Source organism: Rhinoderma darwinii, chromosome 10, assembly GCF_050947455.1.
Source record: "Rhinoderma darwinii isolate aRhiDar2 chromosome 10, aRhiDar2.hap1, whole genome shotgun sequence".
NCBI classification, from domain to species: domain Eukaryota; kingdom Metazoa; phylum Chordata; class Amphibia; order Anura; family Rhinodermatidae; genus Rhinoderma; species Rhinoderma darwinii.
Window position 1 is genome coordinate 88,451,161 of NC_134696.1, and position 72,089 is coordinate 88,523,249.

Genomic DNA, 72,089 nt, shown 5'->3' on the forward strand with positions numbered 1-72,089 from the left:
GAGTGTACGGTCACGCACCTATGACGTGCTATGCTGGAGTGGCCATTTTGGATATGGGCAAGAACGATCAAACAAGCCCATACACTGCTGGTGCCGTTTGAAATATAGAAAAAGCAGAGCAGATATGGCGATCAAGGTCTCTATGTATAAACCCAGATAAATGTAAATAGTGCAGTAGTAATATGAATACATACAAGAACATGTCATTGGATGGTTATACATTAACATTATATCATAGTGTCACTTTATAAATCCATAAATATAAAAGAAACATGTACATACATAAATAGAAATATAATGAATATTAACGAGTATATTTATAATATGGAAATAATTTATACTAGTATACCACTTTATATATATTTACACTTTTATATATATTTTTTCACAATATATTTATTATAATTCTGTATTTATTCACTTATATATATAATTTTTCAATTTCTTTTAAATGCTGCTGGTGAACCCGCTCGATCCACTATATAAGGCTGCGCTACAGTGCAGCATTTAAAAGAAACAGGATCCTGACCTGTCCACAGAGTTTAAGGCAGCACAGAGTATTTCAGGAGATGAGCGTGCAGATTCAGTGCTGCTGTGAACTCTGCTCTTACCATTACGTAGCTCAGTCTGTTACCTCTCCTCCACTCCTGTCCTCAATAACACCTTCATGATTGGCAAGTCACCACCCCGCACAAGATCCGCACGCTCATCTCCTGAAATACTCTGTGCTGCGGTGACTTGCCAATCATGTGAAGGTGTTATTGAGGACAGAAGTGGAGGAGAGGTAACAGACTGAGAGCTACGTAATGGTAAGAGCAGAGTTCACAGCAGCACTGAATCTGCACGCTCACCTCCTGAAATACTCTGTGCTGCCTTAAACTCTGTGGACAGGTCAGGATCCTGTTTCTTTTAAATGCTGCACTGTAGCGCAGCCTTATATAGTGGATCGAGCGGGTTCCCCAGCAGCATTTAAAAGAAACAGGATCCCGACTTGTCCACAGAGTTTAAGGCAGCGCAGCACAGAGTATTTCAGGAGAGGAGCGTGTGATTGGCTGCAGCGGCGACATGGATGAAACATCATCGCTGGAGGCCGGACAGGAGGAATGTAAGTATGAACGTATTTATTTTATTTTTTTATTACATTAAAATTGTATTTTCCGCGCGCCGAGCATGTACTGTCAAGGTTGCGGAGTTAGTGCAGCCCATTAACTCTTTCAGCACCCTGGACAGTACCATGCTCGGCGCACGGAAATTACAGGTTCGGTCCGAATCGTACTTTTTCGTGAAATTCGGCGAACTAGCCGAACCGAACTTTTCATAAGTTCGCTCATCTCTAACTATGATATAATGTTAATGTATAACCATCCAATGACATGTTCTTGTATGTATTCATATTACTACTGCACTATTTACATTTATCTGGGTTTATACATAGAGACCTTGATCGCCATATCTGCTCTGCTTTTTCTATATTTCAAACGGCACCAGCAGTGTATGGGCTTGTTTGATCGTTCTTGCCCATATCCAAAATGGCCACTCCAGCATAGCACGTCATAGGTGCGTGACCGTACACTCTCCCCACGGCGCTCTCATGTTGATGCGCACGCGCATGCGCATTTGCGTCCTTCAGACGCGTGCATGGGGAAACGATGTCGGTGTCCGTTATTTTCTGCCCAAACACTCAGGTATTTACATACGAATCAGCCTACTTTTTGATGTTTTACACCTGGCTCATCTTGCATGCGTACAATTAGGTATCTGCAATACTAAATCGCTATTGGTTATTTCGAATGAACCCCTCCTGCCGCTTAGTATAAATACAACATTAGTCACCTTACCTGTTAGTACCCCTTGAAAAAGCTACCGCGAAACGCGCGTCGGGGCTCTTGTTGTGGAGTTCACTTCAGGCTAATCATGCAACACATGGGTTGGTATAGTCTCTGGGACCTTTTTTGACTTTTGGTGATTTCCTGGTTTCTATTTAGCTACATACGTGTTTGTTGCCATCCCTCTCTATATTTTGTTGGGTCAATGACATGTTTATGTGTCTCTGAACCTTATTTGTGGTTATCACATTTCTTTGTATTACACATTTTCCAGCTTGTCTGTTTAAGTGACCTGCAATGCTTCTACATCATATAGCACTGTAGAGTATATGTCATCTTTTGAGTAGCCTTCTTGTTCTCTACATCAGTGGATTTTAATTGTTTGTCTATATTTTAGGTCCTGACGGCCAATATGTTTTTATGATTTATTGTAATAAAGGATTCATACATGTTTGCAAGATACTATTTGTACTTGGTGTTATTCTTCCCTTTGAGGAGGTGTGATATGTCCTCACATACAGTTATGGGTATTTAAAATATAGGACATGTCGTGAGTTTTACGCAGCGGACTCACGCTGCGTAAAAATCACTGACTGTCTGAACGGCCCCATTGACTAATATAGGTCCGTGCGACGCGCGTGAAAAGCACGCACGTTGCACGGACGTATATCACGTTCGTCTGAATAAGCCCTTATGCTGCAGGTTATCTGCAATTAAATCCGTTGTGGAAAATCCATAGCAGCTACGCTACGTGTAAACGGACCCTAAGGGTATGTGCAGACGTAGCGTTTTCAGGCATATTTTGGAACGTTTACGCCTCGAAAAACGCCTGAAAAAACGGAAGAGTGCACCTTCACTTGTAGAAATGTTTTTTAGTTGTAAAAAAAAGTTCTGCAACTTTCTCATATACTTTGTGTTTTAATTCCTCAACATTTTCTATATCTCTGCTTGAAGTCAGTGAATTGGATCCAGGGGCTGAAAACCCATACAGACCTGATGTTTCTCGCAGCAGAGATTTTGCTGGAATTCTATCCTATTGTATTGCAGACAATCCTCTGTGAGCTAAGGCTGTGTTCCAGGGGCGTAACTAGGAAAGACTGGGCCCCATAGCAAACTTTTGACTGGGGCCCCCCCTCTGCTGGGTATCACACAACCCCCCCCCCCCCTTGTAGATAGTGCCTCCCTATAGATTCCACCACACAGCGCCCCCCTATAGATAGCACCATACACAGCCCCTGCAGATAACGCCATACAGCCCCCCTGTAGATAACGCCATACAGACTCCCTCTGTAGATAACGCCATACAGCCCCCCTGTAGATAACGCCATACAGCCCCCCTGTAGATAACGCCATACAGCCCCCCCTGTAGATAACGCTATATAGCCCCCCCCCCCCCAAAAAAAAACGTCCTATAGTTTGTCCTACAAAAGACATGCATCCCCTATCCACAGGATAGGGGATACATGTGTGATCACTGGCAGCGATAAGGAGAACGGGGGACCGAAAGTCCCCCGAAGTTCTCCATGACTAACCTCGGACTTCCGGCGTCTGCGCAGTTCAATAAAAATGAAAGGAGCGCTGGTCACGCATGCGCACAAGCGCGACCGGCGCTCCATTCATTTCTACGGAGCTGCCGACACAGACCCCGGAAGTCCGAGGTTTGTCATGGAGAACTTAGGGGGGACTTTCGGTCCCCCGTTCTCCTCATCGCTGCCAGCGATCACACATGTATCCCCTATCCTGTGGATAGGGGATACATGTCTTATGTAGGAACAACCCCTTCAGTGGCGTCGCGCTGTAGCAGCCATAGCGGCTGCTAGCGGAGCCTGCGGCCATGGGAGGGGGCCGTGCCGGCGGGTGGCACGGGCCCCCTCATGCTGCAGGCCCTGTAGAAGTCACTACGGCTGCTATAGCGGTAGTTACGCCACTGCGTATAAGTTTGTACGGCGTAAAACTACAGCTCCCAGCATGGCCGGAACAATGGTAAGGATATGCTGGGAGATGCGGTTTCACAAAAAAAATCCTATCACCATCATCTCGCTGCAGATCATACAGTGACTACAATACTGATTAGAGGCAGAATAAACATTTACATTAAGTGACTCACCGGTGACGTCTCAGATTCTAGTTCTTTTCTTCTCCCTCCGGTTCAGACATCTATGATGGATTTCTCCCGGCCATGACCCATTTCTGCAGTTTTCCGTTTAGATGTCTTCAGCTTCTCACTTTTAAAACATTTCTGCACCTATAAAACGAAGTTAAAATTCTCAACACATCTAAATATAACTGTCACAAACACACAACATGTCCCCTGTAGATAGTGACCTACATAGAAGCCCCTGTAGATAGTGCCCACATATGGACTCCAGAGCTGCAAGGCAATAGTGCTAACCACTGAGCCACCGTGCTGCCCTACATATAGCTTCCCCTATAGTTAGTGCTCCACGTATAGCCCACCTCTGTATATAGTGTCTCACATATAGCTCCCCCTGTATATAGTGTCCCACATATAGCCCACCCCTGTAGACTGTGCACTACATATAGCCACCCTGTTGCTAGTGCCCCACAGGTAACCCACCCCTGTATATAGTGTCCCACATATAGACCCCCCTGTATATAGTGTCCCACATATAGACCCCCCTGTATATAGTGGCCCACATATAGACCCCCCTGTATATAGTGGCCCACATATAGAGCCCCCTGTATATAATGGCCCACATATAGAGCCCCCTGTATATAGTGGCCCACACCCCCACATATAGACCCCCCTGTATATAATGGCCCACATATAGAGCCCCCTGTATATAATGGCCCACACCCCCACATATAGACCCCCCCTGTAGCTACTGCCCCACATATAGACCCCCTATATATAATAGCCCACATAAAGATGACACCCCCCCCCCCCCATAGATAATGCCATTCACATTTTTATGAGGGGAAAAAAAACAAAAACTTGACATACTCACATTCTCCGGTTCCCACGCTGTTCACTGGCGATGCAGACATGCTCTCTTCTGAGCATGTCTGCAGGAGTTGAACGAGCGTCCTCCAATGACGCTGATTGGCGGGGCAGAATGACTTGCCCCGCCAATCAGCACCTTCCAAGCATGGAAGCGGCGCGATGATGTCATCGCGCCGCTAGCCAATCAGTGTCATTGTAAGGCACTGGATGGTCAGGCACGGAACATGCCCGGCCATTCATGTATTTGGCTGCCGCTAGCACTGGGGCCCCCTCCGGTGCTAGCGACACCTACAGGCATGAGATGGCCTGTGTAAGGCTCGGCGTCGCGGGCCCCACAGTAGCGACGCTACCGCTGTAGTAGCCATAACGGCTGCTAGCGGCGCCACCGGGCCCCCTCAAGCCCCGGGCCCCGTAGCAGCCGCTACTGCTGCTACCGCGGTAGTTACGCCACTGCTGTGTTCACATCACCATCTGTGTTCAGCTGAGGGGTTCCGTCGGAGGTTTCCGACAGGGTAACGTCGTTTTGACGGAATCAATAGCGCAGTCGACTGCGCTATTGGTTCCGTCAAGAACAACGGAACACTGTCATAACGGTGACAGACGGAAACCATTAGCTAGGTTTCCGTCACCATTTATATCAATGGTGAGGGAAACAGAAGCTGAGGTTTCCATTTGCCTTTCCGTTGAGGGGTTAACCCGACGGAAAACTCAGACGGAAGTGCAACGCTGATGTGAACAGGCACTAAATTCATCAGCAGTACCGATCCTGTCCTGATAATTGGTTACAATGTCTGAGTCCAGATTGTTTAGGTCCAAGAGTTTTATCTAGACTGGATACAATTGTAACAAACTTTCAGCTGTGAAAAGTACTGTTCATGAAATTGTAAAGGGGATATAAAATAACCCATTCATAGGCATAACAGGCAGAATGTTAGGGGATTCGGTCAGGATGTATTAAGATTTTATTTATGATTTATTTCATATTATTACATGAGCACTACATAGATCTGTTATTTTGGCACTGTGTGACACTTTTATGTAAGCCTGACAAGGCAGTATTATGTGGAAACGTTATAATAATGTTGCTTAGCACTGTATGGTGGTATTTGTGTATTATACTCCACTGATATTGGAGCGGCTTTATTGCAGTACTAGGCCTTGTTCACACCGTGCAGATTTGCTGCAGATTTTGCATACATTTTTTAATTGAAAACCAGACCTGGATCCAGTTGAGGAGACCTGTAAGCCCTTCCTTTATATATTTCTTCTATTTAGGTTTCGTTCCTGGTTTTGGCTTAAAAAATGCATGTAAAATCTGCAGCAAATCTGCACTGTGTGAACATGGCCTTAGCGTGCAGTCACACAAGACAGATTTTGTTGCAGAAATGACTTGAGAACTTGCAAAAACAACACCATTCAGAGGAACGGAACAGATTTTACGTTGCAGAAATTTCTGTAAAAAAAAAAATCTGCCGTGTGACTACAACCTTATTCTCCAGCTTTCTCCTCCCAAAAATGGGACAGGACCCCTCAGGGTTGCTTGGGGTCTTCCACGGAGTGTCGGCTTGCCCTGGGACCACATTATTGCTCATATCCAGATACATGGCGAGAGTCATCACACAGTCGGATGTCGTCCGTGTGCAGTCCGTGGTTTTCACGCTCCCATAGACTTAAATGTGCGACTAGGTGGGCAAAAACGCACCAATATAGGACACGCAGTGAGTTTCACGCATCGGCCACTCGCTGAGTCAAAACTCACGCATGTCTGAATAGACCCATTGAAATTAATGGGTTCATGCTCTGTGCGTTATTTCCACGCGCGGCACACGGACGAATATTACGCTCGTCTGTGTGAGCCCTTAATTGAATGACAACTTTCTCTCCCATTGCCGTGTACCTGAGGATTTTCCATCCCTGCCCTTCATTGCTCCATGGAAAACAGAACAAATAAATACATTGAAGATGAATGGCCAGATGGAATCCCACATCTGGCGGCAGGGAACATTCTAAAATTGGAAGCCGGGATTTAAATTAAACCTACAAATTCCTTATCTGGCATAACGTGAAAATAACTACTGCTCACATACATTAAAAGTGTGGACTGTTCCGAAGAACGCCATGTGGCGCCAGTCTGGGCGGCCGAGACCTGATTACAACAGGACATGGGTAATTGAATTCCGCAGCATGTCAATTTATGCTGCATTTTCGTTCATTTTCCGTTGCAGGTTTTCTTTATTGAATTCAATGGGGATTTAAAAACCCGCGACAGAAAGCCAAGTGTTGCAATTTTTGAGGCGTAATCGCAGCAATTACGCTGCAAAAATCGCAGCTCCGGAAAAAAAAGAATATCCTACTTACCCGGAATGCTCTCCTTCTTCCTGCAGTCCGGCCTCCTGGGATGATGTTTCATCCCATGTGAAACGCTGCAGCCAATCACAGGCTGCAGCGTCATATGGCCTGCAACGCCATCGTAGGAGGCCGGAGCAGACACCAAAGGAGGGACGGGGTAAGTATAAGCGTTTTTTTTACGCAGCGGATATGGTGTCCGAAAACCTGCACCATAATGTAGTGCGATTTTTTCAGACGGAAGGTGCTGCAGGTTCCAGGTCGGATAAGCTGCGTGATTTTTACGGGGGAACCCGGCCTTATGGTCTGGAGGACCACAGACGTGGATGCCTATTAGACATTTATGGTGTATCCACAGGACATGCGATAGATGATCATTTTCTGATTGCTGGGGGCCCCACCGATCGGGAGAATAACGGAAACAACCGAGCTCCGTACTCAGCTGTTTCCGTCATTCCCATAGACTTTGAATGGAGCGGCAGAGCACATGTTTGACCGCAGCTCTATTCAATGTCCTCAGTGTGATCGAGCAGGAAGGAGGAACGGAGGTTCGGGAACCCCCTTCTCATAATCAATTTGGGGCCCCCAGTGATCAGAAAACGATCACATATCCTGCGAAAAAACCCTTTAAGCGATCAGGATGCCATCTGATTGGAGCAACACATTTGTTTGGTTAAAAAGGTTTTCAAGTTCTGTGATATTGTGTTTCAATTCTTCACCATTTTCAAGATCTCTGTTTGCTGACAGTGAATGGAAACATTCTGAAAACCTATCCTGATCATCTCCTTCTCACACAGGTGCATGGCTCATTACATAGTTACATAGTTACATAGTTTGTACGGTTGAAAAAAGACATGTCCATCAAGTTCAACCAAGGGATGGGAAAGGGGAAGTGGGATGGGAAAGGGGAAGTAAAAAATTTCTACACATAGGAGCTAATATTTTTTTGTTCTAGGAAATTATCTAAGCCTTTTTTAAAGCCATCTACTGTCCCTGCTGCGACCAGCTCCTGCGGGCGGCTATTCCATAGATTCACAGTTCCCACAGTAAAGAAGGCTTGTCGCCTCTGCATGTTGAACCTTTTTTTCTCCAGACGGAGGGAGTGCCCCCTTGTTTTTTGAGTGGGTTTTACATGGAACAGGATTTCACCATATTTTTTGTATGTGCCATTAATATATTTATATAAGTTAATCATGTCCCCCCTTAGTCGTCTTTTCTCAAGGCTAAATAGGTTTAATTATTTTAATCTTTCCTCATAACTTAGATTCTCCATGCCCCTTATTAGCTTCGTTGCGCTTCTTTGTATTTTTTCCAACTCCAGGGCATCCTTCCTATGAACTGGAGCCCAGAACTGAACTGCATATTCTAGATGAGGCCTCACTAATGCTTTGTAAAGTGGTAATATTACATCCCTGTCCCGCGAGTCCATGCCTCTTTTGATACACGACAATATTTTGCTGGCCTTTGAAGCAGCTGATTGACACTGCATGCTGTTATTTAGTTTATGATTTACAAGTACACCCAGATCCTTCTCAACAAGTGACTCCCCAGTGTAGCTCCCCCTAGGACATATGATGCTTGCAGGTTTTTCGTACCCAGATGCATAACTTTACATTTATCTACATTAAACTTCATCTGCCAAGTGGACGCCCAAACACTTAGTTTGTTTAAATCTGCCTGCAATTCACAAACATCTTCCATAGTCTGAACTATATTACATAGCTTGGTGTCATCTGCAAAAATAGAAATAGTGCTATTAATCCCATCCTCTATATCATTAATAAATAAGTTGAATAATAGTGGTCCCAGCACTGAACCCTGGGGTACACCACTTATAACCGGGGAGCATTCAGAGTAGGAATCATTGACCACAACTCTCTGGATACGGTCCTTGAGCCAATTCTCAATCCAATTACAAACTATACTTTCTAAACCTATAGTCCTTAATTTACCCATTAGGCGTCTATGGGGGACAGTGTCAAATGCCTTTGCAAAGTCCAAAAACACTAAATCCACAGCGGCCCCTCTGTCTAGACTTCTGCTTACCTCTTCATAAAAACAAATCAGGTTGGTTTGACAGCTTCTGTCATTTGTAAAACCGTGCTGGCTGTCACTTATAATACTATTTATTGTCACATAATTCTGTATATAGTCCCTCAATAGCCCCTCAAACATTTTCCCCACAATTGATGTTACGCTTACTGGTCTATAATTACCCGGCGAAGACCTAGAGCCCTTTTTGAAAATAGGCACCACATTTGCCCTGCGCCAGTCCCTTGGCACTATACCAGTCACTAGAGATTCTCTGAATATTATGAAGAGGGGGACAGAAATAACTGAACTAAGCTCTTTAAGAACTCTAGGGTGTAACCCATCTGGTCCCGGGGCCTTGTGCACATTTATTTTATTTAATTTAGCTTGGACCATCTCTACATTCATCCAATTCAGTATATCAACTGATATATTAACAGCACTGGCAGCGGCTACATCAGCTGCTCCTTCTTCTGTTGTATATACAGAGCGGAAGAACCCATTTAGTAACTCTGCCTTCTCTTGATCCCCTGTGATCAACTCCCCATTACCATTATCTAGGGGTCCTACATGTTCAGACCTGGGCTTTTTTGCATTTATATGCTTGAAGAATTTTTTAGGATTTGTTTTACTATCCTTGGCCACCTGCCTTTCATTTTGTATTTTTGCTGATTTTATTACATTTTTACAGATTTTATTAAGCTCTTTATATTTTACAAAGGCTACAGCTGTACCCTCAGATTTGTATTTTTTAAATGCCCTTTTTTTGTCATGTATTGCCCCTTTCACAGAAGGTGTAAGCCATGTGGGGTTTAATTTGAGTCGTTTATACTTGTTACCTATAGGAATACATTTTGCACTATAATTACCCAAAGTAGATTTGAAAATCTCCCCTTTATCATTTGTCCCATTATATGACATTAGATCTTCCCAGTCTATATCCTGAATTGCCGCCCTCATCCTGGGGAAATTGGCTTTCTTAAAATTACATGTTTTTGCCCTCCCAGCCTGCGTTTGTTTTTTACAGTATAGGTAAAATGTAACTATATTATGATCACTGTTACCGAGGTTTTCACGAACATTGACATTCCCAACAAGATCTGCATTATTAGAAATGACCAGATCCAACAGAGCTTCACCTCTAGTCGGGTCTTCCACAAACTGAAGAGACATCTTTGATACACTTGTGGTACGGTCCCTCATAGCGGCGTCCGCAAACCTTGGCCGCAGGATTTTCGCGGTAAACAGTAGTTTTACCACAAAACCGTGCAGCGATTTACAATCTTAATGGCCGCACGGTTTTCCGATTACACTGCTGTTTATCTGCAAAATCGTACGGCCAATTAACAACCTGTTTAGAAAGAAAACTCTACCCACCGCGTCAATGCTTTGCAGACGCCGCTACGTGGAACGGTACCCCTAGACTAAATTTCCATAACGATTTTATGAAACCTGATTATTAATTGCAGCAGGTTGTGCCATCAAAATTGCGCAATCGCGAAGTGCTATAATGTCTGCGTCTCCAATTGTCATTAAGCCTTGGTCTTACGAGTCTTCATATCCTATAAAGTGACGTCATATCGTTAGGATAAGTCATCGCATTACGATAAGTGGAAGTCCGACCTCTGGGACCCTCACCGATCCTAAAAATTAAGGGGCTGCGCCCCCTTCTAAGTGTTCCCTGCGCAGCGGTGCTGCTGGCAACTAGCTGAGGTGTTGCTGTGAAGAGAAAACCAGTGAAGAGGCCGCAGCACTAAATCAGCGCTGTGACCCCTTCATTCTTAGGATCTGTTAAGAGTCCCAGAGGTCGGACCCCCACTGATCACAAACCGATGACATATATGTAGTCCCTTTATAAGATGGGAATACCCCTTTAACAAGCTGTGCGCATGATCAGGTTTTTCGCCTCTGGATGTAAACAAGAAAGTTTCAGTTCACTGACAGTAAGCAGAGATCTTGAAAACTGTGAGGAATTGAAAAAGAGAACTTTAATAGGAAGCTGAAAAACTACACCCACTGGAGGACACTCGCCTGATTAAAACACAGAGAAGTCGGACGTAAAAATGACTTTACTTTTAATGCATTATTAGGAAGGACGCCATTATCCGGAGAGGTAGACAGCGCGCCAAATACCGAGGATGTCATTACACAAGGGGATTCACGGCAGTCATTTCACAACCGGTAAGGTGAAGCAAAAGTTGGCATCAAGCAAGTGGGATAAGCGGCGCCGAAAAATAAATCACATCCAGTGCTGGGAAGTTCTCCGACTACTTTAGTGATTATACCAATGAAATCCCCCCCCCCCCCCCCAATCTATGGAAATATATTTATATATGTATATTAAATACAGAATACAAACAGATATAATACACATAGAAAGAGAAGATACATATACGTATCAAAAAAATGTGCAAAGCTTAATAAATGGAGAAGCCTTCGGGTTATTTTGGTGCCCCTCCCCCGATTCTCCATTTTTTTGTCTAGTTTGCAGTAGACGAGCATACGTTCATATGAATGATGAATGAGCGCTCTCCCGGGAATTATTGAGCTTGACACAATTCCTTCTCTTTCTCTTGTCCCTCTTCTTGGCGCTCACATTGAAACGGAGATTGACTAACAGCGGCACGTCCCAACAAAGTGCGCGCACCGCGGATCATCTCAATTATCCCAAATGGGGCGAGCGGTGGGCTTTTTTTTTTTTTTTATCTTCTCACCAGTCAGCAGCATTTGTAATCAATATCTGAAAGTCTGAATGCTTTGCTTTCATCTACGGCAGGCGTCATAATCAATCTCGTGGCTGACAAGACCCTTTTCAATTACAACATGCGATAGGACGGTCTGGAAGGTTCCCCGCAAACACCACACGTCTTCCACCTTTACTAGAGAAGACGATGACTGCATGAAAAATTATAAACTACCCCCCCCCCCTCGACTGGACATGGTACAGTCCGCTATTTTGTGGTATGATCCGATTATTCATATTGAACGCAGTAGTGCAGACCAGATCACCAGTCGGGACTTTGTAACAGTTTTGAAGGGTTTGTCCAGGAATATAGAAAAGGGTTTGTTCTTTTTACCAGAAACAGCGTCACTTTTTTTTCATGTTGCAGCGTTCAAGTCAATGGGGGGTGAGTTGCAATACCAGACACAACCATGGAGAAGAGTGGCGCAGTTTCTGAAAAAGAGAAAAAAAAAAGCAGGCCCTTCTTTTTAATCCTGGGAAAACTCCTTATCCAGGGATTGGACGGATCTACCTCTAGGATAAAAAGAATATATATGTGCAGCCAATATCTAGATGGATGAACAGCGCCAATACATGGCTGAGTCTGGTATTGCAGCTCAGCCACATTCAGCTGAATTTGCATTACCAGACATAGCCCATGGACAAGAGTGGCGCTGTTTCTGGGGGGAGCGTTAGTGCGTGCCCAGTGGTGACTCTGATTTCCACACCTGTATGCCAGGTTCACACACAGAGTTTTGTGCTGCTTTTGATGCAGTTTTTTTTTAGCCAAAGCCAGAAGTTCATCCAAAAGGAAATAAACCTATCGAGAAGACTGATACATCTCCTTTCTTTTGTGTCAGTCCTGTGATTGGCTCAAAAGACTGACCCAAAAACTGTGTGTGATCCTGGTCAAAGGGGATGGACCAGGATTAGAAAAACATGGCTGCTTCCTTCCAAAAACAGCGCCACACTTCTCCACAGGTTGTCTATGGTATCACTTTAATGGAGCTGAAGTTGCAATACTAGACACAATCTATGGACAGGTGTGGCGCTGTTTCTGGAAGAAAACAGCCGTGTTTTTCTAAGTTCTGAAACTCTATACTACATTTTGTGTTTCAATTCTATTTTTAAGATCACTGCTTGCTGAATGGGAATACTACTGTTAACAAACATTAGCTAAAAACATATACTTATCGAATGGAGCGGAGAGTTTGCTACAATTGTATCCAGTCTAGACGATCTCCCGTGGTCTATATACATCCGCAATGTATTAGTGTAGATTAAACACTAGAAGGATCAGGTCTGTACAGGTTTTCATTCACAGACAGCAGGCAGAGATCTTAAAAGTGGTGAACAGAAACTCAAAGTATAAAGTTGCAGAACATTTCATAACACAGTGATTTATTAACACATCATTAACTACATTCTTAAAATGATGACCTCTAATTCCAGTAGGCAATGGTGGAAACCGGACCTAAAAAAAAAAAAATTTCCAATATTAACCCCTTGAGGACGCAGCAATTTGGCCTTTTTTCATTGACGCACGGGTTCGCTTTTGTATGGAGAAATTGTATCTTTATTGGCACCATTTTGGGGTACATATAACTTATTGATGTACTTAATTGTTTTCGGGAGGGTAGGATAAAAATCTATTCGGTCTTTTTTTTTTTTTAACCTGTTCATTTTATGGTATGTGTCGGTAGGGTTGTACAATTTCAATTATGTGTATTTTTCAAAAGAAATAATATTTTTTTCCTATAACAACACTGTTTTTAAGGGGAAAAAAGGTTTGTTTGTTTTTTTACCTTGGATTTTTATTTTATTTATTTTTTATTACGAACATTTTATATTTAACTTTTTTTAAACTACTAGGGGATTTGGACATGCCATCGCTTCAATAATACACTGCCCACTTCAGTTTTTTCCTTCAGGGTGTTATCCATTTTTGTCACTGATAGCACCCTGAACCATTCATTTCAATGGGCCCATGCACACTTCCGTTATTTTCACGGATCCGTTGTTCCATTCCGTCAAAAGTAGAGCATGTCCTACTTTTGTCAGTGATTCCGTGACCATGGGGCCCTTAGAAGTCAATGGGTTGGTGAAAAAAAACGTACGGCACAAGGATCTTCTGTGTGCCGTCCGTTTTTGACGGATCCGTTGCCCTAGTAACGGCAGGGCGTGCCAAAGTTCACAGACTGGGACATGTGACAAGTTCAAATGAGGTTCAATACTTTGTTTTTTTAACGGAAACACGGAAACACAACGTCCGTTTGAAACGGAAACACAGAATGGACACGGAATCCACACGCATACCATAACGAACACACGGATCCGTGAGAAACGGCCGTGAAAACCGTGATGGAAGTGTGCATGTGGCCTAACACTTCTGTATATCAGTATAAAAACTTTATTTCAAAAGAAAAAGAAGTGCATGTCACTTCTTCAGCCGTTTTTGGAGTCGTTTTTCATAGACTCTATAGAAAAACAGCTCCAAAAATGGCTGTTAAAAACGCCGCAAAAAACGGGACTTTGATTAAAAAACGTCTGAAAATCAGGAGCGGTTTTCCCCTGAAACCAGCTCCGTATTTTCAGAAACTTTTTATTTTGTGTGTGCCCATACCCGAATTCTTAATAATTGATACCCAACTTTACCAGAAACTACTGAGAACTACTCAGTGACCTTGGAAAATGCTTTTTAAGGGATTGTCCGATCAGAACAACGCCTGTCCATATGGACTATTAGGGAAAATCAATGTCACAGGAAATTCCAAAATTGGGACCCCACTCTAATAGCCAGGCTTGATCTCGCTCAGGAGGACTTGCTGTGACCATGGTTGTCCGCTTTAGGGGAGCTGCTGAACAACCGGGGGCTGTCCTGATGAGGCAACCCCTTTAAAGTAGTTTTGTTTAAAAAAAAAAAAAAAACGTTTGCAACAAAGTGTAGATAAGGCTTCGCTCACATCTGTGTCGGGGCTCCGATCATGGGTTTTGTCGATCCTTTCCGTCAGAGGAACCCATGAACATGGAATCCAAACTGAAACGAACGAAAACCATAGGTTTCCGTTTGGATCACCAATGATTCCAATGGTGATGGATCCGGTGCAAATGGCTCGTCACCGTTGTGTAAGATTTCGGTAGTTTTGACTAAATCAACAGCGTAGTGCGCTATTCATTCCGTCAAAACGACGGAACCCTTAGACGACGGTGACGAACTGAAACCATTTGCACCGGATCCTTCACCATTGAAATCAATAGTGATGCCAACGGAAATCTATGGTTTCCATTTGGACTCTGTTCATGGGTTCCCCTGACGGAAAGCTCCGACGGAACCCATGAACGGAGTCAGATGTGAACGAAGCCTAAAATAACATTTCCAAAACTGGAAACTAATGTGAACAAGTCTCACTGCATTTTCTGATCATACCCAATGTATAAGGTCAGGAGGGTGAAGTTCTAGGATATCCCTAGACACGAACCCACAAGGTCTTCTAGCTTAGCCCATGACCAAAATTACCGGTGTTGAAAATGTAACCCACACTTCTCAAGTAGACATAGTCACCTTCCATAGACAATAAATACTCATCAATTCCAAAACGGGGCCGAGGTTTCCATGACGACAGCGCCATATCACCGCAAAACACGTACATTGTAAGATGTTATATTTGTGGTCAGTTAATGAATGAAGGTTAATAATTTAGTAAATGTCGGTTAGGAGTAAGTAGGTGACTGCGTAGAACCGTCTACATATGAAGTGGAGTCCGAGTACAACGCCAGTGCGCACAGAGTAGACGTAGTATTAATGGGCACGGATGAGAGGCAAGGCTGGTGAGGCTGGTCAAGGAGACAGGCTCTGTGAGGTCGTAGCGTCCTCTGTGGGCAGTATTTCGATACTACTGTCTGGCTGACTGGGGGACACGCTGTCGGTGAGGTCTAGTTCGTGGACTTGGCTTGGAGAGAGGGGACGTGGTGGGCTGGCGGTGTCCGGGCTGGCTGCGGGACTCTTTACATCTGCCATGCCGAGCAGCTCTTTAACATTAAGAGGTAATTCCTGCAAAAGGGATAAAGAGGTTGATGAAAAATGAAAAAACGTCGTCAAATGTTCTTCACAAATTAACCCATTGTTTCCTGCAAATATTTCTATGAAAGAGCGGGGATCTCAAATTACGACCGAACATCACAAGGGAGAGATGATATCCTGCGCGGCGGTTGAACGGATACCCAGAGTCCGCGCCGGGGATCTATGTTTAGGATAAATGTCTCTACACTGCATTTTCCATTACAATGTCCTTGCACTGTTGTTACCTTTGCATTCAAGGAGATTTCATTCCCCAGTTTTGGTGGATTATAGAACAGTCCAGCACGGGCGTAAACAACAGGAACGAGCTAAATGGTGGCGATTGTTTTTCTCTTTATGATCAGCCCATCCCCCATGTGCCTGAATACTAGTGACTTGGATGTTATTTATTTTATTACTATGTATACATAAGATATACATTTTTTTACTAGACTCCACAGGATGAAATAGTGTAGTCTAATATGATATGATAAAAAAAAAAAAAAAAAAAAAAAAAAAAAAAAGGGGACGTGAACAGGGTCTAAAAATATTTAAAGGGCTTGTCCGGGCATGGGGCGGTTTTTCATACTGATGACCTATCCACAGGAAAGGTCATCAGTATATGATTGGTGGGGGTCAGACACCTGGTTAGGCTGCCTCCGGGCATCGGACGTTATGCAGGGGTCGGTGTCGGAAGCAGATGGCTCCAGTCACGGTATAGCGGCCGTTCTACAGCACTGCAACTCTTCTCCTATTCAAGTTAATAGGAGCAGAGCTGCAGCATAGCCGCAATACACTGTACGGAGACATTGCTTCCGGCACTGACCACTGCATAACCCACTGCTGATCTGGGCAGGTCCTAGGTGTCGAACCCCCACCGATCATCTACTGATGACCTTTTCTGTGGATAGGTCATCAGTATAAAAAACCCACACAACCCTTTTAAAATGACGGATACATTTTAAGATAAATCCTATAGTAGTAGTTTATTACAGCGAAGTGGGTTCCGCCTAAGACCCCCCCCCCCCCATCCATGACGCTGACAGTATACCCACTGCTTCATAAACATCTCTAGGATTCCAATGTATGATAAATGACAACTCAGACCGCAGAGGGCGGCCATGTTTTCTACGGAGGTCAGCGTGGGTTGTGGGGGCTTGCTAGAACCCATACGAGCAAGAAGAATAACTTTTTTATATATAGCACCAATTCTGTAGTGTTTTACAAACAATGGAAACAGTAAAGATACAAAATAACAAACATAAGCAAAGAATGAAACAAAGAAGAAAAACATTATTTGTGACAAGGAGTCTCGGAGGAGAACACAGAATCCCGTGCTGCCTTTTTATACAATGAAATACTACAAAGCCGGAGCTAATCCAATACAGGGCTGCCTGGTGAATGGGAGGAGATGGAGAGGTCAACAAGCCTTGGCAGGGATGCGACGCCCGCAGCAATAACCCCAGTACTCACCTGACAGTGTGCCAACTGCTGATTCAGGGCTTCAGCCCGACACAGAATGTCCTCCACGCTCATCTTCATGGTCAGCTCATTAATGTGCTGAACAGGAGCAAAGACAACACATAAATAAGGTGTGTAAAGCAAAATGGAAGGGGGAGGGGAACCATTGTATAGAAAGAGATTAATTAACTCAAAAACAATGAATAATGGAGAAAGTAAAGATATTTCTGCAGCCAAATTATTTTAATTCAGGGAAGGAAGTTAATAAACTTCTCCTATGGCTTGTTAAACCATCAATGCTCGAGATGTGTTTGAGGAGGACATGTCCCTGGCCCTCACAAAGTTGCCTAAATCATCAGCAAACTATGCCAGCCCCTCCACTATGACTGGCCAGAACCGGTCCTTACCTACATCTACAGCGGACCTTCGACATTGCCATTTTTAGAAACTATGAAGAGATATTCTTGTCACATAGTCACCCAGGCTTCATAGAAATGCATATTCCCTGCGAGTCCTAACTCTTCCCTCTTTGCGCTCCCTCTCTGTAACTCCTTTTTTATTTTAGACTAGACTCTATGCAGTGCCTGGTCTATAGCTGCCTGGGAGTGAATATCTGGAAGAGTCAGGTTAGGCAGTCCATTTTTGACAACGAAATCAGGTAATGCTAAATCCTAAAAGAGTCTCACAAAAAGGCTGCTTATTCGTAGACTTCAGATACATATACAATTTATTCATAGACAATTTATATCTGTAGAAACTGTAATAGATCAGTAATACGGACAGAGGCATAACAAAAAGCTCCCGGGCCGAGATGCAAAAACTGTCACCTACCATGTGCCATTTAGAATACTGGTGTCTTCTTATGTGGCAGAGGAAGGGGCATTTGGGCTCTCAGGTATCAGGGCTAGGGTAACTGTTACCTCTGCACCCCCTATAGCTATGACCCTAAATACATGGACTCCTTTACAAGCAGAGGGACTATACAATAAAGATACGAGCCCAGTTTTACTTACTTTAAGGATTTCGTTGAAGCCGTAGTCGGAGTTCATCAATGCTTCCCGCTCTAAGTCAAGGATGCCGCATGCGACAAGAAGGTGGAAGTTAGGACATGGCAGCCCCGTCCAGAGAACCTGGATAGAAACACAACCAAGGAAGATGATTTCTGTGCATGATTATAAGTAGAACAGATCCGATTTTAGATGAAATTTGGCATCATGATTTATGTCTGTAGATTTTTACACCGAACATCTGATATGTGGGCAGCATGAAGCTGTTCAGAGAAAACCCACATCGTGACAAAAAGGATTTATTACTGTGATGAACAATAATCTATAGATGCTGACAGCACTATAGAGGGGGGGGGGGGGATAACCATTGACTACTCATCATGTAATTGCTTTAAATACTGCAGGACTGTAAAGATAGGGTTAAGAAGACTGCAGTACGCTTATGGTAGGGATGAGCGATTACTGCCCCCAGTATAATGTCCTATAATGCCCCCCATAACTGCCCCCACACAGTATAATGCCTCCCATAGCTGCCCCCTCATATTATAATTCCCCTATAACTGCCCTCCACTCAGTATAATGCCCCTATAACTGCTCTCACACAGTATAATGCCCCCATAACTGTCCTCCACACAGTATAATGCCCCTATAACTGCCCTCACACAGTATAATGCCCCTATAACTGCCCTCCACACAGTATAATGCCCCCATAACTGCCCTCCACACAGTATAATGCCCCCATAACTGTCCTCCACACAGTATAATGCCCCTATAACTGCCCTCACACAGCATAATGCCCCCATAACTGCCCTCACACAGTATAATGCCCCCATAACTGCCCTCCACACAGTATAATGCCCCCATAACTGCCCTCCACACAGTATAATGCCCCCATAACTGCCCTCCACACAGTATAATGCCCCCATAACTGCCCTCACACAGCATAATGCCCCTATAACTGCCCTCCACACAGTATAATGCCCCCATAACTGCCCTCCACACAGTATAATGCCCCCATAACTGCCCTCCACACAGTATAATGCCCCCATAACTGCCCTCACACAGCATAATGCCCCTATAACTGCCCTCACACAGCATAATGCCCCTATAACTGCCCTCCACACAGTATAATGCCCCCATAACTGCCCTCCACACAGTATAATGCCCCCATAACTGCCCTCCACACAGTATAATGCCCCCATAACTGCCCTCACACAGCATAATGCCCCTATAACTGCCCTCACACAGCATAATGCCCCTATAACTGCCCTCCACACAGTATAATGCCCCCATAACTGCCCTCCACACAGTATAATGCCCCCATAACTGCCCTCCACACAGTATAATGCCCCCATAACTGCCCTCCACACAGTATAATGCCCCCATAACTGCCCTCCACACAGTATAATGCCCCCATAACTGCCCTCCACACAGTATAATGCCCCCATAACTGCCCTCCACACAGTATAATGCCCCCATAACTGCCCTCCACACAGTATAATGCCCCCATAACTGCCCTCCACACAGTATAATGCCCCCATAACTGCCCTCACACAGCATAATGCCCCTATAACTGCCCTCACACAGCATAATGCCCCTATAACTGCCCTCCACACAGTATAATGCCCCTATAACTGCCCTCCACACAGTATAATGCCCCCATAACTGCCCTCCACAGTATAATGCCCCCATAACTGCCCCCACACAGTATAATGCCCCATAACTGCCCTCCACACAGTATAATGCCCCCATAACTGCCCTCCACACAGTATAATGCCTCCATAACTGCCCTCACACAGCATAATGCCCCTATAACTGCCCTCCACACAGTATAATGCCCCCATAACTGCCCTCCACACAGTATAATGCCCCCATAACTGCCCTCCACACAGTATAATGCCCCCATAACTGCCCTCACACAGCATAATGCCCCTATAACTGCCCTCACACAGCATAATGCCCCTATAACTGCCCTCCACACAGTATAATGCCCCTATAACTGCCCTCCACACAGTATAATGCCCCCATAACTGCCCCCACACAGTATAATGCCTCCCATAGCTGCCCCCTCATATTATAATTCCCCTATAACTGCCCTCCACTCAGTATAATGCCCCTATAACTGCCCTCCACACAGTATAATGCCCCCATAACTGCCCTCCACACAGTATAATGCCCCCATAACTGCCCTCCACACAGTATAATGCCCCCATAACTGCCCTCCACACAGTATAATGCCCCTATAACTGCCCTCCACACAGTATAATGCCCCCATAACTGCCCTCCACACAGTATAATGCCCCCATAACTGCCCTCACACAGTATAATGCCCTTATAACTGCCCTCACACAGCATAATGCCCCTATAACTGCCCTCACACAGCATAATGCCCCTATAACTGCCCTCCACACAGTATAATGCCCCCATAACTGCCCTCCACACAGTATAATGCCCCCATAACTGCCCTCCACACAGTATAATGCCGTCAATAACTGCCCTCCACACAGTATAATGCCCCCATAACTGCCCTCCACACAGTATAATGCCCCCATAACTGCCCTCCACACAGTATAATGCCCCCATAACTGCCCTCCATACAGTATAATGCCCCTATAACTGCCCTCCACACAGTATAATGCCCCCATAACTGCCCTCCACACAGTATAATGCCCCCATAACTGCCCTCCATACAGTATAATGCCGTCCATAACTGCCCTCCACACAGTAGAATGCCCCCATAACTGCCCTCCACACAGTAGAATGCCCCCATAACTGCCCTCCACACAGTAGAATGCCCCCCATAACTGCCCCACCACAGTATAATGCCCCCATAGCTGCCCTCCACAGTAGAATGCCCCCCATAACTGCCCCACCACAGTATAATGCCCCCATAACCGACTTCCACGCAGAATAATGCCCCTATAGCTGCCTTCACACAGTATAAAGTCCCCCATAGCTTCTCTCATGTTGTATAATGCCCCAATAGTGCCTGATAAAAAGAATAATATAGATACTCACCTAACCCCGTTCCAACAACGAGTGGAGGAGATCCCTCTGCTCTGTGCGGCACGGAGCAGACAGGCGCGATGACATCACTGCTTCGCGTCCGGCAATACATAGTGAATGGTAGAGCAGGGACTTTACAGTCCCCTGCTCCACCATTAGATTCAACTGTATCAGCGTCCCGAAGATGCAGATACAGTTTGAACCAGGAAAGAAAAAATTGTTAAACCAAAATACGCAACATGACGTCAAATAATTGCGCAGAATTTCGGTTTTAGGTTTTTTTTCCGATTAATTGCCCAGCCCTAGTCTATGGTGATTTATAAACATACTGATGTGCATTAAGGCCAGCTAACAAATACAGAGCAATTCCTTTAATCCGGAATGCAATAGTTCAGCAACCATCTGACTAAAAATATGGCCCCTTGCAAGACAAAAAGGAGAATACAATGTACAGATAATCAAGTAATAGACTTCTGAGATCGTATTCTATGTGCCACCAGAAAATTTCATTAGCCAGTATTACTGCCGAAAGGATCTCTGACCCATCTTGTTGTAAGTGCTGACATCACGACAGGGTACCGCAGCAGCCAATCGCTGACTGCCATGATGACATCACAAGGGAGGACAGCTCATGGAGAAGGCCAGCACAGGACCTGGAAGCAGTGATGTACTAGACAAAAAAAGTAATGATACTGGGACACATTTGTACTCCCAGTCCCTGGTGCTTACCTCCCATAAGAGAAGTATATCTTGGAAGGAGAATTCCCGTTTGAACCAAATGAGCAGCCATCTGAAGCAGAAACTTAGATTTCCAGATTCTTTAGAATCTAAATCAAGATATAAAATCAACATTTATGAAGTATTCACAATGGTCAAAATAATTTCATAATTTCGATGTGTATACAGCACTAGGACACTGGTGATCTGTATTTCATTTGCTTTCTACTGCGATGCATTTTTGAAAAGACAACACCCTATTATTTCTTCACACCTATATCGGTCTATTAAAAAGCAATGGCTCTAATAATGGCTCTTAGGCCTTATTCACACGACAGGGTCCGAGTGTCGGCCGATAAAAACTGGCGTTTTGCATTCGTTTTGCCGTTTTTTAACGGCCGATTTTGACCCGTTTTGCATAAGTTTTTGTTCCCTGTGCGTTTTAAAAAAATCGGATGAATTTCATTTGTAAATTTTTTGCCACACACTTCCCTCTGTCGATAATGCCACACAGCCCCCTGTCGATAATGCCACACAGCCCCCTGTAGGTAGTGCCACACAGCCCCCTGTAATGCCACACAGCCCCCTGTAGGTAATGCCACACAGCCCCCCTGTAGGTAGTTCTACACAGCAGCCCCCACCCCCCCCCATAGATGGCACCCCCCCCCCCCCCTACCTGTTTGTAGATAGCGCCACCGTTCCAGGAGAAGCACCTGACGTCACTGTGTTCATATATGGACACAGTGAAGTCAGGGACTTCTCCTGGAGTGGAAACACCGGCCACAGGGTCGGGGATTCCGCTTCAGAAGTGCCTGACTTCACTGTGTCCATATATGAACACAGTGACGTCAAGCACTTCTGAAGCAGAATCCCCAAGCCCCGGCCACAGCGTTGCCGAAGCTGTGGCCGGGGATCCCGCTCCTACATGTAGCAAACAAATACCCTCCTCCTCACATGCACTTCAGACTGAGGAGGAGAAAGAGAGAGAGCGAGCGACGGAAGACACGGCCGTCACTCGGGACACATTCCAGTGATGGCCGGGTATTACCCGGCCCCATGGACTTCTATGGGAGTTGAGCGGCCGGGAGAACGGCCGAAAATAGGGCATGTCCCATTTTTTGACGGCCGGGTTTCCCGTGCCGTCAAAAAAAATCGGTCGTGTGAATAGCCCCATTAGGGGTCTATTGTTCCTACTGCGGCCGTGTGATGGCCGTTTTATGAACGCCCGTCACACAGCCTGGAAACCCTGTCGTGTGAATAAGGTCTTACTTCACCATCTTGGCCACGAGTCAGTACAGATGGTGCACTGCAGTTAGGTTACATTCAGACAATAATGGTGTGACAAAACAGCATGTAAATACCAGCGTTTTCTGCTGTAGTTTTACCACAATCGAAGATTTGATTGCAATTGAAGTAGAACCACAGGTGTAGAAGGTATGATTCACCGTGTGGAGATCCAGCTGGTAGGACGTCTCAAGAGCAATGCTCCCTGGGAAAAATATGCAAAATAGCTCTACTCCAGAAGGAAGAAAACGGTCTAACTAGTGCCACCTATATGTAGCTTCCCTGTAAGTTAATGTCCGACCCTGTATAGAGCCTAGAAACACGTCTGGGGTTAAAAGCCAAACCATAGACCCTTATGTGTAGAGCACTGTTTTGGAGTTGCTGTCCCTCATCAGTACAGAGTAGGGTTCTAGTTGACACATTCAGCCAACCAGAACCCTGGTTTGGCTATTAACCCAAGTCATGTTTCAAGGCTCTATTAAGAGCTGGACATTGGCTTACAGGGTAGTCACCTTTAGGTGGCACTAGAGAGGCAGTTTTCTTCCTCCTGGTGAAGAGCAATTTTGTGCTCTATGTGAATATACCTTTAAAGAGGTTTTCCACTTAGGGATTGTCCAATTTCTTAGGAGGGTCCCTTCACAATAAGCAGATTGCAATGTGTCCCCCTCCTGTGGCACCCCGCAATCAGCTGTAATCTATGGGAAAACCCGGAAGTGTTCAATTTCCCTGCAGCGCTACCACAGGGGAAATTAAGAATTACACAGTGCCTGTTCACATTAATAGGTTGTCTGCGTAATGCAGGACGGGTCATCCAGAGCGAAAGACGCTTTATGTAACCGCTCACCACTCTGGCAAAGGGATGAAGATCCTGAACAGTGGACCCCCATCTCTTAACCCAGAATTCCCTAATAGGGTGTATGACAATGAGTTTTCTAAACTGCACAACCCCTTTAAGTAACTATAGTTCCCTATGGTTTTGGTCCAGGGTGCTAAAAAGTGACAACGATCTAGGCCCCTATAGGCCACTGCCGCCTTCCCTGATGACAGCGGAGGGTTCTAGCATCTGGAGTCGAGCAATAAGCTCACCATTGGGGAGCTGCTTCAGGACATGCGTTTGCCCTTTAAAAATGAGTCCCTAATGCTGTATTTAAAATTAATTAACGGATTTAATAAAATTCAAGAGAAATAAAACCAATTGACTAAGTAAACAATAAAATGCATGGAATAAGTGGACTTGACCCAGGTGCAGCTCTGTATATATGTATCTGTCCCTGGACTACAACTCCATAAGACACAGATTAGGATACTCAATACCAACCCAGAAAATCGCAGAGTGCCGGATCCAGGACACGCAGCAGAAGGTTGAGCTGGGACAGCTGTCTCTTCATACTTTCCTGGCTCTCCTCAAAATTGTGGTGCTGAGAGGCAGGAGAAACAAATCAATGCATTGATCACCAGCCGCTCTCCCTGAACGCTGACTGCATTGACCGGTAACAGTAGATGTCAGAAAATATTATACAGTTATCCATATGGAAAAATTCCTTTAGACGGGCATCAACGAGACCTGACGAGTGGGGGATTACGAGACAGGCCGAAAATAGAAGCGAGTCATGTTATGTAGTCTGTAGACATTATATGGCCTGAGATACGGAGGAGGATTGGGACTTCAAGAATAACTAAAAACGAACATGTCACTAAGACATGTCAGAAGTTTTTCGAAAATGTAGTTACCCTTTTGATGTATTTACAGGGCTCTAATCAGGATGATGGTTACCACAGTTACTACATAGAGCAGGAAGGAGGGTGACGGGTACCAACCGGTGGTCTTTTAGGTTTATTCTTATGGAGGTAGTAATGAGTGAGCGTACTTCCTTTTAGTACTGGTACTGAAGCTCCGTCCCATTAAAGTGAATGGAACGGAGTTGCAATACAAGGGACAGCCGCAACTAAAAGTACAAAGCCGTGCCTGGTTGTGCCAGTGCCGACACCCCTTCAAACAGCTGATCGGCAGGGCTTTCCTGACAGTTGGACCTCCACCGACCTAATATTATCTTAAGTATAGGCCATCAAGATCTGGATAACCACAAGTCTCCAGTGACGATGCGGTTTCCTCCATCACTGTCAGGCACGGGGAAATCAAAAGTTTATCCACAGTCTGAAGGACCCATACAAACAGTCCCACATATCTCAGCTTCCTAGATGCCTTTGAGTGCGACACTGGGTGAATAGAGCTTTTAGCGTTCACTCATTTTTAGATTTTGAGTAGAGTAAAGGGGTTGTCACTCAAGCCGAAAGTTCTAGTGAGGCTCGTCTCCCAGACTCCTAGACGTGAGACTGTCACCCGGTGCTCCAGGCAACAGCTTTTGTAAAAGCAGAACAGTATCAGTATAGAACTTACCACCATCTCCATGAATCCAGTGAAACACCAGAAAGCCTCCACCTCGTTCTGCATGACATACAATATGGGGGAGAGGAGGTCGCTCATTCCCTGAACATAACCTGAGCGACAAAAACAGACGTCATCTCAATACAATTGAATACAATACTCATCCTGCAATCCCACACTGACCAGTAGAGGCGAAATCTGAAACTTAAACCCTCTCTGATCTCCATTAGAAGTGAAGTTGAATACAATCTATTTTTCCCTGTTATCAGCCATTTCTGGCTGGGAAGAGGCTGGCTGTAAGTCCGGAAAAATCGCTGACCCTATGAGTACTACTTAATTTGGCTGGCCCTACATCGGGGCAATTGTGGATTGTACTATACACTAATCTGCCATAACATTAAAAACACTGTCTGAAAAGAGGGCACTGCCATTAGGGAATACCGTCACCATGAAGGGGTGTACTTGGTCTGCAGCAATGTTTAGGTAGGTGGTACGTGTCAAAGTAACAGCCACATGAATCCAAGGTTTCCCAGCAGAACATTGCCCAAAGCATCACGCTGCCTCCGCCGGCTTGTCTTCTTCCCATAATGCATCCTGGTGCCATCTCCTCCCCAGGTAAGCGACGCACACGCACCCGGCCATCCACATGAATCCAAGGTTTCCCAGCAGAACATCGCCCAAAGAATCACGCTGCCTCTGCCGGCTTGTCTTCTTCCCATAATGCATCCTGGTGCCATCTCCTCCCCAGGTAAGCGATGCACACGCACCCGGCCATCCACATGATGTAAAAGAAAACGTGATTCATCAGACCAGGCACCTTCTTCTACTTCTCCATGGTCCAGTTCTGATTCTCACGTGCCCATTGTAGGTGCTTGCGGCGATGGACAGGGTTCAGCATGGGCACTCTGCCGGTCTGCCGCTACGCAGCACCAAACAGTGATGCTCTCCGTGTTCTGACACCTTTCTATCACAGCCAGCAGTAACTTTTTCATCAATTTGTGCTACAGTAGCTCTTCTGTGCGATCGTACCAGGCAGGCTAGTTCATTCCTCATGCACATCTATGAGTCTTGGGCTCCCATGAACCTGTGGCCGGTTTACAGGTTGTCCTTCCGTGAAACACTTTTAGTAGGAACTGACCACTGTATACCAGGAACTTCTCACAAGAACGGCCGTTTTGGAGATTCTCTGACCCAGTCGTCTAGACATCACAATTTGGCCCTTGTCACAGTCGCTCAGATCCTTACACTTGTCCATTTTCCTGCTTCCAACACATCAACTTCAAGAACTGACTGTTCCCTTACTGCCTAATATATCCCGCTCCTTGACAGGCGTCATTGTAACAAAATAATTAATGCTATTCACTTCATCTGTCAGTGGCTTTAATGTCATGGCTGAACGGTGTACCGGGGGGGGGGGGGGGGGCGAATATCTTGCAGGTATTATAGTGGACGCTGTGATACAGACCATTATTTTAAAAAAGGAGTTCATTTTATTTAATCAGTGATGGACATGAAGCTCCTGCTTGCTTTCCAAAAAAAGGTTTTGCAGCAGCTGAGGTCTGGATTACAAGAACTAATGTACGCCCTACTATAAACTATTAGCAACATTAGAAGTCACGTCTGAGTTCCACGACCTGCGTACAGAGACTGCAGCCTTCTGCTTTTATACGGTTCTAATATTCTGATAATTTACAGGAGGGGGTGCATTATCCCATATATAACTGTACATCTTCCCATATATAACTGTACGTCATCCCATATATAACTGTACGTCATCCCATATATAACTGTACGTCATCCCATATATAACTGTACGTCATCCCATATATAACTGTACGTCATCCCATATATAACTGTACGTCATCCCATATATAACTGTACGTCATCCCATATATAACTGTACATCTTCCCATATATAACTGTACGTCTTCCCATATATAACTGTACGTCTCCCCATATATAACTGTACGTCTCCCCATATATAACTGTACGTCTCCCCATATATAACTGTACGTCTTCCCATATATAACTGTACGTCATCCCATATATAACTGTACGTCATCCCATATATAACTGTACATCTTCCCATATATAACTGTACATCTTCCCATATATAACTGTACATCTTCCCATATATAACTGTACATCTTCCCATATATAACTGTACATCATCCCGTATATAACTGTACATCTTCCCGTATATAACTGTACATCTTCCCGTATATAACTGTACGTCTTCCCGTATATAACTGTACGTCTTCCCGTATATAACTGTACGTCTTCCCGTATATAACTGTACGTCATCCCGTATATAACTGTACGTCATCCCGTATATAACTGTACGTCATCCCGTATATAACTGTACGTCATCCCGTATATAACTGTACGTCATCCCGTATATAACTGTACGTCATCCCGTATATAACTGTACATCTCCCCATATATAACTGTACATCTCCCCATATATAACTGTACATCTCCCCATATATAACTGTACATCTCCCCATATATAACTGTACATCTCCCCATATATAACTGTACATCTCCCCATATATAACTGTACATCTCCCCATATATAACTGTACATCTCCCCATATATAACTGTACATCTCCCCATATATAACTGTACATCATCCCATATATAACTGTACATCTTCCCATATATAACTGTACATCTTCCCATATATAACTGTACATCTTCCCATATATAACTGTACATCTTCCCGTATATAACTGTACGTCTTCCCGTATATAACTGTACGTCTTCCCGTATATAACTGTACGCCATCCCGTATATAACTGTACATCATCCCGTATATAACTGTACATCTTCCCATATATAACTGTACATCTTCCCATATATAACTGTACATCATCCCATATATAACTGTACATCTTCCCATATACAACTGTACATCTTCCCATATACAACTGTACATCTTCCCATATACAACTGTACATCTTCCCATATACAACTGTACATCTTCCCATATATAACTGTACATCTCCCCATATATAACTGTACATCTTCCCATATATAACTGTACATCTTCCCATATATAACGGTACATCTTCCCATATATAACTGTACATCATCCCATATATAACTGTACATCATCCCATATATAACTGTACATCATCCCATATATAACTGTACATCATCCCATATATAACTGTACATCTTCCCATATATAACTGTACATCTTCCCATATATAACTGTACATCTTCCCATATATAACTGTACATCTTCCCATATATAACTGTACATCATCCCATATGTAACTGTACATCTTCCCATATATAACTGTACATCTTCCCATATATAACTGTACATCATCCCATATGTAACTGTACATCATCCCATATGTAACTGTACATCATCCCATATATAACTACATCATCCCATATATAACTACATCATCCCATATATAACTACATCATCCCATATATAACTACATCATCCCATATATAACTACATCATCCCATATATAACTGTACATCATCCCATATATAACTGTACATCATCCCATATATAACTGTACATCTTCCCATATATAACTGTACATCTTCCCATATATAACTGTACATCTTCCCATATATAACTACATCATCCCATATATAACTACATCATCCCATATATAACTGTACATCTTCCCATATATAACTACATCATCCCATATATAACTACATCATCCCATATATAACTGTACATCTTTCCATATATAACTGTACATCATCCCATATATAACTGTACATTATCCCATATATAACTGTACATCTTCCCATTTATAACTGTACATCTTCCCATATATAACTACATCATCCCATATATAACTGTACATCTTCCCATATATAACTGTACATCTTCCCATATATAACTGTACATCTTCCCATATGTAACTGTACATCATTCCATATGTAACTGTACATCTTCCCATATATAACTACATCATCCCATATATAACTACATCATCCCATATATAACTACATCATCCCATATATAACTGTACATCATCCCATATATAACTGTACATCATCCCATATATAACTGTACATCATCCCATATATAACTGTACATCTTCCCATATATAACTACATCATCCCATATATAAGTACATCTTTCCATATATAACTGTACATCTTTCCATATATAACTGTACATCATCCCATATATAACTGTACATCTTCCCATTTATAACTGTACATCTTCCCATATATAACTACATCATCCCATATATAACTGTACATCATCCCATATATAACTGTACATCATCCCATATATAACTGTACATCTTCCCATATATAACTGTACATCTTCCCATATATAACTGTACATCTTCCCATATATAACTGTACATCTTCCCATATATAACTGTACGAATGTTAACACCGAAGACTGTAAGTTACGCACCAAGATCAAAATTATACATGCAGTACGTCATCAAGGCATCATTGAGAAGGCTGAGTCCTGGGTTGTCATTCCCCTCATAGAACTTGTTGTTTCGGTCTGTACGACTGACATCTCTTTCTGCAAGAAATGACAGAGAAATAAAAATGTAACAACTTTTTAATAACACCGTGTACATTATTACCCCCTTAAGGAAGCGTCTCATTTTGGCCTTAAAGACACAGCATATTCTTCTGTTTTTGCCTCACTGCATTCCATTTCGCTGACGCGGCGCAATGTCTTCGGGGTTTTTTTTTGCCTTTCCTATTGAATTTTTAAATTTTTTGCTACATAACATTTAGTGGTTGAATTTTTAAAGCGGAATGTGTAAAAAATTGTATTCCTTTATCGTTTTTTTTGGGGTGTTTTTTTTTTTTTAAACCTTCGTTCTCCGAACTCCTTAAATTATGCTTCAAATTAGCCGCATGGGTTGAAACGAATTATGTGGATATATAAAAATGTGTTATTTTTTTATGACTTTTATTTAACAAAAACAGTGGTTTTATTTTATTTTATTTTTTAAATGATCGTGTTTATTCTCTTTTTTTTTATTATTTTATTATACTTTATTTATATATTTTCTACAAAAAGACTTCCTTTTTAATTTAATATTTTTAATTATAACGCATTGGAATACTCATCTATATAGAACAGTAAAGCACATAAGTAGCAACAGAAACTCTAGTACAGAGGGCTAACAAGCCATACCTGGAGTGGCTACAATAGTGAAATATTGTATCAACAATTGGGTATACAGAGGCAATATATATAGCAAGGTAATTACCAAGACAAGATGCATGCAAAAGTGTGTCTATGGAGGTCTAAACAGTCAGGGTATGTTCACAGGGCTTATTTACGGACGTAATTCGGGCGTTTTACGTCGCTGTCAAAAGACGGAGCGTAAATAGACGCCCGCGCCAAAGAAGTGTCATGTCACTTCTTCAGACGTAAATTGAGCCGTTTTCCATGGACTCCATGGAAAACCAGCTCCAGTTACGTCCGTAATGGACGCAGCGTTCAAGCGCCTGCACATGCCGTTACGGCTGAAATGACGGGGCTGTTTTCTCCTGGAAACAGCCCCGTAATTTCGGCCGTTACGGATGCTGCCGTGTGAACATACCCTCATAGGAGTGCTATATATGGCTCAAAAAGTCATATCCTCTGGCACTGGTAAACATAGGGACGCTTCAAACAGAGAGGGAAATGATTTCCCCAAAAGACAACAGTGATGAGAATGTAAGGAAATGGCATGACTAACCCATGTTGTTGAGATGTCCTGTGAGCTCCAAAGACGAACCCCGACGCGCGTTTCGCATGGATAGCTTGGTCATGGGGTTTTAAATCAATGTCCGTTGCACCGTTTAAATATAGTGCTAGATAGATCAAGTGGCATGCACAACGCCAATGGAAAGCCTGATTTGCCAAACGTAACATCGCGAGAACAGGGTCCCAAGCCATCGAGACCAAACTGCGCACGCACTGCGGCTCCGGAAACAGCGCAGGCGCAGAAGGGTACAATCGACAGCTGGAACGAAGGTCCCAAATGGAACGTCCAGCACGCAAACCACAGCCCAGGTATTATAAAAGAGATAATACGTGTACTCAATATGTAAAGATATTAATGGGCAAGGAATATTTTCAGTATGAATTTAGATATAAACAAAAAAAATAGGATAAAAGTTCTCCTCCGTAGACGCTAAAAAATGAGAATACCTATAAATCGAAATTTGATATCAATATTGAAATCAATAGTGATGCAAAGGGAAAGGTTTCCATTTGTCTCAGTCAGGGTTCCGTTCATCGGTTCCCCTGACGGAAAGCTCCGACAGGACCGCTGAACGGAGCCCTGACGCAGATGTGAACGAAGCCCAATTCTGATCTCAGGCCAACAATGATTTTCCAGAATAAACAGGCTCTAGAGAGAGCGATCTCTCTTTGTTTATAATGTTATCAGATTTCCAGTAAAAGAAATGTCTGAGCGGTGCCAAAGTTCCATTCAAATCAATGACAATGTGCTGATAACAGAAATATCTGAATAGTACCAAAGAGGTCTGAGCTCTCTATAGAGCCCATTTAAAAGGGGTTATGTGATCATGTGGTTCCTCTTGGCCAATCAGGCCACAGAACGTTGTAATTTTCATTGGAGATAATTCTTTATATAGGCTCCCCAAATGCCCATAATAAAACCCATTGAGATGTTTTCTATAGACCATCTAATAGACCTTCTACTTTAAAGGGGTGCTTCGCTTTGAACAATCCGGCTCCCTTGAGAATAAGCAGATTATAAAGTGTCCTCCAGCTGGGACGTCCAGTGATCAGTGAGGAATCCTGACTGTAAGTGTTCAATTTTCCTGCAGCACCGCCACAGGTGAAATTAAGTATTACACAATGCCCATTTAAATCTTTTGGTTGTCTGTTTAATGTACAGGACAGGTCCTCCAGAGCAAGATAATATGCTTAAAACTGCTCTCTACTCTGGCCTAGAGATAAGGATCCTGAACAGAGGATTTTTTTAAAACTGGACAACAGCTTTTAGTGGTCTTTCCTGGTGAGAGATTCCTTTCAAAGACTCAAAATTGTTGTGTAAATCCTAAAATGTACCAAATATTTTTTTTGGTCCCTTTATTTTGTATAAACCTTTCACCTGTAGTTCTGCCACTAGGTTGTACCGTTCTTATATCTCTGAAAGCCTAAAACCTTAATATTATACTGACCGATCAAACTGCGGTAACCCCTCAGCAGAGAATTCTTCTTTTCTTGGTCTTCAGTCACAGATTTCCACTGCAGCTTCATACGGAAATACTCGTCCCTGCAAACAGCAAGACAAACACTAGAACATGTGTTGAACAATGTCCCACGGAGATGGCACCGAGCCCATGCGATCTGCCGGCTTGCTTAATTCTGTTGTAGTTCACAACTTGTAAGATGCGTGGGAGAGGCTGCATTAACCCTTCTATTCCCAGAACTCTCCCTTCATTTATAACATCAATCAGGTATTTGTGGTTTGGGGCAAATGAATAGTTACACCGAAGACGTGGACTGGTCACAGACAACAAAATTGCCCAATACATTTTTTATTTTATAAATTTACAAGGGCTGATCAAATGTAATTTGGGAATCCTATAATGGATATCACTATTAGGGCTCATCGCAGGTTATGTTATGTCTATGGCCACTTTTTGAATAATGATACAAATATCAAATCTATTAAGAAGAATGACGGGCACATGGGATTGTGGCATCAAGATCTCCAATGTAATATAAGAACCATGGTGTTGGCTATCGCAACCCGTTTCCAATGTCATTTTGCAGGCATTAAACCGGTTAAACACCACTAGGCCTCGTTTATGAAACTAGAGCCCATAGCAACCAATCAGATGACTTATTTTATTGACGTGAAGATCTGGCTAATCTGAGACCAGGGCCGGGAGGGGGGTAGGTGAGCTCCTTGTGCGGCACCTTGCAGCTGGCGGGGAGAAGGGGGGGGGGGGGGGGGAGTCATTTTTATTGAAAACGGAATCTGCAATGAGCTCCTCCCTTGTCAAACTGATAGAGACACTTGTCAACCAATGAGCGCTTCCATCAGCCTCAGTGGGGAAAGAAACATTTATTGGTACAGGTGGACCGGGGAACACAACGGGCATCACTCATGGTTCCTCGCTCCCTGGTGTTCTTATGGTCCGGGTGCCTGCCTTCTTCTGGTTCGGGCACCTGTGTTCTCCCCGGTTTTTTTTCTGTCTGGCTGCCTTTCCTCTCCTGGTCCGGGCGCCTGTCTTCTCCTGGTCCGGGCGCCTGTCTTCTCCTGGTCCGGGCGCCTGTCTTCTCCTGGTCCGGGCGCCTGTCTTCTCCTGGTCCGGGCGCCTGTCTTCTCCTGGTCCGGGCGCCTGTCTTCTCCTGGTCCGGGCGCCTGTCTTCTCCTGGTCCGGGCGCCTGTCTTCTCCTAGTCCGGGCGCCTGTCTTCTCCTGGTCCGGGCGCCTGTCTTCTCCTGGTCCGGGCGCCTGTCTTCTCCTGGTCCGGGCGCCTGTCTTCTCCTGGTCCGGGCGCCTGTCTTCTCCTGGTCCGGGCGCCTGTCTTCTCCTGGTCCGGGCGCCTGTCTTCTCCTGGTCCGGGCGCCTGTCTTCTCCTGGTCCGGGCGCCTGTCTTCTCCTTGCTCTACTTCTGTTCAGCATCAAGAGATAGTGTGTGGTGGCGCACACATTCTGATGCTGAACAGAAAAAAAAATCAGGGAGAAGACAGGCGACTGGACCAGAACACCACCGTGGAGCAGACAGATGCCCGGACCAGTAGAAGATTGAGGAGAAGACAGGCGTCCAGACCAGAAGACAGGCAGCCGGACCGGAAGAAGACCGGGGAGAAGAGAGGCGCCCGGACCAGAAGAAGACAGGCACCTGGACCGGAAGAAGACCGAGTAGTGGTGAGTATACACCACCCAGCTTGAAAATCGTAAGGCCATGCAATTCCCCCGCTTCGCCTGCTATATTCATACACTTTTGCAAAAAATGTAAATGGAAAATAATCAAATCAGTGACTAGCAACGAACATCATCAAAAAGGAAAGAAAAACCATTTCATGCTAGCTGAGCACAGTGCCACCCCAGGTACAGATCTAGTGAGGTTTAACTTGCTGCAGGGCGATATCACACAACAAAAGCCATTGAAAATCCATTAAAAAGTCAAGTCAAAGTTTCTTGCCACTGTGTATTTAACGTGTTAAGAGTCAAGTTAGAGAGTGCTACATCTGTGTGCTTGAAAAGTAAATTCTTTCTTGTGAATGAAAGCAAAACCTGGATTGCAGATATGACAGTGACTGTACTAACCATACTGTCCACTAGGGGGTCTCTCACTCATTACTAAATTACACCATCTGCAGAAACGCTTACGTTTTTCTCCGTACTAAAGATTTTCTGTCTTCTGCTGTGCTGTCCCATGGATGATAGCCGAGGAGATACTTCCAAGCATCTTTTCGAAGTCCTGGACTCAAGCCCTAAAAATCAAATAAATAACAGCGCTATTAGTGTACGATATCTGCAGTATGTTTAGTATAATACAATGTTGGGAAATGGCGCCATCTTGCGTGCACGGAAAGAAATGCATGCAAGCGGCAGCTGCTTTGGACCACAATCTGCAGTGTATGCTGCAGTGTATAGATCTAATCCATGCTGAGGCAGCCACACTTACCCCAGAAAATATCCTCTTCTTCAAACCATCCACATTCATCATTTGACCTTCAGAATCAATGTAGGATTCCCATTCCTGCTCGCTGACAGGTGCCTGGCGCTGTATGACTGGACGCTCGCCCAGCTCCACCAGCTGAAATAGATTTCTGGATGTCAGTTTACAACCTAAAACCCACAATAACAATACCCAAGACTCTATATCACTGAACGTGCAGAACTCAGAGCAATGCCGCTGTAAATACGAAACCCCTTTAATTTACCAAACCTCGTTCAATATGACCCATGGTCCTCAGGGGCTCGCACTGCGGCCTGGGCCCTGAATACTCACACATGAGATCACTTCAAAACCTGGTTCATCCTCCAGCCCAACCGCCATCTCAGATAAGGGTCTTTGGTGATGTCCATCCTGGTGCCGCAATGCTCCACGAAAAAAATTGGTAACCTTGGAGAAACCGCCAAAAGTTGCAGAATACGGATCTTGGAAAAATCTCTAGAGATTTAAAAAAAAATAATAATAATTTAAAAAAAAAGTTTATCGTTTACACTCCGAGAGCCCGTTCCATGCTACTCCTACCCGACTTTGACGTATGGATACGTCAAATGTCGGGAAGGGGTTAAACAATTCAGGTGAGTAATTGACATCACTAGGTCTGGGCTAAAAACAAAGAACTGTATATATATATTTTTTTTTTTTTATTTATCAGCCATAACATTAAAACCCCTGCCAGGAGAAGTGATTATCTCATTACAATGGCGCCTGACAAGGAGGTGATCAGTCAGTTCTTGAAGTTGATGTGTTGGAAGCTGTAAGGATCCAAGCGACTGCGACAAGGGCCAAATTGTGAGGACTGGGTCAGAACAGCTCCAAATTGTCAGGTCTGGTGGGATGTTCCCGGTATGCAGTGGTTAGTACCTACTAAAAGTGAGTGGTGCAAGGAAGGATAACCGGTGAATCAGCGTCAGGGTCACGGTCGCCTAAGGCTCATTGATGCGTGTGGAGTGTGAAGGCTGGCCCGTCTGGCCTGATCCCACAGAAGAATTACTGCAGTAGAAATTGCTGAAAAAGTTACTGCTGGCTGTGATAGAAAGGTGTCAGAACACACAGAGCATCGCAGCTCGCTGTATACGGGGCTGCGTTGTCGCAGACTATTTAGAGTGCCCATGCTGACCCCTGTCCATCGCCAAAAGCGCCAACAATGGCCACAAGAGCATCAGAAATGGACTATGGGTCAATGGACGAGGGTGTCTGGTCTAATCACTCATGTTTTCTGTTACAACAGGTGGACGGCTGGATGCCTATGCATTGCTTACCTCAGGAAAAGATGGCACCAGGATGCATTATGGGAAAAGACATGTCGGCAGAGGCAGTGTGATGCTCTGGGCGATGTTCTGCTGGGAAACCTTGGGTCCTGTCATTGACGTGAATGTTACTCTGACGCGCACCACCGACCTAAACATTGTTACAGACAAGTACGCCCCTTCATGGTAACAGTATTCCTTAATGGCAGTGCCCTCTATCAGCGGGATAATGCCCCTGCCACACTGCAAAAATTGTTCAGTAATGGTTTAAGGAACATGGCAAAGAGTTCAAGGTGTTTACTTGGCCTCCAAATTCCCCAGATCTCATTCCAATCTATTATCTGTGGGATTTGCTGGAAAACAAGTCCAATCCATGGTCGCAACTTACAGGACTTAAAGGTGCAACGTTGAGCGCAGTCATTGGCTGCAGCGGTCACGTGGGTTTTCTGGCATATCGTGAAATAAACAGAGCTTTAAGGACTGGGGTGGCAACAGGTTATGAAGGGGAATATAGTGGAAAACCCCTTTAAAGTATCAGCTGCTAACGTCTTGGTGTTCGATACCACAGGACACCTTTATAGGTCTTGTGAGCCGAATGCCTCGTTGGGTCAGAGCGGTTCTGTTGGCTAAGGCGATATACACAATATTAGGCAGGTGGTTTTAAGGTTTTGGCTGATCAATGTATGTATGTATATTATATATATATATATATATACATATATATATTTATTTATTTGTAATTGTGAGGAATTGAAACACGCTCCCTTTAAAATTAATACAGTGATTATTTAAAGGGGGTCTCTGTATGACATCCAAATACCCATGTAGAGATGGGTTGTCTACATGCGAAATGTAAGGGTTCTAGAAATGTAAAGGATTGTAGAAAGGAAATGTTAAAGAGGACGTAAGCGCTGAACTTACGGACACCAGGTCAGAGGAGCCATCGTCAAACAGCTGAAGTTCATCAAATGAGTGGGAGAGGGCATGAGAGTCATGTGGATAGACCAAGAAAAGGCGGGAATCCTTTGGAGACCTGAAAAAAAATTTTATTTACTTTAAGGGGACATAAAACCTAACCGTATTAGCCTGAACTAGTGGCGCCGTCCACCTGTTCTTTTGGGTGGGACCATCCACAATGTTGTCAGCCACTGCATCTCATCATATAAAACAACGGTGGTAAAATGAAAGAGTTTTTTTTCCCTGTAAAGAAGTCGTTTGCCACCCAAACTTGTTCAGGTGCTACTTAACAAGTTTGGCGCATGGGTAGATGATTCACTAGAGTCTCTAAATAAATCCTTAAAGGGTTATTACATTTTTAAAGAAAAAAAAAAATGACCTCAAAAATATTATAAAGAATGACACTTTCTAATATATCTTGATTTTTTTGTTGTTGTTATTCCACCATCCTGATCTAAATGCTGCAGCGCTTGCTCTGGGGTTGCCATGGTAGCTAACCTTTCTGTGAACAAACTTCCTGTCATGTGACCTGCACTTTTATGAATGTCTTCTTATAGGTGGAGGTCACATGACAGAATGTCCAGGCGCAGAAAAAAAAAATTACTTTAAACAACTGGTGAAGCTAAAACAATATATATATCACCTAGCCTACAATCTCCCGCTGCAAACCGCTTTAGAATATAGGTAGGAAATGGTAACGGACTTCACCAGCTGTGCCTGCTCGTTCCATTCACCGAGACTGTGTTGACGTCTATTTAGAGTCAGCGCAATCTTAAACTACCAGTTTTTCCCATATTGGCACCGGAGCGACACCATGACTATTCCAGGATCGCCGAAGCAGCTCACATCCATTAGCGATCCTAGTGATCAGAGGATGAGACTTTAACTGGACCGGAAGGATTAGCAAATAGTCATAGTAGAGAATATGAAATGTGAAGACCGGATAAAAGGAGTGATGGATTCTTGATGCTGAAGCTACTGACAATGCAATCACCCGTCCTCATCTCCGGTTATCTATAGAGCTGAGCTATTACAGAGATCCATCCCCGGCCTGTTATTCTGTCCTTGCAGCACAAACCAAGCACCGTGGCCTCCTGATCAGCAGTTATGAGTTTTGTGATGACACAGACAACGCTATTAAGACTCAATGTCAAAGCATGGATTGCTGTATACAAGGCGTGCTGACTGGAGGAAAGGAACAGAACAAATCAGCACACAATACAAAAGTACAGGGGTTCCCTGGGATGGTGTAAATAAAGATGCATCACAAAAGTGAGAGCGGTGGGGTGCGGCCACTGGGACCCCCATGATCCTGAGAATCTGATGCTGAGCTCTTAATAGAGAAATGACTGGTTTGACTACTGCCATACCCCATTGTCCCTTCCCTGCCCAAAATTCAGAATCAATTAAGCCTTGGGCTGAAGATCTGGAACAGACAGGTTGCTAGGGACAAGCTCCTTGACAACACCATTGAGTATCCCTTAGCAACCAGAATGTCAAACTGTCTTAAAATGACATGAGGAATAGACCCGATCAGCAAGTGATCTACCTTTAGGGTTGTCTACATTGAATATAATCTATTGGCTGGGCCTCATCATTGTGCCAGAACCTGAGCCCACTAGAGGATCCCCCTGTTGGCCAGACCCAATTTATAGGGGGGGGGGGGGTTAGCAACAGGAGATAACCAATGTGGATACATAAAAATGTGGGCTTGGGCAAAGAAGTGGCATATGAGGTTAAACACTGATAAATGTAAGGTTATGCACTTCAGAAGCGACAATCTATGTCACCATTACTTACGAAATTGGAAAATACCCGGGACTTTATTCTACGGGTCGATACAATTACGGAGATACCAAATTTATATAGGTTTTTTTTTCTTCATGTTTTACTACTTCTATAAAGAAAAAATACTTGTTTTTTTTGTCGACATTCTTTGAGTTATAACTTTATTTTGGATGTTTTAATTATTTATTTATTTTTTTTACGGCGTTCACCGAGCAGGTTAAACAACGTTATGTTGTAAATAGCTCAGACTTTTACGGATGGGGCAATACCAGTTATGTTTATTTTTAACACTACTTTAGGGAAACGTTTTTTTGTTTTTTTTTTTACTTATAACACATTCAAAAATTAAAAAGGGGAAAAAAAACCTGAAAAAACAAACTGCATTTGACTTTTTTTTTTTAATAAGTCCTCCTAGGGGACTTGAAATGACTGAAAACAGCTGAAAAGGCGGCAACTAAAGTAATAAATGGAACGGATTGGCTAAAGCATCCAGAAAGATTATAAACGTTAGGGTAATTTAGTTTAGGAAAAAAAACGGCTGAGGAGTGACCTAATAACTATGTATAAATATATCCAAGGTCAATACAGAAATCTCTCTCATGATTTATACCCAGAACTGTAACTATAACAAGGGGAAACCTCTACGTCTCTACACAAACATAGAAGGGGATTCTTTACTGTAAGAGCAGTCACACTATGGAACTCTCTTCTGTAAGAGCAGTCACACTATGGAACTCTCTTCTGTAAGAGCAGTCACACTATGGAACTCTCTTCTGTAAGAGCAGTCACACTACGGAACTCTCTACTGTAAGCAGTCACACTATGGAACTCTACTGTAAGAGCAGTCACACTATGGAACTCTACTGTAAGAGCAGTCACACTATGGAACTCTCTTCTGTAAGAGCAGTCACACTATGGAACTCTCTACTGTAAGAGCAGTCACACTATGGAACTCTCTACTGTAAGAGAAGTCACACTATGGAACTCTCTACTGTAAGAGAAGTCACACTATGGAACTCTCTACTGTAAGAGCAGTCACACTATGGAACTCTCTACTGTAAGAGAAGTCACACTATGGAACTCTCTACTGTAAGAGAAGTCACACTATGGAACTCTCTTCTGTAAGAGCAGTCACACTATGGAACTCTCTTCTGTAAGAGCAGTCACACTATGGAACTCTCTTCTGTAAGAGCAGTCACACTATGGAACTCTCTACTGTAAGAGCAGTCACACTATGGAACTCTCTACTGTAAGAGCAGTCACACTATGGAACTCTCTACTGTAAGAGCAGTCACACTATGGAACTCTACTGTAAGAGCAGTCACACTATGGAACTCTCTACTGTAAGAGAAGTCACACTATGGAACTCTCTACTGTAAGAGCAGTCACACTATGGAACGCTCTGCCAGAGGAAGTTGTTCTAGTGAATTCAATAAAAAATTCAAGTAATGGATACTAGATTACTGGAGATGGGTCGTTCCAGGGATCTATTCGGATTGTCGGGAAGGAATTTTTCCCTGTGATGAATGAAATTCATGAAATGATTTCCTAAAATGAGGAAAATTGGCTTTTGCCTTCATCTGGTTGAACATTGCAGAATAATAGTCTGAACTGGATGGACACACAGTATGTATTTTTTCGGCCTTACAAAGTACGATACTAAGAACCCTAAGGGAATGTTCACACACTGCAGATTTGTTACAGAAATGTCTGCTACAAATATGCCGCATGTGAATATACCCTAAGGTCTAGTTCACACAAAGTTTGGTGGCGCTGAAACATCGGCAAAAACCGTCCGGAATCGCCTCCCATTGAAATCAATCGAACAGTAAAAACCGCTTGCGGGACAAAAAAAAGCGTAATGCTCTTTCTTCCCGTGTTTCCATCTCGAACATGACTAGAAAGCAGAGAAAGCCGTTTTTACGGCTCATTTTGCCCTCGTCGCTCAATGGCTGCGGCTGAAAAACGCAGAAAAAAACGCGGCAAAGAAAGTGCAGGCAGGTCAAAATCTGCCTCCAAATTTCTGATAGGAATTTTGAGGGAGATTTTGTTGCCTGCAAAAAACAGTGTGTGAACATAAAAATGTTCACACGGCCTATTTTCAGCCGTTTTTCGGGCCGTAAATGCCCCAAAAAACGGCTGAAAATACGGGTCTGAATGCCTCCAAACATCTCCCCATTGATTTCAATGGGTAAAACGGCGTTTCGTTCCGACGGGGCGTTTTTTTACTCGGCCGCTTGAAAAAACAGCACGTAAAAAAACGCCCCGTAAAAAGAAGTGCATGTCACTTCTTGAGCCGTTTTTGGAGTAGTTTTTCATTGGATCAATAGAAAAACAGCTACAAAAACGGCCGGTAAAAAAAAAAGCCGCCTCAAAAAACATTTGTGGTTTAAAAAACGGCTGAAAATCAGAGGCCGTTTTCCCTTGAAAACAGCGCCGTATTTTACAACCGTTTCTTGTTTAGTGTGTGAACATAGCCTAACTGTGATATATATTTTGTACTAGTGATCAGGGATCAGGGAATTTAACCCCTTAAAGCGCTAACTTTGTTAAAGGTTATTCACATCACAGAAAGTGATCGGTAGGAGCTCGACCTTTGGAACCATCGATCCTGAGATTAAAGGGGTCGCAGTGATGCCTTAGTGCTACATCCCCTTCAAAGTTTTTCCTTGTACAGTAGCGCTCCCCACCACTTGCTGTGCAGGAAACAGCAACATGGCGCCATTCACTTGTCAGAGAGCGCAGCTGTGCAGGAAAAACCGGTGAAGAGGCTACAGCGCTAAACTAGTACTGCAGCCCCTTCATTCTCTGGAATAATAGGGGTCCTGGCAATCGAAACCCCACCAACCAGAAAGTGATGGGAACAACCCTTTGGCCCTGTTCACAGAGTTTTTTTGCAGGCAGAAAAATCTGCCTCAACGTTCCTTCAGGAAATTGAAGGCATATTTTGACCTGCCTACAATTTCTTGCCGCGTTCTCTACTGTGTTTTTTGCCTGCGGCCATTGAGCGCCACGGGCAAAAAACGCTATCTCTGCCTCCCATTGATTTCAATAGGTCAGGCAGCTTATTTTACCGTGTGTGGCTAGATGCTGCCGCGGATAAAAAATGCTTCCGCCTTCAATTGAAGTCAATAAAAGGCGGTTTCGGACGTTCCTATAAACCTCCAGGCACAGCAATCGCCGGACTATTATTCTACATGTTCTTAGCGGCAAACACTGCGATTATCAGATCACGGAAAAACAGATTGGCCTCTCTGGCACTTGTCCAAACAAAATAGTTATGGATCATGACGAATTTAAAACTCTAATCAACCATCTTAACAGACGATGAGAAAACAGCCTCATAAGATGAGAAGATCACAGATTCAAGATCACATAACGCAGATGGACGGCGGCCTCCGGTAAAGGTTACGGAAGGCAAAGGTCTTCTGTCCTACTTATTCTGCCCATTTTGAAGGCCGCCATATCCACACGGAGATTGAATAGAGAGACGGCCACATGTTCCGCGGCTCTATATGGGAGTTTAGCAAAGCGCCATTATAGCTGGCCAAATAGCGATAGCAGCGTTCAATCTCTGCCTGGATGCGGTGGCGACCTCACCAAGTGGAACGGGTGTCAGGGGACCCCGACCTTTCAATAGCGGAGGGCCATAAATGTCTTTTGTAAGAAAACCCTATAATAATAGATAGGAAAATAAAATAAAAAGATAAGCCGTTCCTTTTTAATTGATAAGGAATTCCAGGTCAGGCACTTGAGAAGCATTAGTAATACCTCAGCTATCCTAATAGACTGGACTCAGCATCCCGCAGGTTCCGGCAGTAGTTGTAGTAAGTGAAACTATAGCATTTCGTTATGACCAGATGAACCTCATAAATAATAGACAGGAAAACAAATAGGGCCACTCAATAATTCCTCCAGAGCGGGAACGTCTATTAATGTTGTGCGGTCTACTCACTTTTTGCATTGATGGATTTAAGATGCGGTTTTCCAAAAGGTAAGTAGAGCGGAGGAGGAAATAATATTATGTTCCAGCTATTATAAAGGCAATTCGAATAGAATAATACAAGATGAAAAAGTGATGATCACAATTCACCTGCAGGATGAGGATCACATTTCAGGCTCCCGCTGCCATACTTAAAGGGGACCTGTCACCTGCCCAAAAAACTGAAGTTGACATCGGAGTTAGATTGCAGGCACCTCACAGATTCTGATGCCTTTTATTTTTTTCTTCTGGCCCCCACCAATGCGGAGATATTGGGGCAGTTAGTTCTGGTGTCTGATATGCAAATGAGGCCTTTGACTGCCAAGTGGGCGGTTACCCCTTATCAAGTGACAGGTATTACCCGCCCACATGACAGTCAAAGGCCTCATTTGCATATCGGACACCAGAACGAACGGTACCGATATCTCCGCAACGGCGGGGGCTAGAAGAGAAAAAAATTAAAAAGCGGCAGAATCTGTGAGGCGCCTGCAATCTAACGGAGATGTCAGCTGCAGTTTTTTGGGCGGGTGACAGGTTCTCTTTAACCCCTATTGAATAGTTTAGGTATGTTTTTCCCCGAGGACCTGCCTCTAGATTTATATGCGATACTTATGAGGTCCTCTCTCATCTGATGTCTGTATTGTACATTATCCATTTTTCAATAATAGGGTTGTCATCATTATAGACAACCCCTTTCATATGGGGTCCGAGTCCTGATCCCCAGCGAACAACCGATTATGCCAGTAAAGAAAAAAGTCAGCCAGGTATTTCATAAATGGCCATTCATGTAAAACATGCATGGCACCAATCGACCGGAGCGAGAGCTACTGCTTGTTAGCCACTCTTCGCCCTGGCTCATAGAGGGGAGTCCCGAACAGACTATCCCCCCCTCTATGACATCCATCTGCCTTAATAGGGCATATAACCAGGGGTTGTCCAATAATCTCGAGTCACCCTTTTTTTTATTGAAGCAGGCCTTTCTAAAAGCGCCAAGACCCCTTTAGCGCAAACTGTAGCCAAACAATGTGCTGCTCTGGTATAAGCACTGTTAATGGAATATCTTAGCAGCACCAGGAGGAGACAGCAAAATGCCACCCCAATTATACTTACTTTCCCGACAAAATGCATAGACTACATCACACATAGGGTTATTAGGAGTCAGCGAGGTTAACAGGAACATCCATGGTGCTTTAGGATGGTTATGGCGGTATAGGTCATTGAAGTGTGTGAGGATTTATTTCAGAATATATCTATATAGTGGTTGGTGTTCTGCTTTGCACACAGCCGTAGAGTTAAAGGGGTTATCGATCGAAGACATATATGGCATGTTCACACTGGATACGCCATAAATGTCTGTTAGGTCTCCATCTCCATAGACCTCCATCTATTGGTATAATAAGGGTGCCCTGACCCTCATTCTGCAATGGACGGAGTGGAGAGGTGGCCACGCTTTGAAGTTCCCTCCTTTGAAGACTACGGTCGAGCAAGCCGTGGATTGTATATGAATGTCGAAGGTAGGAAAACCCATTTAAAGCCGGGATCACACACACACATTTTTGGTGCAGATTTTTGCTCTGTTTTTTGGAGCCAAACACAGGAGTGGACACATGAAAAAAGATGCATCAGTCTTTTATGTATACCCTTCCTTTCGGATTCATTTCTGGCCTTGGCTAAAAAAATAAAATTAAAAAAAAATAAAGCCAAAAATTGCCACAAAAACTGCCTAAAGAGGACCTGCATGGGTCCAAAACATTGCAGAAGACTTCTCGGATAGATTGCCGGCGCGGCACAGATCCTGACCTATTGGTGCCGTTCGTTTTAGCACCCGATATGCAGATAAGGCCTTTGACTGTCAAGTGGGCGGTTAACACCAATCACCAAGGGGGAGTGCATTTTACTACTCTGACGCCATCCAATCAGAGTGGGCAGCGTCCGAGTGGCTCATGTACTCACTGCCGCCTACGCTGATGATCATAGCCGTGACGCTGTGTCCTTTGATTGGATGGCGCCAGAACAGCAAGCTGCACTCCACCTTGACAAGTGATTGGTGGCCCACTTGACAGTCAAAGGCCTTATCTGCATATCAGGTGCCAAAACTAAAGGCAACCATATCTGAGGAAGAAAGAAAAAAAAGGTGCCAGAATCTGCGAGGCACCGCAATCTACTTGGTATGTCATCTGCCGTTTTTTGGGCAGATAACAGGTCCTCTTTAAAGGATAAAATGCTTTCTGCTTGAAGCTACCACTAGGGGGAGCTCACCACATACAGACTAAGGGTATGTTCATGAAAAATCAGTCGCTGAATCTGCCTCCAAAATAAACCCCTTTTTCCACACAGATTTTTGGGCGCACGATTTCTAAATACACACTGTTTTTAAGACCTTAAAACGGTGCTAAAAGAATTCGGAGCTGTTTTTCCAGCTTCTCATTGATTTCAATAGGAAGTTTCAGGCAGATTCTGCACCTCGGTAGGTCAGGATGCTTGGGTACAGTAAAAATTCAGCCCCATATGAACTAGGGAGTCGATTCGAAAGCAAAATATGGGCAGTTTAAATTCGGATTCCAAAATTGAAAAAGCGTCTGTATCAGGGTGCAAAAATATCTGTGTGAACATACCCTTACACAGCTCCCATTGAAAAATACTAGCAGTATAAATGTATAGGAAGCAAGCTCCCCCTAGTGGCAGCGGCAGGCAGAAATAATTTTATTATTGCACTCTAAAGGAGTTGAATTGCTCCTGCTAATTAGAAAGGAGGAGGGGGTTGAGGGTACCTGGTAGTAAAACCCTCTATGTGCTCCCCTCCGGTCTTTATTGCATCACGACTCGCAAAGATGAGGCACCTGGGAAAGGAACTCCCCAAAATAAATCAGTGAGCCCAATGTCATCTAGGCCCCTCGCTTACGGATAAGCTGAGCAGGTTCACTACTTACACGGCCAGTATGACGTATTTACGAAGCGCCTTCAGCAGAGCTTTTGTTCCACCTTGATGAAAATGAAGAGCTTGGAAGGACAACCCTTCTTTTGTAATAAATATGAGATACGACCAGCTCAAGCCCGGCTTGCTTTTGCGGACGGACTTGAGTTCCGACAGACTGAGTGAGAAGGCCCATTTTTCGCGATTTCCAGGTTTCACGGCTGTAGAAGGAAAAGTGGATTGAATGAGTGATGAACAGTAAAACTTTGGCCTTCGTTTTAGCTGCCCACGTGCGCCTACATGGTGTTGACGTGGAGGAATCTGGCAGGTGGGATGGTATAGGCAGAAACGGAGGTTGCGCAAATCAAGACTTGCGGATCTTGAAAGAACACTACAACTGGAAATCAATGAGAAAATATAAAACCAGAAGACACTGGTCAGTCTACAGGGACTGCTGCAAGGTCCTGAAATGAACAGCCCTTTGTAGAAATCTGGGGACTCTGCACCTTAACTTTCTCCATGTTTTGTCTGCAGTGTCAAAAGTGGTTAGGATTTAAAGGGGTTGTCCAGGTTTAGAAAAACATGGCTGCCTTTTTCCTAAAACACAGCCACACCTGTCCACGGTTTGGGTGTGGTTTTGCAGCCATGTCCCATTCTCTTTAATAAAGCTGAGCTGCAATACCAGACACAACCCATGGACAGGTGTGGTGCTGTTTTTGGAAGAAAGCAGCAATGTTTTTCTAAACCCTTTAACTGGGTGAGTCTCAGTTTTGCTTGGTGTCAGTTGTCAGCCAAGCTCCTCCGAGCCATTGGTAAAAGTCAAACCCTGACCCTTTTCCCCCCAACTATACTCTCTTAGTAAGGGGGCAACAAAACTAATGCTTCTTGGCAAATATGGAAGAAATAAAAAAGGTAAAAAAAAATACATATTGTACTTTATATATATTTTTACCCTATGGATTGTAATCTGAAACAGATTAGGATTAATGAAGAATTATATATATATTCTTTGAAGGAAGGGGTGGGTCGTTCTGCTCCGTACATTAAGACCACATCCACAATTCTTTCTGAAATATTTACAGATATAGCAAGTTTCCCTCTTGAAGGAACACTAAATCTAGAAATGAATGATAAAAGTAAAACAGAAGATAAACTTTTACACACTTTTTGTCAGTCTGCAGGACCTTCTGCACGTTCCTGAAACAAACCGTCTTGAGGAAATCCTGCAGAGAACACAGGGGTTAATTTCCTGCTGACCTGTTCCATTTTCAGCTAGGGTGGGACTCAAAGGGCGTGGCCTAACAATCTTTTGTCCTACTGCAGACAGGGCAAAGGGCTCCTACTCCAGCCAGTTGTCTAACAGCCAGAAGGACAGTGAGAAAGAGGATGGGGGAAATGACTGATTTCCTGAAACCTATATAGATTTCTTTATATATTTCTGAGTTTAAGGCCTTATTCACACAAGAATATTTTACATCTGTGTGCTGTCTGTGTAAATAATGGACAGCACACTGACTAATACATTTCAATGGGCTATCCTCACGTCTGTGTGTGTCTGTTGCGTGAAACTCACCGACTGTCCTTTTCTGGTCTGTTTTTTGTGGACCTTGTCGCCCATTGAAGTCAATGGGTGCGTGAAAACAACAGACAGCACACTGACGTTTTATTGCGGATGCAAACTGAACACGTTCGTGTGAATAAGGCCTAAATTGTAATATGAAACAAATGTGACCATGTGAAAGAAGGCGATGAGAGGAGGATGTGCTGGTATTTTTATTTTTTTATGCATTTTCTATGTTTAGTGTTCCTTTAAAATACTGCTCCTTACCTGCAGCTAGAGCAAGATGTCCCCATACAGTGCCTACCATAGAAGACCCCAACAAAAGTGCCCCAGATCTGCCCTTACCTGTGGCTCCAGCTAAGACAACAGCTGCACTAAGTTCGGAGCTTCCAGTATTTGAGTTTTTGTATTTCTCAAGTTGGAACATCGTAAAACGGATATTGGTGATTTTGGCAATAAGGACCTACCAACTACCGCACAGAACTGGTACTTTACGAAGCAGAATAGTACAGGGTCAGCTATCACAGCATGGAAAGCAAGGGCTCATTCAGACGAGCGTGTATCACATCTGTGTGACGGCCGTTAAAACGACGGCCGTCACACGGACTCATGTACTTCAATGGGACTGTTCACACAACCGTTGTTTCAACGGAGCCTGCGAAGGGACTGTGAAAAAATAGGACATGTCCTATTTTACTGCGCGTCACGCATCCCTCCATAGACTCTAGTCTATGGAGAATCCGCGACAACGCGTCCCGCACTGGTGCACCTCAGCCGTGAAAAACGTCGGTTTTTCACGTCCGAGGTTGCCGATGATCGTCTGAATGAAGCCTAAATCAGACACTTCGCACACCATGTCAGGATCACTTTGTGTCAATGGTCAGATTATCAAGTGGTCAGTGTTTTCCCCATTGTGCCCACTTCACCAGAATCATGTACCTACCTGACAACTCTTCCTGTGGGCGCACTTTGGTTCCTACTGTGCTGATAACTGCCCAATCTGGTTCATAGCCCGGGTCAAACATATCGTCCTCTGCCCGGCATGCCACGCTGCCTGGAGACTCCTGAACAAACGGTGATAAAAAAAATATATAAATACTATAATCCTATTTTTATAGAAAACTACTACAACATGCGCCCCCAGTGCCTTCCTCCATGTCAGCCACGTTCTTGTGAAATGGGTCACTGTTTTATCCTCCTCCTCTGTGCTGCCATCATTTTCCTTATATTTTTAAAGGGATATACCAGCTGGAAACATTTATCACCTATCCACCAACTGCTAGGACCCAGCCCCCCAACCGCACACCCCTTTATATGAAGTGGCGGTATGCGCTGCCGCTCCATACAAACTCGACAAGAGTTACAAAAACATCCAAGTACCACTGTAAAAAAAACACATGACAGCGGACGAAACAATTCATTATTTTGTACTGAACCGGAGTTACAGCCAATATTATAGATCAGAGCTGCTGTCATTATTTTGATGGTTGTCATTGGAAACAGTCAACAAGCTTGTTGACACACCCCTAACCATGTAGCAGTGTTCCTATAATGCAGTGGGTAGTTGGTTTTTCTGATTACTGTACAGGTTACACTTCCTAGAATGAAAATCATCATAGAAATATTGGATCAGGTGAAGATTATGTCCCCTTGGATCAAGTGAAAATTATGTCCTATCTATCCATCTCATTTTTGTCAAGTGAAGATTATGTCGCCCTTCGTACGCCCTTTCTGATGGATCCTCATGATGACCCACAGTTCCTGTAAATACACTTCCAATAATATCCATCAGAACATTGGGGGCGAGCGATACAACGCAGAGGATGATGGAAGTTTTCGCAGTCCAGATTCTTTACAAGTAAATATCGGTTTGATGGTTTTGAGGACATCGGTTTTATTAGTTCCAGTTATAATAGGCTGAAGGGTCTGGTCAAAGAAATGTCCATCCATTTTCATTTAAGGGCAACAAAAAAATTGCAATGAATGGGGGAGATTTATCAAGCGGTCTTATAGTAAGAATGTTCTTTGCTGCCCACAGCAACCAATCAGAGCTCTGCTTTCACTTTACCTCAGCTTATTAATATATGAAAGTTGTGGGGTTGCTATGGGCAACAAAGGACATTCTTACTATAAGAAAGCTTGATAAATCTCCCCCAACGTTACTGAGGATGCAGGGGGACATAAACATCACATGTTCAATCAGGGAGGGGGACATAAACATCACATGTTCAATCAGGGAGGGGGACATAAACATCACATGTTCAATCAGGGAGGGGGACATAAACGTCACATGTTCAATCAGGGAGGGGGACATAAACATCACATGTTCAATCAGGGAGGGGGACATAAACGTCACATGTTCAATCAGGGAGGGGGACATAAACGTCACATGTTCAATCAGGGAGGGGGACATAAACATCACATGTTCAATCAGGGAGGGGGACATAAACATCACATGTTCAATCAGGGAGGGGGACATAAACGTCACATGTTCAATCAGGGAGGGGGACATAAACATCACATGTTCAATCAGGGAGGGGGACATAAACGTCACATGTTCAATCAGGGAGGGGGACATAAACGTCACATGTTCAATCAGGGAGGGGGACATAAACATCACATGTTCAATCAGGGAGGGGGACATAATCTTCACGTGTCCAATCAGGAAGGGGGTCAAAATCTTCACGTGTTCAATCAGGGAGGGGGATATAATCTTCACGTGTTCAATCAGGGAGGGGGATATAATCTTCCCGTGTTCAATCAGGGAGGGGGCATGAACTTTAGTTTATCTGATAGCTCTGTACTGCCGTGTCCCTACTGCCTGTGTTAGCGCTATACTGACGAATGTAAATGGCAACTATCCATCTAACTGCAGATGTATGGCAGTGGAAAGGAATTTAATATTTATCACAGCTCCGATAGATTTGATCAAATTCCTTCCGCTGGTTAAGGAGGGATTCGGATAATCCCAGTTTATTAGGGAACTGCTACTCATGCAACTGCTCATGGAAAGAAGGAGATGTACTTGAACAACAAAACCTCAAATGTTCTTCCGGGCAGCACCAGTTTGTTCTTACTTTCTTAGAATAATGTATCTGTGTCATATCCCCATCTTCTTCTATAGGGATCCACTGAAGGAGCACGTCCGAGGTCTGGAAAAAAACAAACAAGAAAGTCCTTACGACATCTAGTGAACGTTATAAAAAGGTCATGACACAATGAGAAAAATTACAAGGAGCTAAAGGGCTTGTTTGGCCCCCTGACATGCCTCCAAACGTGTCAGTTACCTATCATGTGCTACATGGAAAGTGTCGCCCCTCATTGAACACTTGGGACAACCCAGTTAAGTTTTTTGATATTCGTCATTCCGATGGTTAGAGGGTTCCTTCTAGGGATTGTGTGAGATTAGAAAAAGTCACTCTCTTCCAGAAACTGTGCCGCTCGTGTCTACAGACATACCTATAAATCTTCAAATACTGTAAAGATGCCAGGGCGAGATGTTTTTTCTATATTAAGCCACGCCTCTAAAGCCCCTTTGTGCCCCCGCACAGTAATAGCCCTCCTTAGTGTAACAAACAGTAATATTGTCCCCATAGAGTAAATTTACTTTCTTAGTGCCCCCACACATTATGATACCCCCATAGTGCCCCCACACAGTAGGATACCCCCATAGTGCCCCACACAGTATGACACCCCCATAGTGCCCCACACAGTATGAGGTCTCCATAGTGCCCCACACAGTATGAGGTCTCCATAGTGCCCCACACAGTATGAGGTCTCCATAGTGCCCCCACACAGTATGAGGTCTCCATAGTGCCCCACACAGTATGATGTCTCCATAGTGCCCCACACAGTATGATGTCTCCATAGTGCCCCACACAGTATGATGTCTCCATAGTGCCCCACACAGTATGAGGTCTCCCATAGTGCCCCCACACAGTATGATGTCTCCATAGTGCCCCACACAGTATGAGGTCTCCCATAGTGCCCCCACACAGTATGATGTCTCCATAGTGCCCCACACAGTATGATGTCTCCATATAGTGACCCTACACAGTCCAATGCCCCCATAGTACAACCACACAGTATAATGCCTTCATAGCGCCTCACACAATCATGCTCTCATAGTGCCCCCTACACAGTACCATGCCCACATAGTAGCACCACACAGTTCAATGCCTTCATAGTGCCTGCTACACAGTATCATGCCCCAATAGTGATCCCCAGAGAGAAACAGTGCCCCTAAAAATAACAACATAAATACTCACCTAGCCCCGTTCCCACAATGAATGGAGCAGATCACACCGCAGGTCTCCTCCGGTCTGTGATGTGTTTGCGGCACTGCGCAGGCAGGCGTAATAGCCTAACCGAATCACACCGGCCTGCGCCAAGCGACTAACGGCAGGCGTCACTGGGTAAATGTTAAAGCTAACGGCTCCCAGCACCACCATTGTATTCAACTGCAGTGACGCCCTTAGGATGCAAATACAGTTAAAATCGTAATATGCAACAGGCGTCCCGGGACAACGAAACTTCATTGGCCTGTAAATGTGTCTGGTATTGCAGCTCAGCTTTATTTCTTTGAATGGACAATGTGCTTAGGTAGTCTGAGAACCCCCCATCCCCCTGAAGCACACTGTGCGTAGGATAGTCTGAGAAGCTGGCGGCCATTTTGTCTACATAAAGATTAGTAATGGGTCGGACCGCGGCAGTAACATTGAAAAGCAGGAGGGAACCGGGTATGTTTCTGCATGTACATTTTTACTGTAAATCGGAGGGTTGTTTTGTTTATTACGCTCGCACTTTAAGAGCCATAACTTTTTCATTTTTTCCGTTGACATAGCTCAATAAGAAATTGTTTGAGGGAAGAACCGTATCTTTTCATGGTACCGTTACCATTGATTACCATTTGTTACCTTTTTTGGGGGGTAGAAACAGAAATTCTGTTATTGTTTTTTGTGTTTTAAATGTACGATATTCCCCATGTGGCATAAATAACACTTTATTCTATGGGTCAGTAGGATTATGGCAAAGCCAATGATGCATAATTTTTTTTACGTTTTACGGCTATTATAAAATAAGAGCACATTTTATAGAAAACAAAAATGATGTCACCACATTCATAACATTTTTATTTTCCGGTCGAAGCATCAATATGTGGCGTTATTTTTTTTTAGGACAAGTCTTATTATTTCTTATAGAACCATTTTGGAGTACAAATAAATGATTGATTCAATTTTATTACGGTATTTGGAAAAAAAATCAATACCGCCATAGTCTTTTTGCGTTTGTTTTTTTACTTTGTTCGCTATTCGCTTCAAATAAAATGTTAACTTTATTATACGGGTCCTTTCGTTTGTGGCAATACCATATATGTGTATTATTTTTAACACTTTTGCTAAATAGATCCAATTTTATGTCGAAAATGTTTTACCGCAAACACTTTTTTTTTTTATTAATAAACTAATAATAATAAAAACGTATTCTTTGTAATCCTACAAGGCGGCTCTACAACGCCATCTTCTGATCTACTCAGTATACTAAAGCATTACTGCCTGTCGGTACTAATAGGCATCCAATTTTTGCCCAGCAATCGCGTTGCGGGCCGCTCATGAGCTGCCTTTTGTCAAACACCTTGGATGCCGTGCTGGCTATTGATTGCCGCATCTAAGGGGTTAAAATGCCAGCATGGGACGTTATCTCCAGTCCTGGCAGATATGGCTGGAGCAGAGCTGTGTAATACAGCCCGATCCTGCTGCTGATTTCGTGGGTACACTGACAGCAACCGCTCGATTACCATGACAAAAATATACATCACGCTTTAAGAACTAGCACGCGACAGTGACGTCCATTTTTATCATGGGTCGAGAAGTGGTTAAAGAGTAACTAAACTTTCATAAAACTTTTGACATGTCATAGTGACAGGTCAGAAGTTTTGATCAGTGGGGGTCCGAGTGCTGAAATCCCCACCGATCGCTAAAACGAAGCAGTAGAAGCGCCCAGGTGAGTGCCACTTTATCTCTCAATGGCTCTGTCTGATTGTCTTCGGAAAGCCGAGGGAGCGGCGTACGGACTCCTAGACTTTGTTGAGCCAGACTCCGCTCCAAGGAAAGCCAAGCAAAGCCGATCAGAAATTAAGCGGCACAGCGCTCATCTGAGCATTTCTGCAACTTCGTTTTAGCGATTGGTGGGAGTCTCAACGCTCCATGATATGTCAAAAGTTTTTGGAAAGTTTAGTTACACTTTAAATAAGTTTCAACGGGAACCAGAGATTGGTGCTCCTGAGCCAACAAACAGTGCAGAGACCTCTAATGGAGACCGCCGAACCGTAATAGAGTCAATAATAAACGTAATTCATTGACAGAAGAAAAAAAGTGTAAGCCTTTCAAAAAAATTATTTTTAGGATTCTAAAATTCTGGACCATGATGCTTTGTGACAGACCCGGCATGAAAACTTCTCAGTGGGTGTTCCTCCCCGCCAAGGAGAAATGCGTGTAGGAGAAGGACTCTTTGTCCTCAGAACATCTTTGTGGTTCAGACTGCGCGGCGCGATTTTTAGATGATGGATGGATGGATGGATGGTCACAGATTGACGGGGGATTTGGCGGTTAGTCTAGGGATACACAGCGACACGTGGCCTCATATAAATTGGAGTAAATGTTTCCCTATAGAAAAAAAGTTGCAAGTGACCTTGAGGACATCGCCTGGATATGAGCTGATAGCGGAAAACACTGGCAATCCACTAATATAAAAAAAAAGTGGCCGCTAACTATTCATTCCACTGTGGCAAATTCAGTCTCTCACTGAAGTCAATGAGCCGTCCATGTAATACACACCAGGTCTAACAAAGCAAGAGCCCCTCGTTGTAATTTCTCACCCCTCAGCTCTCCTGGCACTGCCAGTTTAGTAAATACTTGTATTCCTCATGAATAACAATTGTGGAGCATCATTTCTAAGAACTCTTCATTGTGCCATTCCTCTGTTATTCTCCCTGAAAATGTATGAGTAAATTGATAACTGGGTGTTACCATTCCTCCTGTCAAAGAAGTGTGTCGCTACATAGTCTGACACTGTCCAATCAGAGCTGACAGTGTCAGACTGTGTAGGGACACACCCTATTGAAAAGGTAACACCCAGTTGTTAATTTATTCATACATTTCCAGGAGGAATAACAGAGGAATGAGTTCTAGAAAAAGATGTTCCAGAATCGCGATTCATGAGGAATACAAGTATTTGCTAACATAGCCATACAAAGGGATCTTCCTTAGGGCCTGTTCCCATCAAGCTTTCTCCTTCCGTCAGAGGTATACGATGGGAGGAGCCCCAACATATACCGGAGGGTAGCGACATATCCCACTGTGTAGGCATACAGTGGGATAAGTCTACGGAACTCACTGGGTAGAGCCCTGCTGGAAGGGCTGCTCCCAAGGAAGCTCCTGACATCACTGTATATATATATATGGACGGTGATGTCAGGAGCTACAATGCTGGAGTTCCCGGCCAGAGTATCGCAAGCACTCTGGCCGGGGACTTCAGTCCTGGGGGAGTCCTTATGGTCACTGCCCATATATGGACAGTGATGTCTGAAGCTTTAATTTGTTGGAATCCCCGGCCGGAGCGTCGGCAACGCTCTGGCAGGGTATTCCACTTCTGGGGGGAGCCCCTGACGTCACTGTCCATATATCGAGTCCCTGGTCAGACCACTACTAATGCTCTGGCCGGGGACTCCGTAGTTAAAAGCCCCTGACATCACTGTCCATATATGGACAGGGTCTTCCTCAAGGCCGGAATACAGACACATGCATCACATATAGGCTCCCATGTTTTGTGGGATTCTTCAGGATGGAAAAGCGGCATTCCATACTCCGAAAAAAAGGTATACCGACGTATACCAGCTCAACGGAGGACAAAAGGACAGTCTCTTGGCCTCCGTCGTGCTACTGGCGCTTTATGGCGACGTTTAGCGTGTACGAAGGGAGCTTTCCCGACATACATGCTAAACATAGGGTAAAAGCGTTATGTGAACAGGCCCTTGGTCATCTCCCAATATCAGACTGTGATGTAATAAAGGAATTGTTCACAGACAGCAGAAATAAAACTCCATCTGCGCAATTATTATAATGCGTGAATCAGAATTGTAGTGAGTAAATCCAAGCAATGACATTAATGCAATGACCAAGCGGCTTACAATACCCATAATTTACCGTTTCTATAAGGCGGATAACCCCTGGAATCATGGAATCCTGATCATTCTGCCTTTTAGCGCTGGTATGTAAGAAGACTCCATGTTTTTCAAACACGACCTGAAAACAATCATACAATAAGAACACATTAGGACACACCTATGATGAGTAACTGCAGATTAGCTGCATTGTCTAATGGGAGCCTGATCCGGTCTCGTCACTGTGTCGGGTTGCTGTTCTATCCTCCATGCTTTATAGTGCAGCTCTGACTGTTCAGATTGCTTGCTGTGTATGTATCACATGCTCATCGAGTATCAGTGCATGGAGAGCAGATTTCCGTTAGATTAGAAAAATTATAAACAAAACCACCAGTAAAAAAAAAAAAACAGGACCATGTGACTACCACACATACTGGATACTGATGCGAGCCTTGAAGGGGTTAGACGCTGTTTACATGACATCAGAAGGATTTTCTGAAATCAGGCCGCAATATACCACACTGTATAGGTGTACAGTGTGATATGTCACCCATAGGGCCCCATTGTGGAAAAAGTGTATACCTTTGTATGGAATAGCGTAATCTAATCGTCTTGTCTACTACGTAATTTCATACCGCAAAAAAGCAAAGTACACTTTTGGCTTACAGTGGGTAACTGGGGGCCTATGGAAACATTCTGACGCAATGTGAACAGTGTCTATTCCCCACGATTGAAACGTATGGCATATTAATTTAATATAACAAATTTCTTTCAATGGACATCTGACTTGTGGGACCACCACCAATGCCAAGGACTGAGACCGCCACCAATGCCAAGGACTGAGACAGCCACCAATCCCCAGGACTGAGACAGCCACCAATCCCCAGGACTGAGACAGCCACCAATCCCCAGGACTGAGACAGCCAACAATCCCCAGGACTGAGAACGCCAACAATCCCCAGGACTGAGAACGCCAACAATCCCCAGGACTGAGAACGCCAACAATCCCCAGGACTGAGAACGCCAACAATCCCCAGGACTGAGAACGCCAACAATCCCCAGGACTGAGAACGCCAACAATCCCCAGGACTGAGAACGCCAACAATCCCCAGGACTGAGAACGCCAACAATCCCCAGGACTGAGAACGCCAACAATCCCCAGGACTGAGAACGCCAACAATCCCCAGGACTGAGAACGCCAACAATCCCCAGGACTGAGAACGCCAACAATCCCCAGGACTGAGAACGCCAACAATCCCCAGGACTGAGAACGCCAACAATCCCCAGGACTGAGAACGCCAACAATCCCCAGGACTGAGAACGCCAACAATCCCCAGGACTGAGAACGCCAACAATCCCCAGGACTGAGAACGCCAACAATCCCCAGGACTGAGAACGCCAACAATCCCCAGGACTGAGAACGCCAACAATCCCCAGGACTGAGAACGCCAACAATCCCCAGGACTGAGAACGCCAACAATCCCCAGGACTGAGAACGCCAACAATCCCCAGGACTGAGAACGCCAACAATCCCCAGGACTGAGAACGCCAACAATCCCCAGGACTGAGAACGCCAACAATCCCCAGGACTGAGAACGCCAACAATCCCCAGGACTGAGAACGCCAACAATCCCCAGGACTGAGAACGCCAACAATCCCCAGGACTGAGAACGCCAACAATCCCCAGGACTGAGAACGCCAACAATCCCCAGGACGGAGACCGCCAACAATCCCCAGGACGGAGACCGCCAACAATCCCCAGGACGGAGACCGCCAACAATCCCCAGGACGGAGACCGCCAACAATCCCCAGGACGGAGACCGCCAACAATCCCCAGGACGGAGACCGCCAACAATCCCCAGGACGGAGACCGCCAACAATCCCCAGGACGGAGACCGCCAACAATCCCAAGGACAGAGACCGCCAACAATCCCCAGGACGGAGACCGCCACCAAACCCAAGAGCTAGGGTGCGCACTGGCCGAATACGTTCAGCTGTCTCTGTGTGTTATATAAACTTTAATAGAAAGTATCCAACTGGCCTCTAGAAATAAGGAACCGTTTCTGGCGAACTTTGGGGTTCTCAGCAGTTAGATCTTTAGTGATCAGATGTTTATGACATATAAAATCCATACGCCATGAATATTATTTGTGCACAAGCCCCTTTAAAGAAAATCTGTCGCCTCTCCTGACTTGTCTGTTTTAGTAAATAACTCTATTCCCCATGAAATAACTATTCTGGAGCATCTTTTCTCAGATCTGCATTGTGCTGTTCCTCTGTTATTCCTCCTAGAAATTTGTAAATACATTGACAACTGGGTGTTACCAGTTGGGGGGGGGGGGGGGTGTCCCTACACAGACACACTGTCCAATCAGTGCTGACAGTTCAGACTATGTAGGAAACGCCTCTTTGACAAGGGGAATGGTAACACCCAGTTGACACTTTATTCCGAAATATTCAGGAGGAATAACACTTCTTTCTTCAGATACTTTATTAGAATTTGTGATTCCTCACCCTTACCAAGATCTCTGCTTGCTGTCAGTGCATGGAAACACCAAGGCTGCTTTACGAACACTGGCGTTTCATAGATTAAAGTTCAATAGATTAAGATGCAACAAATTTACAAAGTGGAGCACGCCTCTTAATAATTTTAACACATTTTGGGCTGTTTGTGCACCACAAAGTGAAATCTACGCCAGCTACGATGTCTTGTAGATTTCCACTATAATTTACGCCAATTTCTGGCGTAAATTATAGTGAATCCGTCAGGCTGCTAGTGAGCCTTTTTTTTTTAATAAACGTAAGAAAAACGCCATAAACTGGCGTACACCCGTCAAATTCCCCCCACTGTTTCCATTCAAAGACTGAAAACATGTTCTGATTATGTCCACCCGACACAGATACAGGGTTCTTTATATGAGAGAGAGAGAGCTCGGATACAACTGACAGCGGTGGACATGATCAGGGAAGGTTTTAAATAGTGTTCATTAGCTTCCAGCAAGCAGAGATCTTGAAAAAAATGGCGAACAATAGAAACACAAGCGTCTGACAGAGTGATCTCCAGCCTGTGGCTCTTCGGCTATTGCAAACTACAATTTTCATCATGACCTGCTGGGAGTTATAGTTCTGCAACAGGCGGAAAGCCACAGGTTGGGAGGACACGATCTTATAGAGCTGCTCGTACAACATGTAGATGATACAATGTAACACGTCACATCTCCACAGTCTATTCTGGCTGACGTCATTTGTTACTTTGTATCATTTACACCAAGGAGATCACGAGACTCCACATCACCTGATTAAAAACAGCAGCCAGCAATTTCCACACTCCGCAGTGCCATCTATTGGTCAATTCACGCCATCGCTACATCCACCAGAGAGAGGTAAATGACTGCCAGTCTAATACTGTGTGTCCCCCTCGTCCCCGAGCCCGGCCAGGTCTACGTACTCCGTCCCGAAATCCGAACTCACCCTGTAAGCATCAGACTCCATGACCAGCCACTCCAAAACTTCCGCGTTCAACACGTCACTTCCGGCCCTGTGACAGGTTACCTCCTCCATTCTAGACTGTTGCCATAGGGACGGCCCCGCCTCTTAGATGCTTCAGTGCGGTTCTTCATAAAAAAAACTGGCCTGTAAAACGATGTCATATGTTATATGTAATAACGCTGCTTGCAGAATATATGGCTATATAGATATATATATTCCCAATGTGATATTTATTTTAATAAAAAGATTCCTTTAAGTTTGCTGTTTTTAGTGACCCCTCCCCCCTTGTGTATTAGGGAATTATATTTACAGCATCACCCTAATATATGTGTTTATCTAGAGGGAATGATGCAGCTGTACATACATCTCCCTTTGATACATAATACATACCGGCAGCGCTGAGACGACGGGTAGGCAGAGGTAGGCGACCGCCTAGGACGCTACCTCTGCTCAAACTGGGGGGGGGCGCACAATTTTAATGAAAAAATATATTTTTCGGAATATACTGATGATGATGATTGCTGCTTGCTTCATTTATATCACATCAGGAGCGTTGTGCTGCTGACGGGCGTCGCTTAACCCCTTAATGACAGTGCAGCGCTCCTGCAGTGATAAGACACTGACAAAGAAAGAAGCAGTGGAACTTGCCAGTACTGTACTTTGATCGCCGCCGCGGTACTCCCCGAGACGTCAGCGTCATCACCAGGGTCGGCCTTAGGATAGATGGCGCCCCGTGCGAAAATATCTTTTGGCGCCCCTACCCCTGTCATAAAAAAAATGCCCCATAAAAAAGTATAAAGCCCCACCACAGTATAATGCCCTATATAGTGTCCCCACACAGTATAATGCCCTATATAGTATCCCCACATAGTGTAATGCCCCTTTAGTGCCCCCACACACTAATGCCCTTTTAGTGCCCCCACACAGTGTAATGCTCCTTTAGTGCCCCCTATACAGTATAATAATATAATCATATGATATATTATAACCCCTTCAAGGACATAGTATTTTGTCCTCTAACTGTGCCCACAAAGTATTATGCCCCCTAAGTACCACATACAGTATTATGCCCCCTAAGTGCCACACACAGTATTATGCCCCCTAAGTGCCACACACAGTATTATGCCCCCTAAGTGCCACACACAGTATATTGCCCCCTGTAGTTCCCTTACACAGTATAATGTCCGCTTAGTGGCCTCCACACAGTATAATGCCCCCCTCCCCTGGCTGCCACACATAGCCCCCCGCCTTGTAGATAGCGCTCTCCTGTAGATTGTGTCATACAGTCTCCCTGTACACAGTGCCATAATCCCCCACCACCTCCTTGTAGACAGTGCCATACAGCCATCTACCTCCCCCTTGTAGATCGTGCCATACAGCCCCCCACCTCCCCCATGTAGACAGTGCCATACATCCCCCAACCTCCCCCTTGTAAATTGTGCCATACAGCCCCCAACCTCCCCCATGTAGACAGTGCCATACATCCCCCAACCTCCCCCTTGTAAATTGTGCCATACAACCCCCCACCTCCCCATGTAGACAGTGCCATATAGCCTCCCACCTCACTCTTGTAGACAGTGCTATACAGCCACCCACCTACCCCTTGTAGACAGTGCCCCCAAACCCCCAAAAATTGTACTCACCTAATTGGGTACTCTAATCCCGCTCAATACACACCCAGTTCAGCCCTCACAGTATCATGCTCCCATAGTTCCCACGACGAACTGAGCTGCTCCACAACTAGATCCATGCGTAGGCCGGCGTGATCCTGTAGCCTAGTACAGTTTCCCAACCTTTTCGGACTCGAGGCACCCCTGGAGAAAATAAATCCTCAGGGCTCCCCTGAATTATATAGAGAAAGACAGAAAATGGCTAAAAACAAGCACTACACTCTTAGGATATGTTCACACAGTGTTTTTTGTAAGGCAGATAAAATCTGGGGAGAAGGAGATGTAGAAGAGACGCGGCCCGATGGTCAATGAGGTGTACCGGCAGTGGCAGCAGCATACCTTCCCACTTTCAAATATCATACAGAGGGAGAACCGATGTGGCGCGCCAATTTTTTAAAGCCACGCCTCTAATCCCACCCAATACATACCCAGTTCAGCCCACACAGTATCATGCTCCCATAGTGCCTCCCACACAGTATAATGCCAAATAGCTGCTCCCGCACAGTATAATGCCCTCTAGTTGACACCATACAGTATAATGCCCTCATATGCCTCCATGCAGTATAATGCCCACAGATGCCCTCATACAGTATAAGGCCCACACATGTGCCCCCATACAGTATAATGCCCACACAGATGCCCTCATACAGTATAATGCCCGCACAGATGCCCTCATACATTATAATGCCCAAACAAATTCCCCCATACAGCATAATGCCCCATATCTGCACCATACAGCATAATCCCCCCATTGCTGCCCCCATACAGCATAATACCCCCACAGCTGACCTATACAGCATAGTGCCCCCATAGCTGCCCCCATACAGTATAATGCCCCCTTACAGTATAATGCCCCAGAGCTGCCCCATAAAGTAAAATGCCTTCATAGCTGCCCTTATATAGTATAATGCCCCATAGCTGCCCCATACAGTATAATGCCCCATAGCTGCCCCCATACAGTATAATGCCCCATAGCTGCCCCCATACAGTATAATGCCCCCATAGCTTCCCTTACATAGCATAATGCCCCATAGCTGCCCCATACAGCATAATGCCCCCCCATAGCTGCCCCATAAAGCATAATGCCCCCATAGCTGACCCATACAGGATAATGCCCCATAGCGGCCCCCATAGCTGCCCTTATATAGCATAATGTCTCATAGCTGCCCCCATACAGTATAATTCCCCCATAGCTGCCCCATACAGTATAATGCCCTTATCTGCCCCTAGTGCCAGTTCCCACATATAAAGTGCCAGTGCCCACGCAGATAGTGCCACACACAGTGCCCATGTAGATAGTGCCAGTGTCCCCTGTAGATAGCGCTACCCCCCTCCTGTAGATAGCGCCATTGGGTTTCCCTCTGAGTGGAATCCCCAGTCGGAGCATCGGCCACGCTGTGGCCGGGGATTCTGCTCCAGGCGGGGCCTCTGACGTCACTGTCCATATATGGACAGTGATGTCTTGGGTTCCCTCTAGAAGCGGAACCCCCGGCCAGAGCGTCGGCAACGCTCTGGCAGGGGATTCTGCTCCTGGAGGAGCCACTAACGTCACTGTCCATATATGGACAGTGCTGTCAAGGACTTCCCGGGCTCAGCGCTTAAAGTAGCGCTGTGCCTGGGGAGTCCTCTGTACTAATGCTGAAGCAGGGAGCTAACGGTTCCCTGCTTCAGCATTGGGTTCAACTGTATATACAGTTGACACCGGGACATACCACCGCCCGCCCGGGACACTGCCCGGAATCTGGGACTAACCCGCTGAATCCGGAGAGGGGAGAGTCGTTCCATGTTGAGGCCTAGAGGGCATGTATTCAGAACAGCCGGCAAGCATCAGAAAAAGGGGCACTAAGCCCATAGTACCGAGTAGCAGCCACCATATTGAGGCAGACCGTCCAATGCTTCAGGGAAAGATGCTTTTGACCCAGTGTCTGCCAGTCACATCAGAACAAGTCAGTTATCTTGCCTGCCTGTACCGTATCTAGCTCTATCAAAGGAGCAGAAGAACGAAAATACTGCAAGCGCCGGATCAATTGCATGCAGGACACCAAAGGCGCCCGACTGAACCCATCGACTTTAATGGGTTCAGTCAGGTTTCCTTCATGGTGTCTGACATTTTCATTGGGTCTGAAACTACTAACGGAACTTCCGCTGCAAGTGTGAACACAGCCTAACATGTATTACATTTGTGTGCTCCTTCACTAAGGCTTCATGTTGCTTGATTTGGGCTATGTCTGAAAAAGTCCAAAGTACAGGGTCTGAGGGGGGTCACGGGTCAAGCACCGTCACTTCAGTCTGTGCCCTAGACATAATACAGTTTTGCGTGGAGTGTTCTTCTTAGTGAAATTATATATATATACCCACACACACTAATTAAATACAAGAGCAAACGCAGGATTTTTAATGGGGGTTTTCAGGTGCATACATTTAGAATCAAGTTATTTTCACCACGCTCCCGCTACGCTCTAGTTTTTACACTACGATTATTGGTCTGTAGATAGTGCCACAGTGCCCAGGGTGCCATAGTGCCACAGTGCCCCCTGTAGATAGTGCCATAGTGCCCACGTAAATCATGCCACTGTGCCCCCTGTAGATAAAGCCACAGTGCCCAGGTAAATCGTGCCCCTGAGCCCCCTGTAGATTGTGCCACACTGCTCCCTGTAGATAGAGCAACAGTGCTAATGTAAATAGTTCTAGAGTTCCCCCTGTAGATTGTGCCACAGTGCCCCTGTAGATAAGTGGGGACAGGGGTGTTTGGCAGCTGATTATCTCCTTTTTGAAATAACATGCACATATATAGTATATATACACACACACTAAATATATACAAGAGCAAACGCAAGATTTTTAATGGGGGTTTTTGGGTGCATACATTTAGAATCAAGTTATTTTTGCCACGCTCCCGCTACACTCTAGTTTTTACACTGTGATTATTGGTCTGTAGATAGTGCCATAGTGCCCCCTGTAGATAGAGCCACAGTGCCCAGGTAAATCATGCCACAGTGCCCCTTGTAGATAGAGCCACAGTGCCCAGGCAAATCATGCCACAGTGCCCCCTGTAGATAGAGCCACGGTGCCCAGGTAAATCGTGCCACTGAGCCCCCTGTAGATAGAGCCACAGTGCCCAGGTAAATCATGCCACTGTGCCCCTTGTAGATTGTGCCACAGTGCCCAGGTAAATCATGCCACTGTGCCCCTTGTAGATTGTGCCACAGTGCCCAGGTAAATCATGCCACTGTGCACCCTGTAGATAGAGCCACAATGCCCAGGTAAATCATGCCACAGTGCTCCCTGCAGATAGAGCCACGGTGCCCAGGTAAATTGTGCCACTGTGCACCCTGTAGATAGAGCCACAGTGCCCAGGTAAATCATGCCACAGTGCCCCCTGTAGATAGAGCCACAGTGCCCAGGCAAATCATGCCACAGTGCCCCCTGTAGATAGAGCCACGGTGCCCAGGTAAATCGTGCCACTGAGCCCCCTGTAGATAGAGCCACAGTGCCCAGGTAAATCATGCCACTGTGCCCCCTGTAGATAGAGCCACGGTGCCCAGGTAAATCGTGCCACTGAGCCCCCTGTAGATAGAGCCACAGTGCCCAGGTAAATCATGCCACTGTGCCCCTTGTAGATTGTGCCACAGTGCCCAGGTAAATCATGCCACTGTGCACCCTGTAGATAGAGCCACAGTGCCCAGGTAAATCATGCCACAGTGCTCCCTGCAGATAGAGCCACGGTGCCCAGGTAAATTGTGCCACTGTGCACCCTGTAGATAGAGCCACAGTGCCCAGGTAAATCATGCCACTGTACCCCCTGTAGATTGTGCCACAGTTCCCAGGTAAATCATGCCACTGTGCACCCTGTAGATAGAGCCACAGTGCCCAGGTAAATCATGCCACAGTGCTCCCTGCAGATAGAGCCACAGTGCCCCGGTAAATTGTGCCACTGTACCCCCTATAGATAGAGCCACAGTGCCCAGGTAAATCGTGCCACTGTGCCCCCTGTAGATAGAGCAACAATGCTAATGTAAATCGTTCTACAGTTCCCCCTGGAGATTGTGCCACTGTGCCCCTGTAGATAAGTGGGGACAGGGGTGTTTGGCAGCTGATTATCTCCTTTCTTTAATGAAATAACATGCACATCCTGCCTGACTCCCCCATAAACCTGCACACGTGGTTTGGCCAACCCCCAAAAATTTTAATAGAGACAGGTAATATCTTGGGGGTCTCTGACTTCTCGGCCCATTGTCAGCGTTTGATCCACATGCACCCATAAAAGCACCAGCACAGCATTGGCACATATTGGCGTTCCAATATCCCCACGTTCCCTACACAGACATTGCGGGTTTGTTGCATTTTTTTCGTGCAGAAATTCGGCAGCGTTTATGCAACATAAAAACTGGCAGATTCTGATTCTGCGCTGCAGGTTCATTTCTGCGCGTCTTTTCTGTTGATTTTTTTCCGCAGAGCGTGGACGATATTTCTTCAAATCTCATCCACTTTGCTGCAACTGCTATGTTCACACGGAGTATTTTGGGGGAGGAATATCTGCCTCAAAGTTCCAAACGGAATTTTGTGGCAGATATTCCTCCCCCAAAATACTCCGTGTGAACAGCAATTATCGCGCCGTTTTTCGGCCGCGGCCATTGAGCGCCGCGGGCATAAAACACGCTTTCTCCTGCCTCCCATTGAAGTCAATGGGAGGTCGGAGGCGGAAGCGCCCGAAGATAGGGCATGTCGCTTCTTTTTCCCGCGAGGCAGTTTTACTGCTCGCGGGAAAAAGACGCCGACGCCTCCCATTGAAATCAATGGGAGGCGTTCTCGGATCGTTTCTGCCGAGTTTTGCGACGCGGTTTCCGCGTCAAAAAACTCGGCAAAAGACCCCGTGTGAACATGGCCTTTTTTAAAGTTTTAATACGCAGAATTTAGCAATCCAGACGGACATTCTGCAGCAAACACGCAACATTCACACAGTGCAGATTTTGCAAATATATTTTATTCCGAAACAGAAACGGAACTTAAACAGAAGAAATATATGAAGAACGGCATTAGAGTTCTGCTGTCCTGCATCCAATTCTGGTTTTGGCTTACAAGATACATAAAAAATCTGCAGCAAATCTGCACTGTGTGTACAAGGACTTAGAAGTTTGTTTTTCCGGCTACTGAAAGTGTACCAGAGATTCTGATGGAAATTTAAGGATATTCGACAAACGCAGATATTCAGTTTGGGTGCCAATGCATCCTCTAGCTTCAGCCTTATACACACTAGCGTGCACATTTCGACCAGTAATAAGAGTGCGCCAAACAGGACCATATTAATGGAGTGGACCGCTTCGATCTGAGTCAAGTTACGTTTCACAGATCGCATTTTCCTCTGGAATCAGGGCTTCTAGGGGAGAACTTGGTCTGAAATACGACATGTGATGGAGCAGGCTGCAATTTTTTTATGAAATAACCATATTTTGATATGATGATATGCATGGCCCCATTGTAATGAAGTAACACCGTATTTGTGATCCGTATCCCAAATACACGTGCGTGCACCAGGCTGAATATTTATTAGAGAACTTGCAGGTACTCTCATTTAAAGGACTCTTTCCTTAGAAGTATTCGTGCATCTGACTTGTTGATCCCCCTTCTCTGTAGTGATATCCGTCTTGTCAGCCCCGGGTGTATATTATTATACACTAGATGGCTATCAAAACACGTGTCCTATGGGACTGTCTGGATCTATATTAGCGAACTGCGCTATGAAATAAACAAACTGAGGGGCGTGGCCAGTGTCACCTGCCTCCTAGGCTGAGGAGCCGCACTCTGCCAGCGGCCATCTTTGCTACGGGCAAGTGACTATCTACGGACACGGCTTTCCCCAAAGTATTTTAACGAAGCGACTAGGCGGTGACCTTAACGCGACTTTTCGGCAGTTTTAGCTGCATTAAAGCCATTAAAAGACTCCCTATGAAACGTCTTGGAAGGCAGACGCCATTTTTATTACTGGCAAGTAAGGTGATGGGCGTGAACATGGTGAAAAGAGGCGGGGTTAAGAGCTATAAAGGGGGAGGTGGGCGTGCAGTGGGATAGGTCGGCGGTGACGTTTGTGGTTGTGCGACCCTTGGGGCTTTTGGTTTGGATCTGCTGCAGGTAACAAGTGTGTTCCGCTCATTGTCATCATACGTGGCTCCTGTTTGTTGTGCCTACTCCATTGTCATTCCCCTTTATCTCCGTGTACCGGGGCCGTTCCCCTCCTCATACAGCCCTATTTTGTCAACAGCTTATTAGCACTTTCTAGTCATCTGTTCTAATGCTCTTTAAACACTGGAACTACATCTCCCAGCATTCCCTGTCATGCAGTGGTTATTGCGGGCACGCTGGGACTTGTAGTTCTGCCGCTTCTGGTAAGTCTTTCTTGCCTGTTCCTACATGTAGAAGTTTTTGCTAGACCTTTAAACGGGCCCCAACCTGAAGTCAACAGCTTATAACAGTGTTGCTTCTTGAAGGAGCTGCTAATATCCTCCACACTTCTGCATGTAAATGTCTGTAGGTTCAGATATGGAGGATGAAGCAGTGATTATAGGGGCAGGGGTTTTCCTGGACAACCTTTCAGTAATCCCATTGATTAACATTAGTCAGCCTCTTCCTGGCCTGAAATGACTGATAACAGAGAACACAAAAATGCATTCTAGTGATTCATGTTCATCTGATTTTCCTCTATTTCCTTGTAGCATGTCACCCGGTGTCTGATGTAATAGTGCTGAGTGCAGTTTTTGGTGCAGGTGAATTGCTGTGGTACCTGCCACTACCTCCTGCTGTGGGGACTTCACTTCTCAACTACAATAGTAGCACACATTCATCTAACAGGTCTGTGGATGCAAGCCAAAATGACTAGTCACTGACAGCAAGCAGACCACAAATCATTCCACTTAATACTTTAGTGCTTTCCCACCACTTACAATTTATATTCTATACCACAATCTTAGGATTGTGGGGTCCAACTACCTAAGCCCCCACCAATCACACCTATGGCTCTGCTTTATTTGCCAAACGACTCCCCTGAGCCTCTGACGGACCAAGACACCACCTCTAGGGACCACGAGCCCTCAGCCAATCAGAAGTAGTCTTTCTTATGACTCTTTAAAACTTCTGGACTGAGTCAATAAATTTGTGTTAAATCTCTGCCTGTCTAATGTCCCCTTCGACCTTTCCAGAGGATCAGATTTAGAAGTGTAGCTAAATGTATACTAATAGGTAATCGCTGGTTTAGTAGTGGCCTAAGGGCCTGTTCACACCTGCGTCAGTGGTTCTGCTCTCAGAGGAGCAGGACAACGAAAATACTTGACACTGTTGGTACCCATTGTGGTTTCTGGTATTTTCAGCTGATCTGTAACGGAGCCCCCCGTGCTGATGTAAATGGGTCCTAATGTCACTCCACAGGGGATTTTGGGTTCAAATTGCCTTCTCCATATGGCTGGGGGTCCATGACCGCAGCATTGCTTTTGAGCTGCAGAATTACCACAACTTTTAGGGGTATTTCTTGGAACCCCAGTCTTATTGTAATACTGCTGCTTATAAAGGTAACCAGTCGTATAAAGATGTTGTGCTACTTTTCCAAACTCCTTAATGTCAAATATACAGTGTTTGCCATTCAGGACTAAAGAAAAGCTGGGTGACAACTCGTTTGTGCAGCAATTGGCTTATGTTTTTACCTTCTGGGGGGGCAAAGAAGGAAACTGTTCAATAGGAACAGAATAAGGCTGGGTTCACACGAGCATGTTACGTCCGTAATGTACGGAACGTATTTCGGCCGGAAGACCCGGACCGAACTCAGTGCAGGGAGCCGGGCTCCTAGCATCATAGTGATGTACGATGCTAGGAGTCCCTGCCTCGCTGCAGGACAACTGTCCCGTACTGTAATCATGTTTTCAGTACGGGACAGTAGTTCCACGCAGAGGCAGGGACTCCTAGCGTCGTACATCACTATGATGCTAGGAGCCCGGCTCCCTGCACTGAGTTCGGTCCGGGTCTTCCGGCCGAAATACGTTCCGTACATTACGGACGTAACATGGTCGTGTGAACCCAGCCTCAGATGTCGTCTCAAGTGAAACCGGCATCACGTGAGCGCAGGTCTCCATTATATTGTATAAGTTACAGAAACTGTCGCAACCCGCCACGATTCTCATAGACTACAATGGAGAAATCTGTGGGCTGGCTCTCTATCTACAATGACTTACAGAAATATGGTGGTCCATATATATATTAAAAAAAAATTTAATGTTACTTTTTGTGTCTTGCAGGGTGCTATCATCATCTTTTAAACATGACTGACATGGCTGACAACCACAAGGAGTCCTGGGAGGTTTTAATCAATGCCGCAGAGCAATATCGTAGACAGACTGGCAATGACATTGTGCTAATCACGGCGTACAAGTCCAAGATGCTCACCAATTACGCCTACACCGTGCATGGCAATGGCGTGCTCCTGGAGGCCACCCAAAGATACCTTGATGACATTGCTGTAGTGCACAAAACCACAGCTCTAACCAGCCCCTTGCCCATCAACAAGGCAAATAAAGAGACTGCAGGGGGCAGGCAAAACTCTTACTCCAAGAGCTACCCCTCTATATACGGTAATGAAGGAATTTCTATGCTGGAGGACAATGACCGGGCTAATCTGGGCCCTCAGATTCAGGGGCCCGAGACACTCCCGCAACTTGATGCCCCAGATGACGAGGACTATGACTACAAGGAAAGCCAATTGCATAAGGCTACTGACACTGTTCCTAGTGATTCAACAGGTGAGGGGTGCACAGCTGGTGCCGGCTTCTTTTTGGCAGTGTACGTGGGTATTTATGATTACAGATGGAAGTTCCCCTCTCCTGATGTCTGCATTAGGCCCTATGCGCGCAGCCGTAATTTTGATCCGCAATTACAGACTCATTCGTTTCTATTGCCCACGGACACCTCCCCGTATATCTGCAGGAAGGCGTCCAGGCGTAGAAACGACCTGCGAAATCTAACATGTCCTAATTGGTTTTAGACCGTACTCTATCATGTAAATGCTTGTAACCCCTTTAAGGAAACATTAATTCTGAATAGTTAAACCGTTGTGGTCCTGTTCCTCCTAGATATGTGATAAAATTGCCATCTTGTTAAAGGGTAACAACTTCTGACATATAGTGACATGTCAGAAGTTTTGATCAGTGGGGGTTTAAGCACGGAGACCCCCACCGATTGCTAAAACGAAGCCGCAGAAGCGTTCAGGTGAGTGCTGAGCCGCTTAATGTGATTGTCTTTTCTCGGAAAGTCATTACGGCGTACAGGCTCAGACTTCCGATCGCATCCGTACACTGTTATATCGGCTTTCTGAGAAAAGCCAAACAGAGGCTCAGCACTCGCCCGAGCACTTCTGCTGCATCGTTTTAGCGATTGGCGGGGGTCTCGGTGCTTGGACCCCCACTGATCAAAACTTCTGACATGTCACTGTCAGAAGTTTTCTGCCAGTTGTTACCCTTTAACATTCTTATTGTCCAATTACCTGTAAGTTTCTAGGAGGAACAGCACCACTAACTAGTAAGTCACTCAATGATGTCTGTTTTCTAGACTCGGATGCTCTGCGAAACTTCTAGCTGTATCTAAAGTTTTATTTTTAAATCTGAAGCTGGAAGATTTGGCTGAGGTTTAAGGCCTCGTGCACACCGCTGCATTTTGCAGTCTGCAAAACCATGGCTCTGTTGCGGTCCATCTGACCGCAAAAAAACCTTCTTGCGTCAGTCATCAGGACTTGCAGATCCCCATAACTCGCCAGTAGTGGTGAATCTGCAAATCGGGACCGTCAAACGACTTGTCCTGCGTTTTTGCAGCCCCTCCGTTGTAATGTGCATAGAGCCATGATGTGCATGGGGCCATAGCAATGAAAGGGTCTGCAATTTCTCTGTCAAATTGTGGCTGCAAAAGCATTGTCATGTGCATGAGGCCTCAAATTTGGCATCTGAGGGCATCCCTGTGTTTCTTATAAGAATGCTGGAAATACTTGTACTCCTGGGTCTGAGTAAGTTTTCGGCACTCTCTCTCCTAGAGGGCATAATGGGCATGCACTGCGTCACTGTCAGAAGCCATTCATAATGCAAGGTTGGATAGAAGGTACTGCATCGGTCATGAAATGCACTTATTTTTCAATTATCTATATTTTTTTGTCCCGAGACACCGTGCTCTGTGACCATGTTACCTATAGTAACAAACCTAAGAAGGGGAAAGAGAGGGTGATTGTTTCTTAAAACATAACTTTAATTTAAAGGGGACCTGTTACCTGTTGAACTGGTTTACTGACCTCAATAGCACGGTCTCCCTGATTCCAGCAAAAAAAATATTCTGGACCCCTGTTCCAGAGATGTGGCCCACTGTTGTGTTAACTCCCTCTATGCTAATTTCCTGTAGTTGGTCAACAGGGTGTGAACTACCACCCAAGCTGCCTCATACTGATTGGTCAGCTTCAGAGGCAGGGAAGCTAGCTCCACCCTGTTGGCTAACACAACAGTGGGCCATATCTCTGGTATATGGGGGGGGGGGGGTTCCAGGGGGAAAAAAGCAGCACTGGAATCGGTGAGACATCACTATTAAACTCTGTAAACTAGTTCAACTTAGAGGACATGTCACTAGGTCATGTAAGTATTAAAGGGAATTCTTGTACACCAATGATTCTCCCCAAAAAAAAAAAATAGAAGCGCTGTTTTCAATTTAGTTGTAGTGTCCACATTTTCTACACTGAACCTCTAATGCCCCATGTGAAATTTCTGAAGCCCACAAATTGAACTGCTCCAATGTTTCTTCTCAGTTAGGGCCCCATTCACTT

General features: G+C 44.8%; 2 protein-coding genes across 4 annotated transcripts in view; one reads left to right on the top strand and one right to left on the bottom strand.

Moving 5' to 3' along the window:
• Window positions 1–11,138: 11,138 nt before the first annotated feature.
• Window positions 11,139–59,672, bottom strand: TBC1D17 (TBC1 domain family member 17). 2 transcript variants are annotated; one of them, XM_075840201.1, is made up of 17 exons: window positions 59,568–59,672; window positions 56,140–56,238; window positions 51,013–51,087; window positions 48,879–48,999; window positions 46,391–46,595; window positions 37,655–37,766; window positions 35,763–35,924; window positions 35,436–35,567; window positions 35,138–35,241; window positions 32,971–33,065; window positions 30,221–30,337; window positions 25,821–25,921; window positions 24,741–24,840; window positions 22,151–22,248; window positions 18,422–18,538; window positions 17,421–17,507; window positions 11,139–15,941 (listed from the first exon to the last, which is right to left on the bottom strand). In XM_075840201.1, the coding sequence occupies exons 1-17, from the start codon at window positions 59,655–59,657 to the stop codon at window positions 15,729–15,731; spliced, it is 2,028 nt and encodes a 675-aa protein (XP_075696316.1). In that variant the 5' UTR covers window positions 59,658–59,672; the 3' UTR covers window positions 11,139–15,728. The 2 variants fall into 2 exon arrangements, with proteins under 2 accessions (XP_075696316.1, XP_075696317.1); XM_075840202.1 differs by lacking the exon at window positions 59,568–59,672 and adding an exon at window positions 59,392–59,552.
• A 7,631-nt stretch (window positions 59,673–67,303) lies between these two features.
• AKT1S1 (AKT1 substrate 1) overlaps window positions 67,304–72,089 on the top strand; it is a 10,334-nt gene continuing 5,548 nt past the window's right edge. The window contains exons 1-2 of one of the 2 annotated variants that reach the window (XM_075840204.1): window positions 67,304–67,384; window positions 69,535–70,035. In XM_075840204.1, coding sequence (XP_075696319.1) covers window positions 69,558–70,035 — 478 coding nt within the window. In that variant the 5' untranslated portion in view covers window positions 67,304–67,384; window positions 69,535–69,557. Of the gene's footprint in view, window positions 67,385–68,034; window positions 68,102–69,534; window positions 70,036–72,089 lie in introns of those variants that run through there. The other variant, XM_075840205.1, reaches the window with a different exon arrangement.

What these genes read in the sequence shown, in the direction of transcription:
- TBC1D17 (XM_075840201.1), bottom strand. Translation starts at nt 59,657, where the DNA reads ATGGAGGAGGTAACCTGTCACAGGGCCGGAAGTGACGTGTTGAACGCG. An exon ending in GTTTTGAAGTGATCTCATGT is followed by an intron (nt 35,568 to 35,762) that starts GTGAGTATTCAG and finishes AATCTATTTCAG; the next exon opens with CTGGTGGAGCTGGGCGAGCG. An exon ending in TCTTTAGTACGGAGAAAAAC is followed by an intron (nt 33,066 to 35,137) that starts GTAAGCGTTTCT and finishes TGCTGTTTGCAG; the next exon opens with GGACGAGTATTTCCGTATGA.